Source organism: Nerophis ophidion, unplaced genomic scaffold, assembly GCF_033978795.1.
Source record: "Nerophis ophidion isolate RoL-2023_Sa unplaced genomic scaffold, RoL_Noph_v1.0 HiC_scaffold_113, whole genome shotgun sequence".
NCBI classification, from domain to species: Eukaryota; Metazoa; Chordata; class Actinopteri; order Syngnathiformes; family Syngnathidae; genus Nerophis; species Nerophis ophidion.
Genome location: NW_026907035.1, coordinates 155,498 through 227,586, shown reverse-complemented (window position 1 = coordinate 227,586; position 72,089 = coordinate 155,498). Strand labels below are relative to the sequence as shown.

Sequence of the window (72,089 nt, the reverse complement as noted above, 5' to 3'; positions counted from 1 at the left end):
GAACACAGTCTTGTCGTCACAAGACCCAGGATAGACCAGGGGTTAAGACATCTCACTCGGAATGAAACGTACTGGGTTCAAGTCCCACTCAGGTTGACTGTATTTTGTTCTACCTCATCAAACTTTACTGGGCCACAGTCCTCGATTACATTTGTGTATGAAAATAAATTGTCTCATCAAGACCCAGGATAGCCCAATGGTTAAGACTGCTGACTCTGAATGACAGGTACTGGGTTCGAATCCCACTCATGTTGACAAAATTTAGTTTAAGCTTGTCATACTTTACTGAGCCAGGAGTCCTCGATTACATTTGTGTATAGAACACAATCTTCTCTCCACAAGACCCAGGATAGACCATGGGTTAAGACATCTGACTCGGAATGAAAAGTACTGGGTTCAAGTCCCACTCAGGTTGACTGCATTTTGTTCTACCTCATCAAACTTTACTGGGCCACAGTCCTCGATTACATTTGTGTATGAAAAAAAATTGTCTCATCAAGACCCAGGATAGCCCAGTGGTTAAGACTGCTTACTCTGAATGACAGGTACTGGGTTCGAATCCCACTTATGTTGACAAAATTTAGTTTAAGTTTGTCATACTTTACTGAGCCAGGAGTCCTCGATGACATTTGTGTATAGAACACAATCTTCTCTCCACAAGACCCAGGATAGACCAGGGGTTAAGACATCTGACACGGAATGAAAAGTACTGGGTTCAAATCCCACTCAGGTCGAGTGTATTTTGTTCTACCTCATCAAACTTTACTGGGCCACAGTCCTCGATTACATTTGTGTACGAAAAAAAATTGTCTCATCTAGACCCAGGATAGCCCAGTGGTTAAGACTGTTGACTCAGGTTGAAGAGTGTGGGGTTCGACTCCTGCTTGGGTCGATGTGAAATTTAAAAGATCAGCTGGAGGCTGCAAGTTGACAAATATTGTAACTGTGTCATTTCTCCCATGTAATGTTAAAATAATAATTTAATTTACTTTTTTTTTTATCCAATTACAATTAACCTATTTTATTTTATTTGTACCCAGGAGAGCTCATTGGTCAACGCTCTTTATTTATCCTATTCCCACCCACCTCAGGAGTTACACTCACTCGCACACACACACACTCACGCGCACTCATTCTCACACACACACACAGGTAACCCCTGAGGTGTCATCATTGACTATTTGACATTTTATTTTGGATTATTATTAGCTTTAGTGTTGACTTACTTTTTCAACTATATGTTAGTCAAAGAAGTAGCACATAACATTAGTCTGTGTGGGGGAGAAGAAGCAGCCCACAATGTATGTCGTCTTGACGCCATACTGCCAAATTACTGACTCCATGTATGGGATTTGAACTCACTACTCCTGTATTAGGAGCCCACAGTGTTGACCATTGAGCTATCCTGGGTCCCAACAAAGATTGGTTCTCGCTCATATACAAATGTTATCAGTGAACTATGATCAAGGCAAAACAAAGAACAAGAACTTCCCAGATGTGGATTTGAACCCAGTAGTACTGCGTGTGAGGCAGCAGTGTTAACCATTGAGCTATCACAGGTCCCACTAAGTATTGTTTTTCACTCATATACAAATGTAATCAGTGAACTATGATCAAGGCAAAACAAAGAACAAGAACTTCCCAGATGTGGATTTGAACCCAGTAGTACTGCGTGTGAGGCAGCAGTGTTAACCATTGAGCTATCACAGGTCCCACTAAGTATTGTTTTTCACTCATATACAAATGTAATCAGTGAACTATGATCAAGGCAAAACAAAAAACTAGCTCTTCCTACAAATGGATTTGAACCCAGTAGTTCTGCATGAGAGGCAGCAGTGTTAACCATTGAGCTATCCTGAGTCTTGTTGGAAGTGTAGTCTGGCTCATTCATTAATGGAATCGTGACATCTGTCCCAGTAAACTACGATTGAGGTGGAGCTCAATTTTGAACTGAAGTTACATATCAAACCAATTGGGATTCAAACCCAGTACCCCCATATTTGAAGCTCACAGTGTTGACCATTGAGGTATCCTGGGTTCCATCAAGACATGATTTTCACTCATATACAAATGCAATCATTTAACAATGATAGAGATGAAACAAAAAACAAGACTTCCCATCTTGTGGATTTGAACCCAGTAGTACCGTGTGAGAGGCAGCAGTCTTAACCATTGAGCTATTTGGGTTCTACTACTTCATGATCTGGATCAATATACCAATGTTACATACCTGTTGTTGAGTAGTTGGTGTGTGCCATGTCTCTCAGGTGTGACATACCTGTTGTTGGTGTGTGCCACGTCTCTCAGGTGTGACATACCTGTTGTTGAGTAGTTGGTGTGTGCCATGTCTCTCAGGTGTGACATACCTGTTGTTGGTGTGTGCCACGTCTCTCAGGTGTGACATACCTGTTGTTGAGTAGTTGGTGTGTGCCATGTCTCTCAGGTGTGACATACCTGTTGTTGGTGTGTGCCATGTCTCTCAGGTGTGACATACCTGTTGTTGGTGTGTGCCATGTCTCTCAGGTGTGACATACCTGTTGTTGGTGTGTGCCATGTCTCTCAGGTGTGACATACCTGTTGTTGGTGTGTGCCATGTCTCTCAGGTGTGACATACCTGTTGTTGGTGTGTGCCATGTCTCTCAGGTGTGACATACCTGTTGTTGGTGTGTGCCATGTCTCTCAGGTGTGACATACCTGTTGTTGGTGTGTGCCATGTCTCTCAGGTGTGACATACCTGTTGTTGGTGTGTGCCATGTCTCTCAGGTGTGACATACCTGTTGTTGGTGTGTGCCATGTCTCTCAGGTGTGACATACCTGTTGTTGGTGTGTGCCATGTCTCTCAGGTGTGACATACCTGTTGTTGGTGTGTGCCATGTCTCTCAGGTGTGACATACCTGTTGTTGGTGTGTGCCATGTCTCTCAGGTGTGACATACCTGTTGTTGGTGTGTGCCATGTCTCTCAGGTGTGACATACCTGTTGTTGGTGTGTGCCATGTCTCTCAGGTGTGACATACCTGTTGTTGGTGTGTGCCATGTCTCTCAGGTGTGACATACCTGTTGTTGGTGTGTGCCATGTCTCTCAGGTGTGACATACCTGTTGTTGGTGTGTGCCATGTCTCTCAGGTGTGACATACCTGTTGTTGGTGTGTGCCATGTCTCTCAGGTGTGACATACCTGTTGTTGGTGTGTGCCATGTCTCTCAGGTGTGACATACCTGTTGTTGTCATACCTGCCAGCTTGTCTGCAGCAATAAACAAGTCATCAATTGAGTCCACAACATGTTTGATGTTTATTCCTCTCATGTTGAAGTAGTTCCCATCTGCAGTTCGCCCACTGCACTCTATCGCCACCATGTGGTCATACATGATATATGATGTGTGATACATGATGTGTGATACATGATTTGTGATACATGATGTGTGATACATGATGTTTGATACATAACGTGTGATACATGATGTGTGATACATGATGTGTGATACATGATTTGTGATACATGATGTATGATACATGATGTGTGATACATGATGTGTGATACATGATTTGTGATACATGATGTGTGATACATGATGTTTGATACATAACGTGTGATACATGATGTGTGATACATGATGTGTGATACATGATTTGTGATACATGATGTATGATACATGATGTGTGATACATGATGTGTGATACATGATGTGTGATACATGACGTGTGATACATGATGTGTGATACATGATGTGTGATACATGACGTGCGATACATGACGTGTGATACATGATGTGTGATACATGATGTGTGATACATGATGTGTGATACATGATTTGTGATACATGATGTATGATACATGATGTGTGATACATGATGTTTGATACATGATGTGTGATACATGACGTGTGATACATGATGTGTGATACATGATGTGTGATACATGATGTGTGATACATGATGTGTGATACATGATGTGTGATACATGACGTGTGATACATGATGTGTGATACATGACGTGTGATACATGATGTGTGATACATGATGTGTGATACATGATGTGTGATACATGACGTGTGATACATGACGTGTGATACATGATGTGTGATACATGATGTGTGATACATGACGTGTGATACATGATGTGTGATACATGATGTGTGATACATGATGTGTGATACATGATGTGTGATACATGATGTGTGATACATGACGTGTGATACATGATGTGTGATACATGACGTGTGACACATGATGTGTGATACATGATGTGTGATACATGATGTGTGATACATGATGTTTGATACATGATGTGTGATACATGATGTGTGATACATGATGTGTGATACATGATGTGTGATACATGATGTGTGATACATGACGTGTGATACATGATGTGTGATACATGACGTGTGATACATGATGTGTGATACATGATGTGTGATACATGATGTGTGATACATGATGTTTGATACATGATGTTTGATACATGATGTGTGATACATGATGTGTGATACATGATGTGTGATACATGATGTGTGATACATGACGTGTGATACATGATGTGTGATACATGATGTGTGATACATGATGTGTGATACATGATGTGTGATACATGATGTGTGATACATGACTTGTGATACATGATGTGTGATACATGATGTGTGATACATGATGTGTGATACATGATGTGTGATACATGATGTTTGATACATGATGTGTGATACATGATGTGTGATACATGATGTGTGATACATGATGTTTGATACATGATGTGTGATACATGACGTGTGATACATGATGTGTGATACATGATGTGTGATACATGATGTGTGATACATGACGTGTGATACATGATGTGTGATACAAGATGTGTGATACATGATGTGTGATACATGATGTGTGATACATGACGTGTGATACATGATGTGTGATACATGATGTGTGATACATGATGTGTGATACATGATGTGTGATACATGACGTGTGATACATGATGTGTGATACATGATGTGTGATACATGATGTGTGATACATGATGTGTGATGCATGATGTGTGATACATGATGTGTGATAAATGATGTGTGATACATGATGTGTGATACATGATGTGTGACACATGATGTGTGATACATGATGTGTGATACGTGATGTGTGATACATGATGTGTGATACATGATGTGTGACACATGATGTGTGACACATGATGTGTGATACATGATGTGTGATACATGATGTGTGATACATGACGTGTGATATATGATGTGTGATACATGATTTTCGATACATGATGTGTGATACATGACGTGTGATATATGATGTGTGATACATGATTTTTGATACATGATGTGTGATACATGACGTGTGATACATGATGTGTGATACATGACGTGTGATACATGATGTGTGATACATGATGTGTGATAGATGATGTGTGATACATGACGTGTGATAGATGATGTGTGATACATGATGTGTGATACATGATGTGTGATACATGATGTGTGACACATGATGTGTGATACATGATGTTTGATACATGATGTGTGATACATGATGTGTGATATATGATGTGTGATACATGATGTGTGATACATGATGTGTGATACATGACGTGTGATACATGATGTTTGATACATGATGTGTGATACATGATGTGTGATACATGATGTTTGATACATGATGTGTGATACATGATGTGTGATACATGATGTTTGATACATGATGTGTGATACATGATGTGTGACACATGATGTGTGATACATGATGTTTGATACATGATTTGTGATACATGATGTGTGATATATGATGTGTGATACATGATGTGTGATACATGATGTGTGACACATGATGTGTGATACATGATGTGTGATAAATGATGTGTGATACATGATGTGTGATATATGATGTGTGATACATGACGTGTGATACATGATGTGTGATACATGACGTGTGATACATGATGTGTGATACATGATGTGTGATACATGATGTTTGACACATGATGTGTGATGCATGATGTTTGATACATGATGTGTGATACATGATGTGTGATATATGATGTGTGATACATGATGTGTGATATATGATGTGTGATACATGACGTGTGATACATGATGTGTGATACATGATGTGTGATACATGATGTTTGATACATGATGTGTGATACATGATGTGTGATACATGATGTGTGATACATGATGTGTAATACATGACGTGTGATACATGATGTGTGATACGTGATGTGTGATACATGATGTTTGATACATAACGTGTGATACATGATGTGTGATACATGATGTGTGATGCATGATGTGTGATATATGATGTGTGATACATGATGTGTGATACATGATGTGTGATACATGATGTGTGATACATAATATGTGATATATGATGTGTGATACATGATGTGTGATATATGATGTGTGATATATGATGAGTGATACATGATGTGTGATACATGATGTGTGATACATGATGTGTGATACATGACGTGTGATACATGATGTTTGATACATGATGTGTGATACATGACGTGTGATACATGATGTGTGATACATGACGTGTGATACATGACGTGTGATACATGATGTGTGAAACATGATGTGTGATATATGATGTGTGATACATGATGTGTGACACATGATGTGTGATACATGACGTGAGATATATGATGTGTGACACATGATGTTTGATACATGATTTGTGATAAATGATGTGTGATACATGATGTGTGATATATGATGTGTGATACATGATGTTTGATACATGATGTGTGATACATGATGTGTGATATATGATGTGTGACACTTGATGTGTGATACATGATGAGTGATACATGATGTGTGATATATGATGTGTGATACATGATGTGTGATACATGATGTGTGATAAATGATGTGTGATACATGATGTGTGATATATGATGTGTGACACATGATGTGTGATACATGATGTGTGATACATGATGTGTGATATATGATGTGTGACACATGATGTGTGATACATGATGTGTGATACATGATGTGTGATATATGATGTGTGACACATGATGTGTGATACATGATGTGTGATACATGATGTGTGACACATGATGTGTGATACATGATGTGTGATACGTGATGTGTGATACATGATGTTTGATACATGATGTGTGATACATGATGTGTGATACATGATGTTTGATACATGATGTGTGATACATGATGTTTGATACATGATGTGTGATACATGATGTGTGATATATGATGTGTGACACATGATGTGTGATACATGATGTGTGATACGTGATGTGTGATACATGATGTTTGATACATGATGTGTGATACATGATGTGTGATATATGATGCGTGACACATGATGTGTGATACATGATGTGTGATAAATGATTTGTGATATATGATGTGTGATACATGATGTGTGATACATGATGTTTGATACATGACGTGTGATACATGATGTGTGATACATGATGTTTGATACATGATGTGTGATACATGATGTGTGATATATGATGCGTGACACATGATGTGTGATACATGATGTGTGATAAATGATGTGTGATACATGATGTGTGATTTATGATGTGTGATACATGATGTGTGACACATGATGTGTGATACATGATGTGTGATACATGATTTGTGATACATGATGTGTCATACATGATGTGTGATACATGATGTGTGACACATGATGTGTGATACATGATGTGTGATACGTGATGTGTGATACATGATGTGTGATACATGATTTGTGATACATGATGTGTCATACATGATGTGTGATACATGACGTGTGATACATGATGTGTGATACGTGATGTGTGATACATGATGTTTGATACATGACGTGTGATACATGATGTGTGATACATGATGTGTGATATATGATGTGTGATACATGATGTGTGATACATGACGTGTGATACATGATGTGTGATACGTGATGTGTGATACATGATGTTTGATACATGATGTGTGATACATGATGTGTGATACATGATGTGTGATACATGATGTGTGACACATGATGTGTGATACATGATGTGTGATACATCATGTGTGATACATGATGTGTGATACATGATGTGTGATACATGATGTGTGATACATGATGTTTGATACATGATGTGTGATACATGATGTGTGATACATGATGTGTGATACATGATGTGTGATACATGATGTGTGACACATGATGTGTGATACATGATGTGTGATACATCATGTGTGATACATGATGTGTGATACATGATGTGTGATACATCATGTGTGATACATGATGTGTGATACATGATGTGTGATACATGATGTGTGATACATGATGTGTGATACATGATTTCTGATACATGATGTGTGATACATGATGTGTGATACATGATGTGTGATACATGATGTGTGATACATGATGTGTGATACATGACGTGTGATACATGATGTGTGATACATGACGTGTGATACATGATGTTTGATACATGATGTGTGATACATGACGTGTGATACATGATGTGTGATACATGATGTTTGATACATGATGTGTGATACATGATGTTTGATACATGATGTGTGATACATGATGTGTGATACATAATGTCTGATATATGATGTGTGATACATGATGTGTGATACATGATGTGTGATACATGATGTGTGATACATGATGTGTGGTACATGATGTGTGATACATGATGTGTGATACATGATGTGTGATACATGATGTTTGATACATGATGTGTGATACATGATGTGTGATACATGATGTGTGATACATGATGTGTGATACATGATGTGTGATACATGATGTGTGATACATGATGTTTGATACATGATGTGTGATACATGATGTGTGATACATGATGTGTGATACATGATGTGTGATACATGATGTTTGATACATGATGTGTGATACATGATGTGTGATACATGATGTGTGACACATGATGTGTGATACATGATGTGTGATACATGATGTGTGATACATGATGTGTGATACATGATGTGTGATACATGACTTGTGATACATGATGTTTGATACATGATGTGTGATACATGACGTGTGATACATGATGTGTGATACATGATGTTTGATACATGATGTGTGATACATGATGTTTGATACATGATGTGTGATACATGATGTGTGATACATGACGTGTGATACATGATGTGTGATACATGATGTGTGATACATGACGTGTGATACATGATGTTTGATACATGATGTGTGATACATGATGTGTGATACATGATGTGTGATACATGATGTGTGATACATGACGTGTGATACATGATGTTTGATACATGATGTGTGATACATGATGTTTGATACATGATGTGTGATACATGATGTGTGATACATGATGTGTGATATATGATGTGTGATACATGATGTGTGATACATGATGTGTGATACATGATGTGTGATACATGATGTGTGACACATGATGTGTGATACATGATGTTTGATACATGATGTGTGATACATGATGTTTGATACATGATGTGTGATACATGATGTGTGATATATGATGTGTGATACATGATGTGTGATACATGATGTGTGATACATGATGTGTGACACATGATGTGTGATACATGATGTGTGATACATGACGTGTGATACATGATGTTTGATACATGATGTGTGATACATGATGTTTGATACATGATGTGTGATACATGATGTGTGATATATGATGTGTGATACATGATGTGTGATACATGATGTGTGATACATGATGTGTGATACATGACGTGTGATACATGATGTTTGATACATGATGTGTGATACAGGATGTTTGATACATGATGTGTGATACATGATGTGTGATATATGATGTGTGATACATGATGTGTGATACATGATGTTTGATACATGATGTGTGATACATGATGTGTCATACATGATGTGTCATACATGATGTGTGATACATGATGTGTGACACATGATGTGTGATACATGATGTGTGATACATGATCTGTGATACGTGATGTGTGATACATGATGTGTGATACATGATGTGTGATAAATGATGTGTGATACATGATGTGTGATACATGATGTGTGATACATGACGTGTGATACATGATGTGTGATACATGATGTGTGATAAATGATGTGTGATACATGATGTGTGATACATGATGTGTGATACATGACGTGTGATACATGATGTGTCATACATGATGTGTGATACATGATGTGTGATACATGATGTGTGATGCATGATGTTTGATACATGATGTGTGATACATGACGTGTGATACATGATGTGTGATACATGATGTGTGATACATGATGTTTGATACATGATGTGTGATACATGATGTGTGATACATGATGTGTGATACATGATGTGTGATACATGATGTGTGACACATGATGTGTGATACATGATGTGTGATACATGATGTGTGATACATGATGTTTGATACATGATGTGTGATACATGATGTGTGATACATGATGTGTGATACATGATGTTTGATACATGATGTGTGATACATGATGTGTGATACATGATGTGTGACACATGATGTGTGATACATGATGTGTGATACATGATGTGTGATACATGATGTGTGATACATGATGTTTGATACATGATGTGTGATACATGATGTGTGATACATGATGTGTGATACATGATGTGTGATACATGATGTGTGATACATAATGTGTGATATATGATGTGTGATACATGATGTGTGATAAATGATGTTTGATACATGATGTGTGATACATGATGTGTGATACATGATGTGTGATACATGATGTTTGATACATGATGTGTGATACATGATGTGTGATGCATGATGTGTGACACATGATGTGTGATACATGATGTGTGATACATGATGTGTGATACATGATGTGTGATACATGATGTGTGATACATAATGTGTGATATATGATGTGTGATACATGATGTGTGATACATGATGTGTGATACATGATGTGTGATATATGATGTGTGATACGTGATGTGTGATACATGATGGGTGATGCATGATGTGTGATACATGATGTGTGATACATGATGTGTGATACATGATGTGTGATGCATGATGTGTGATACATGATGTGTGATACATGATGTGTGATGCATGATGTGTGATATATGATGTGTGATACATGATGTGTGATACATGATGTGTGATACATGATGTGTGATATATGATGTGTGATACATGATGTGTGATACATGATGTGTGATGCATGATGTGTGATACATGATGTGTGATATATGATGTGTGATACAAGATGTGTGATACATGATGTGTGATGCATGATGTGTGATACATGATGTGTGATACATGATGTGTGATACATGATGTGTGATGCATGATGTGTGATACATGATGTGTGATACATGATGTGTGATACATGATGTGTGATACATGAAGTGTGATACATGATGTGTGATACATAATGTGTGATATATGATGTGTGATACATGATGTGTGATACATGATGTGTGATATATGATGTGTGATACATGATGTGTGATACATGATGTGTGATATATGACGTGTGATACATGATGTGTGATACATGATGTGTGATACATGATGTGTGATACATGATGTTTGATACATGATGTGTGATACATGATGTGTGATACATGATGTGTGATACATGATGTGTGATACATGATGTGTGACACATGATGTGTGATACATGATGTGTGATACATGATGTGTGATACATGATGTGTGATACATCATGTGTGATACATGATGTGTGATACATGATGTGTGATACATGATGTGTGATACATGATGTGTGATACATGATGTTTGGTACATGATGTGTGATACATGATGTGTGATACATGATGTGTGATACATGATGTGTGATACATGATGTTTGATACATGATGTGTGATACATGATGTGTGATACATGATGTGTGACACATGATGTGTGATACATGATGTGTGATACATGATGTGTGATACATGATGTGTGATACATGATGTGTGACACATGATGTGTGATACATGATAAGTGATACATGATGTGTGATACATGATGTGTGATACATCATGTGTGATACATGATGTGTGATATATGATGTGTGATACATGATATGTGATACATGATGTGTGATACATGATGTTTGATACATGATAAGTGATACATGATGTGTGATACATGATGTGTGATACATCATGTGTGATACATGATGTGTGATACATGATGTGTGATACATGATGTGTGATACATGACGTGTGATACATGATGTGTGACACATGACGTGTGATACATGATGTTTGATACATGATGTGTGATACATGATGTTTGATACATGATGTGTGATACATGATGTTTGATACATGATGTGTGATACATGATGTTTGATACATGATGTGTGATACATGATGTGTGATACATGACGTGTGATACATGATGTTCGATACATGATGTGTGATACATGATGTGTGATACATGATGTGTGATACATGATGTGTGATACATGACGTGTGATACATGATGTTTGATACATGATTTGTGATACATGATGTTTGATACATGATGTGTGATACATGATGTGTGATACATGATGTGTGATATATGATGTGTGATACATGATGTGCGATACATGATGTGTGATACATGATGTGTGATACATGATGTGTGATACATGATGTGTGATACATGATGTGTGATACATGATGTTTGATACATGATGTGTGATACATGATGTGTGATACATGATGTGTGATACATGATGTGTGACACATGATGTGTGATACATGATGTGTGATACATGACGTGTGATACATGACGTGTGATACATGATGTGTGATACATGATGTGTGATACATGATGTGTGATACATGATGTGTGATACATGACGTGTGATACATGACGTGTGATACATGATGTGTGATACATGATGTGTGATACATGATGTGTGATACATGATGTGTGATACATGACGTGTGATACATGATGTGTGATGCATGATGTGTGATACATGATGTGTGATTCTTGATGTGTGATACATGATGTGTGATACATGATGTGTGATACATGATGTGTGATGCATGATGTGTGATACATGATGTGTGATAAATGATGTGTGATACATGATGTGTGATACATGATGTGTGACACATGATGTGTGATACATGATGTGTGATACATGATGTGTGATACATGATGTGACATACATGATGTGTGACACATGATGTGTGACACATGATGTGTGATACATGATGTGTGATACATGATGTGTGATACATGAAGTGTGATATATGATGTGTGATACATGATTTTCGATACATGATGTGTGATACATGACGTGTGATATATGATGTGTGATACATGATTTTTGATACATGATGTGTGATACATGACGTGTGATGCATGATGTGTGATACATGACGTGTGATACATGATGTGTGATACATGATGTGTGATAGATGATGTGTGATACATGACGTGTGATACATGATGTGTGATACATGATGTGTGATACATGATGTGTGATACATGATGTGTGACACATGATGTGTGATACATGATGTTTGATACATGATGTGTGATACATGATGTGTGATATATGATGTGTGATACATGATGTGTGATACATGATGTGTGATACATGACGTGTGATACATGATGTTTGATACATGATGTGTGATACATGATGTGTGATACATGATGTTTGATACATGATGTGTGATACATGATGTGTGATACATGATGTTTGATACATGATGTGTGATACATGATGTGTGACACATGATGTGTGATACATGATGTTTGATACATGATTTGTGATACATGATGTGTGATATATGATGTGTGATACATGATGTGTGATACATGATGTGTGACACATGATGTGTGATACATGATGTGTGATAAATGATGTGTGATACATGATGTGTGATATATGATGTGTGATACATGACGTGTGATACATGATGTGTGATACATGACGTGTGATACATGATGTGTGATACATGATGTGTGATACATGATGTTTGACACATGATGTGTGATGCATGATGTTTGATACATGATGTGTGATATATGATGTGTGATACATGACGTGTGATACATGATGTGTGATACATGATGTGTGATACATGATGTTTGATACATGATGTGTGATACATGATGTGTGATACATGATGTGTGATACATGATGTGTAATACATGACGTGTGATACATGATGTGTGATACGTGATGTGTGATACATGATGTTTGATACATAACGTGATACATGATGTGTGATACATGATGTGTGATGCATGATGTGTGATATATGATGTGTGATACATGATGTGTGATACATGATGTGTGATACATGATGTGTGATACATAATATGTGATATATGATGTGTGATACATGATGTGTGATATATGATGTGTGATATATGATGAGTGATACATGATGTGTGATACATGATGTGTGATACATGATGTGTGATACATGACGTGTGATACATGATGTGTGATACATGATGTGTGATACATGACGTGTGATACATGATGTGTGATACATGACGTGTGATACATGATGTGTGATACATGATGTGTGAAACATGATGTGTGATATATGATGTGTGATACATGATGTGTGACACATGATGTGTGATACATGACGTGAGATATATGATGTGTGACACATGATGTTTGATACATGATTTGTGATAAATGATGTGTGATACATGATGTGTGATATATGATGTGTGATACATGATGTTTGATACATGATGTGTGATACATGATGTGTGATATATGATGTGTGACACTTGATGTGTGATACATGATGAGTGATACATGATGTGTGATATATGATGTGTGATACATGACGTGTGATACATGATGTGTGATAAATGATGTGTGATACATGATGTGTGATATATGATGTGTGACACATGATGTGTGATACATGATGTGTGATACATGATGTGTGATATATGATGTGTGATACAAGATGTGTGATACATGATGTGTGATGCATGATGTGTGATACATGATGTGTGATACATGATGTGTGATACATGATGTGTGATGCATGATGTGTGATACATGATGTGTGATACATGATGTGTGATACATGATGTGTGATACATGAAGTGTGATACATAATGTGTGATATATGATGTGTGATACATGATGTGTGATACATGATGTGTGATATATGATGTGTGATACATGATGTGTGATACATGATGTGTGATACATGATGTGTGATACATGATGTGTGATATATGATGTGTGATACATGATGTGTGATACATGATGTGTGATACATGATGTGTGATACATGATGTGTGATACATGATGTGTGATACATGATGTGTGATACATGATGTTTGATACATGATGTGTGATACATGATGTGTGATACATGATGTGTGATACATGATGTGTGATACATGATGTGTGATACATGATGTGTGATACATGATGTGTGATACATCATGTGTGATACATCATGTGTGATACATGATGTGTGATACATGATGTGTGATACATGATGTGTGATACATGATGTGTGATACATGATGTTTGGTACATGATGTGTGATACATGATGTGTGATACATGATGTGTGATACATGATGTGTGATACATGATGTTTGATACATGATGTGTGATACATGATGTGTGATACATGATGTGTGACACATGATGTGTGATACATGATGTGTGATACATGATGTGTGATACATGATGTGTGATACATGATGTGTGACACATGATGTGTGATACATGATAAGTGATACATGATGTGTGATACATGATGTGTGATACATCATGTGTGATACATGATGTGTGATATATGATGTGTGATACATGATGTGTGATACATGATGTGTGATACATGATGTTTGATACATGATGTGTGATACATGATGTGTGATACATGATGTGTGATACATGATGTGTGATACATGATGTTTGATACATGATGTGTGATACATGACGTGTGATACATGATGTTTGATACATGATGTGTGATACATGATGTGTGATACATGACGTGTGATACATGATGTGTGATACATGACGTGTGATACATGATGTTTGATACATGATGTGTGATACATGATGTTTGATACATGATGTGTGATACATGATGTTTGATACATGATGTGTGATACATGATGTTTGATACATGATGTGTGATACATGATGTGTGATACATGACGTGTGATACATGATGTTCGATACATGATGTGTGATACATGATGTGTGATACATGATGTGTGATACATGATGTGTGATACATGACGTGTGATACATGATGTTTGATACATGATGTGTGATACATGATGTTTGATACATGATGTGTGATACATGATGTGTGATACATGATGTGTGATATATGATGTGTGATACATGATGTGCGATACATGATGTGTGATACATGATGTGTGATACATGATGTGTGATACATGATGTGTGATACATGATGTGTGATACATGATGTTTGATACATGATGTGTGATACATGATGTGTGATACATGATGTGTGATACATGATGTGTGACACATGATGTGTGATACATGATGTGTGATACATGACGTGTGATACATGATGTTTGATACATGATGTGTGATACATGATGTGTGATATATGATGTGTGATACATGATGTGTGATACATGATGTTTGATACATGATGTGTGATACATGATGTGTGATACATGATGTGTCATACATGATGTGTGATACATGATGTGTGATACATGATGTGTGATACATGATGTGTGATACATGATGTGTGATACATGATGTGTGATGCATGATGTGTGATACATGATGTGTGATAAATGATGTGTGATACATGATGTGTGATACATGATGTGTGACACATGATGTGTGATACATGATGTGTGATACATGATGTGTGATACATGATGTGTGATACATGATATGTGACACATGATGTGTGACACATGATGTGTGATACATGATGTGTGATACATGATGTGTGATACATGACGTGTGATATATGATGTGTGATACATGATTTTCGATACATGATGTGTGATACATGACGTGTGATATATGATGTGTGATACATGATTTTTGATACATGATGTGTGATACATGACGTGTGATACATGATGTGTGATACATGACGTGTGATACATGATGTGTGATACATGATGTGTGATAGATGATGTGTGATACATGACGTGTGATACATGATGTGTGATACATGATGTGTGATACATGATGTGTGATACATGATGTGTGACACATGATGTGTGATACATGATGTTTGATACATGATGTGTGATACATGATGTGTGATATATGATGTGTGATACATGATGTGTGATACATGATGTGTGATACATGACGTGTGATACATGATGTTTGATACATGATGTGTGATACATGATGTGTGATACATGATGTTTGATACATGATGTGTGATACATGATGTGTGATACATGATGTTTGATACATGATGTGTGATACATGATGTGTGACACATGATGTGTGATACATGATGTTTGATACATGATTTGTGATACATGATGTGTGATATATGATGTGTGATACATGATGTGTGATACATGATGTGTGACACATGATGTGTGATACATGATGTGTGATAAATGATGTGTGATACATGATGTGTGATATATGATGTGTGATACATGACGTGTGATACATGATGTGTGATACATGACGTGTGATACATGATGTGTGATACATGATGTGTGATACATGATGTTTGACACATGATGTGTGATGCATGATGTTTGATACATGATGTGTGATACATGATGTGTGATATATGATGTGTGATACATGATGTGTGATATATGATGTGTGATACATGACGTGTGATACATGATGTGTGATACATGATGTGTGATACATGATGTTTGATACATGATGTGTGATACATGATGTGTGATACATGATGTGTGATACATGATGTGTAATACATGACGTGTGATACATGATGTGTGATACGTGATGTGTGATACATGATGTTTGATACATAACGTGTGATACATGATGTGTGATACATGATGTGTGATACATGATGTGTGATGCATGATGTGTGATATATGATGTGTGATACATGATGTGTGATACATGATGTGTGATACATGATGTGTGATACATAATATGTGATATATGATGTGTGATACATGATGTGTGATATATGATGTGTGATATATGATGAGTGATACATGATGTGTGATACATGATGTGTGATACATGATGTGTGATACATGACGTGTGATACATGATGTGTGATACATGATGTGTGATACATGACGTGTGATACATGATGTGTGATACATGACGTGTGATACATGATGTGTGATACATGATGTGTGAAACATGATGTGTGATATATGATGTGTGATACATGATGTGTGACACATGATGTGTGATACATGACGTGAGATATATGATGTGTGACACATGATGTTTGATACAAGATGTGTGATAAATGATGTGTGATACATGATGTGTGATATATGATGTGTGATACATGATGTTTGATACATGATGTGTGATACATGATGTGTGATATATGATGTGTGACACTTGATGTGTGATACATGATGTGTGATACATGATGTGTGATATATGATGTGTGATACATGACGTGTGATACATGATGTGTGATAAATGATGTGTGATACATGATGTGTGATATATGATGTGTGACACATGATGTGTGATACATGATGTGTGATACATGATGTGTGATACATGATATGTGACACATGATGTGTGACACATGATGTGTGATACATGATGTGTGATACATGATGTGTGATACATGACGTGTGATATATGATGTGTGATACATGATTTTCGATACATGATGTGTGATACATGACGTCTGATATATGATGTGTGATACATGATTTTTGATACATGATGTGTGATACATGACGTGTGATACATGATGTGTGATACATGACGTGTGATACATGATGTGTGATACATGATGTGTGATAGATGATGTGTGATACATGACGTGTGATACATGATGTGTGATACATGATGTGTGATACATGATGTGTGATACATGATGTGTGACACATGATGTGTGATACATGATGTTTGATACATGATGTGTGATACATGATGTGTGATATATGATGTGTGATACATGATGTGTGATACATGATGTGTGATACATGACGTGTGATACATGATGTTTGATACATGATGTGTGATACATGATGTGTGATACATGATGTTTGATACATGATGTGTGATACATGATGTGTGATACATGATGTTTGATACATGATGTGTGATACATGATGTGTGACACATGATGTGTGATACATGATGTTTGATACATGATTTGTGATACATGATGTGTGATATATGATGTGTGATACATGATGTGTGATACATGATGTGTGACACATGATGTGTGATACATGATGTGTGATAAATGATGTGTGATACATGATGTGTGATATATGATGTGTGATACATGACGTGTGATACATGATGTGTGATACATGACGTGTGATACATGATGTGTGATACATGATGTGTGATACATGATGTTTGACACATGATGTGTGATGCATGATGTTTGATACATGATGTGTGATACATGATGTGTGATATATGATGTGTGATACATGATGTGTGATATATGATGTGTGATACATGACGTGTGATACATGATGTGTGATACATGATGTGTGATACATGATGTTTGATACATGATGTGTGATACATGATGTGTGATACATGATGTGTGATACATGATGTGTAATACATGACGTGTGATACATGATGTGTGATACGTGATGTGTGATACATGATGTTTGATACATAACGTGTGATACATGATGTGTGATACATGATGTGTGATGCATGATGTGTGATATATGATGTGTGATACATGATGTGTGATACATGATGTGTGATACATGATGTGTGATACATAATATGTGATATATGATGTGTGATACATGATGTGTGATATATGATGTGTGATATATGATGAGTGATACATGATGTGTGATACATGATGTGTGATACATGATGTGTGATACATGACGTGTGATACATGATGTGTGATACATGATGTGTGATACATGACGTGTGATACATGATGTGTGATACATGACGTGTGATACATGATGTGTGATACATGATGTGTGAAACATGATGTGTGATATATGATGTGTGATACATGATGTGTGACACATGATGTGTGATACATGACGTGAGATATATGATGTGTGACACATGATGTTTGATACATGATGTGTGATAAATGATGTGTGATACATGATGTGTGATATATGATGTGTGATACATGATGTTTGATACATGATGTGTGATACATGATGTGTGATATATGATGTGTGACACTTGATGTGTGATACATGATGTGTGATACATGATGTGTGATATATGATGTGTGATACATGACGTGTGATACATGATGTGTGATAAATGATGTGTGATACATGATGTGTGATATATGATGTGTGACACATGATGTGTGATACATGATGTGTGATACATGATGTGTGATATATGATGTGTGACACATGATGTGTGATACATGATGTGTGATACATGATGTGTGATATATGATGTGTGACACATGATGTGTGATACATGATGTGTGATACATGATGTGTGACACATGATGTGTGATACATGATGTGTGATACGTGATGTGTGATACATGATGTTTGATACATGATGTGTGATACATGATGTGTGATACATGATGTTTGATACATGATGTGTGATACATGATGTTTGATACATGATGTGTGATACATGATGTGTGATACATGATGTGTGATACATGATGTTTGATACATGACGTGTGATACATGATGTGTGATACATGATGTTTGATACATGATGTGTGATACATGATGTGTGATATATGATGCGTGACACATGATGTGTGATACATGATGTGTGATAAATGATGTGTGATATATGATGTGTGATTTATGATGTGTGATACATGATGTGTGACACATGATGTGTGATACATGATGTGTGATACATGATTTGTGATACATGATGTGTCATACATGATGTGTGATACATGATGTGTGACACATGATGTGTGATACATGATGTGTGATACGTGATGTGTGATACATGATGTGTGATACATGATTTGTGATACATGATGTGTCATACATGATGTTTGATACATGACGTGTGATACATGATGTGTGATACGTGATGTGTGATACATGATGTTTGATACATGACGTGTGATACATGATGTGTGATACATGATGTGTGATATATGATGTGTGATACATGATGTGTGATACATGACGTGTGATACATGATGTGTGATACGTGATGTGTGATACATGATGTTTGATACATGATGTGTGATACATGATGTGTGATACATGATGTGTGATACATGATGTGTGACACATGATGTGTGATACATGATGTGTGATACATCATGTGTGATACATGATGTGTGATACATGATGTGTGATACATGATGTGTGATACATGATGTGTGATACATGATGTGTGATACATGATGTGTGATACATGATGTGTGACACATGATGTGTGATACATGATGTGTGATACATCATGTGTGATATATGATGTGTGATACATGATGTGTGATACATGACGTGTGATACATGATGTGTGATACGTGATGTGTGATACATGATGTGTGATACATGATGTGTGATACATGATGTGTGATACATGATGTGTGACACATGATGTGTGATACATGATGTGTGATACATGATGTGTGATATATGATGTGTGATACATGATGTGTGATACATGACGTGTGATACATGATGTGTGATACGTGATGTGTGATACATGATGTTTGATACATGATGTGTGATACATGATGTGTGATACATGATGTGTGATACATGATTTCTGATACATGATGTGTGATACATGATGTGTGATACATGATGTGTGATACATGATGTGTGATACATGATGTGTGATACTTGACGTGTGATACATGATGTGTGATACATGACGTGTGATACATGATGTTTGATACATGATGTGTGATACATGACGTGTGATACATGATGTGTGATACATGATGTTTGATACATGATGTGTGATACATGATGTGTGATACATGATGTGTGACACATGATGTGTGATACATGATGTGTGATACATGATGTGTGATACATGATGTGTGATACATGATGTGTGACACATGATGTGTGATACATGATAAGTGATACATGATGTGTGATACATGATGTGTGATACATCATGTGTGATATATGATGTGTGATACATGATGTGTGATACATGATGTGTGATACATGATGTTTGATACATGATGTGTGATACATGATGTGTGATACATGATGTGTGATACATGATGTTTGATACATGATGTGTGATACATGACGTGTGATACATGATGTTTGATACATGATGTGTGATACATGATGTGTGATACATGACGTGTGATACATGATGTGTGATACATGACGTGTGATACATGATGTTTGATAAATGATTTGTGATATATGATGTGTGATATATGATGTGTGATACATGATGTGTGATACATGATGTGTGATACATGATGTTTGATACATGACGTGTGATACATGATGTGTGATACATGATGTTTGATACATGATGTGTGATACATGATGTGTGATATATGATGCGTGACACATGATGTGTGATACATGATGTGTGATAAATGATGTGTGATATATGATGTGTGATTTATGATGTCTGATACATGATGTGTGACACATGATGTGTGACACATGATGTGTGATACATCATGTGTGATACATGATGTGTGATACATGATGTGTGATACATGATGTGTGATACATGATGTGTGATACATGATGTGTGATACGTGATGTGTGATACATGATGTGTGATACATGATTTGTGATACATGATGTGTCATACATGATGTGTGATACATGACGTGTGATACATGATGTGTGATAAGTGATGTGTGATACATGATGTTTGATACATGACGTGTGATACATGATGTGTGATACATGATGTGTGATATATGATGTGTGATACATGATGTGTGATACATGACGTGTGATACATGATGTGTGATACGTGATGTGTGATACATGATGTTTGATACATGATGTGTGATACATGATGTGTGATACATGATGTGTGATACATGATGTGTGACACATGATGTGTGATACATGATGTGTGATACATCATGTGTGATACATGATGTGTGATACATGATGTGTGATACATGATGTGTGATACATGATGTTTGATACATGATGTGTGATACATGATGTGTGATACATGATGTGTGATACATGATGTGTGATACATGATGTGTGACACATGATGTGTGATACATGATGTGTGATACATCATGTGTGATACATGATGTGTGATACATGATGTGTGATACATCATGTGTGATACATGATGTGTGATACATGATGTGTGATACATGATGTGTGATACATGATGTGTGATACATGATTTCTGATACATGATGTGTGATACATGATGTGTGATACATGATGTGTGATACATGATGTGTGATACTTGACGTGTGATACATGATGTGTGATACATGACGTGTGATACATGATGTTTGATACATGATGTGTGATACATGACGTGTGATACATGATGTGTGATACATGATGTTTGATACATGATGTGTGATACATGATGTGTGATACATGATGTGTGACACATGATGTGTGATACATGATGTGTGATACATGATGTGTGATACATGATGTGTGATACATGATGTGTGACACATGATGTGTGATACATGATAAGTGATACATGATGTGTGATACATGATGTGTGATACATCATGTGTGATACATGATGTGTGATATATGATGTGTGATACATGATGTGTGATACATGATGTGTGATACATGATGTTTGATACATGATGTGTGATACATGATGTGTGATACATGATGTGTGATACATGATGTGTGATACATGATGTTTGATACATGATGTGTGATACATGACGTGTGATACATGATGTTTGATACAAGATGTGTGATACATGATGTGTGATACATGACGTGTGATACATGATGTGTGATACATGACGTGTGATACATGATGTTTGATACATGATGTGTGATACATGATGTTTGATACATGATGTGTGATACATGATGTTTGATACATGATGTGTGATACATGATGTTTGATACATGATGTGTGATACATGATGTGTGATACATGACGTGTGATACATGATGTTCGATACATGATGTGTCATACATGATGTGTGATACATGACGTGTGATACATGATGTGTGATAAGTGATGTGTGATACATGATGTTTGATACATGACGTGTGATACATGATGTGTGATACATGATGTGTGATATATGATGTGTGATACATGATGTGTGATACATGACGTGTGATACATGATGTGTGATACGTGATGTGTGATACATGATGTTTGATACATGATGTGTGATACATGATGTGTGATACATGATGTGTGATACATGATGTGTGACACATGATGTGTGATACATGATGTGTGATACATCATGTGTGATACATGATGTGTGATACATGATGTGTGATACATGATGTGTGATACATGATGTTTGATACATGATGTGTGATACATGATGTGTGATACATGATGTGTGATACATGATGTGTGATACATGATGTGTGACACATGATGTGTGATACATGATGTGTGATACATCATGTGTGATACATGATGTGTGATACATGATGTGTGATACATCATGTGTGATACATGATGTGTGATACATGATGTGTGATACATGATGTGTGATACATGATGTGTGATACATGATTTCTGATACATGATGTGTGATACATGATGTGTGATACATGATGTGTGATACATGATGTGTGATACTTGACGTGTGATACATGATGTGTGATACATGACGTGTGATACATGATGTTTGATACATGATGTGTGATACATGACGTGTGATACATGATGTGTGATACATGATGTTTGATACATGATGTGTGATACATGATGTGTGATACATGATGTGTGACACATGATGTGTGATACATGATGTGTGATACATGATGTGTGATACATGATGTGTGATACATGATGTGTGACACATGATGTGTGATACATGATAAGTGATACATGATGTGTGATACATGATGTGTGATACATCATGTGTGATACATGATGTGTGATATATGATGTGTGATACATGATGTGTGATACATGATGTGTGATACATGATGTTTGATACATGATGTGTGATACATGATGTGTGATACATGATGTGTGATACATGATGTGTGATACATGATGTTTGATACATGATGTGTGATACATGACGTGTGATACATGATGTTTGATACAAGATGTGTGATACATGATGTGTGATACATGACGTGTGATACATGATGTGTGATACATGACGTGTGATACATGATGTTTGATACATGATGTGTGATACATGATGTTTGATACATGATGTGTGATACATGATGTTTGATACATGATGTGTGATACATGATGTTTGATACATGATGTGTGATACATGATGTGTGATACATGACGTGTGATACATGATGTTCGATACATGATGTGTGATACATGATGTGTGATACATGATGTGTGATACATGATGTGTGATACATGACGTGTGATACATGATGTTTGATACATGATGTGTGATACATGATGTTTGATACATGATGTGTGATACATGATGTGTGATACATGATGTGTGATATATGATGTGTGATACATGATGTGCGATACATGATGTGTGATACATGATGTGTGATACATGATGTGTGATACATGATGTTTGATACATGATGTGTGATACATGATGTTTGATACATGATGTGTGATACATGATGTGTGATACATGATGTGTGATACATGATGTGTGACACATGATGTGTGATACATGATGTGTGATACATGACGTGTGATACATGATGTTTGATACATGATGTGTGATACATGATGTTTGATACATGATGTGTGATACATGATGTGTGATATATGATGTGTGATACATGATGTGTGATACATGATGTTTGATACATGATGTGTGATACATGATGTTTGATACATGATGTGTCATACATGATGTGTGATACATGATGTGTGATACATGATGTGTGATACATGATGTGTGATACATGATGTGTGATACATGATGTGTGATGCATGATGTGTGATACATGATGTGTGATAAATGATGTGTGATACATGATGTGTGATACATGATGTGTGACACATGATGTGTGATACATGATGTGTGATACATGATGTGTGATACATGATGTGTGATACATGATGTGTGACACATGATGTGTGACACATGATGTGTGATACATGATGTGTGATACATGATGTGTGATACATGACGTGTGATATATGATGTGTGATACATGATTTTCGATACATGATGTGTGATACATGACGTGTGATATATGATGTGTGATACATGATTTTTGATACATGATGTGTGATACATGACGTGTGATACATGATGTGTGATACATGACGTGTGATACATGATGTGTGATACATGATGTGTGATAGATGATGTGTGATACATGACGTGTGATACATGATGTGTGATACATGATGTGTGATACATGATGTGTGATGCATGATGTGTGACACATGATGTGTGATACATGATGTTTGATACATGATGTGTGATACATGATGTGTGATATATGATGTGTGATACATGATGTGTGATACATGATGTGTGATACATGACGTGTGATACATGATGTTTGATACATGATGTGTGATACATGATGTGTGATACATGATGTTTGATACATGATGTGTGATACATGATGTGTGATACATGATGTTTGATACATGATGTGTGATACATGATGTGTGACACATGATGTGTGATACATGATGTTTGATACATGATTTGTGATACATGATGTGTGATATATGATGTGTGATACATGATGTGTGATACATGATGTGTGACACATGATGTGTGATACATGATGTGTGATAAATGATGTGTGATACATGATGTGTGATATATGATGTGTGATACATGACGTGTGATACATGATGTGTGATACATGACGTGTGATACATGATGTGTGATACATGATGTGTGATACATGATGTTTGACAAATGATGTGTGATGCATGATGTTTGATACATGATGTGTGATACATGATGTGTGATATATGATGTGTGATACATGATGTGTGATATATGATGTGTGATACATGACGTGTGATACATGATGTGTGATACATGATGTGTGATACATGATGTTTGATACATGATGTGTGATACATGATGTGTGATACATGATGTGTGATACATGATGTGTAATACATGACGTGTGATACATGATGTGTGATACGTGATGTGTGATACATGATGTTTGATACATAACGTGTGATACATGATGTGTGATACATGATGTGTGATGCATGATGTGTGATATATGATGTGTGATACATGATGTGTGATACATGATGTGTGATACATGATGTGTGATACATAATATGTGATATATGATGTGTGATACATGATGTGTGATATATGATGTGTGATATATGATGAGTGATACATGATGTGTGATACATGATGTGTGATACATGATGTGTGATACATGACGTGTGATACATGATGTGTGATACATGATGTGTGATACATGACGTGTGATACATGATGTGTGATACATGACGTGTGATACATGATGTGTGATACATGATGTGTGAAACATGATGTGTGATGTATGATGTGTGATACATGATGTGTGATACATGATGTGTGACACATGATGTGTGATACATGACGTGAGATATATGATGTGTGACACATGATGTTTGATACATGATGTGTGATAAATGATGTGTGATACATGATGTGTGATACATGATGTGTGACACATGATGTGTGATACATGACGTGAGATATATGATGTGTGACACATGATGTTTGATACATGATGTGTGATAAATGATGTGTGATACATGATGTGTGATATATGATGTGTGATACATGATGTTTGATACATGATGTGTGATACATGATGTGTGATATATGATGTGTGACACTTGATGTGTGATACATGATGTGTGATACATGATGTGTGATATATGATGTGTGATACATGACGTGTGATACATGATGTGTGATAAATGATGTGTGATACATGATGTGTGATATATGATGTGTGACACATGATGTGTGATACATGATGTGTGATACATGATGTGTGATATATGATGTGTGACACATGATGTGTGATACATGATGTGTGATACATGATGTGTGATATATGATGTGTGACACATGATGTGTGATACATGATGTGTGATACATGATGTGTGACACATGATGTGTGATACATGATGTGTGATACGTGATGTGTGATACATGATGTTTGATACATGATGTGTGATACATGATGTGTGATACATGATGTTTGATACATGATGTGTGATACATGATGTTTGATACATGATGTGTGATACATGATGTGTGATATATGATGTGTGACACATGATGTGTGATACATGATGTGTGATACGTGATGTGTGATACATGATGTTTGATACATGATGTGTGATACATGATGTGTGATATATGATGCGTGACACATGATGTGTGATACATGATGTGTGATAAATGATTTGTGATATATGATGTGTGATATATGATGTGTGATACATGATGTGTGATACATGATGTGTGATACATGATGTTTGATACATGACGTGTGATACATGATGTGTGATACATGATGTTTGATACATGATGTGTGATACATGATGTGTGATATATGATGCGTGACACATGATGTGTGATACATGATGTGTGATACATGATGTGTGATACATGATGTGTGATACATGATGTGTGATACATGATGTGTGATACATGATGTTTGATACATGATGTGTGATACATGATGTGTGATACATGATGTGTGATACATGATGTGTGATACATGATGTGTGATACATGATGTTTGATACATGACGTGTGATACATGATGTGTGATACATGATGTTTGATACATGATGTGTGATACATGATGTGTGATATATGATGCGTGACACATGATGTGTGATACATGATGTGTGATACATGATGTGTGATACATGATGTGTGATACATGATGTGTGATACATGATGTGTGATACATGATGTTTGATACATGATGTGTGATACATGATGTGTGATACATGATGTGTGATACATGATGTGTGATACATGATGTGTGATACATGATGTTTGATACATGATGTGTGATACATGATGTGTGATACATGATGTGTAATACATGACGTGTGATACATGATGTGTGATACGTGATGTGTGATACATGATGTTTGATACATAACGTGTGATACATGATGTGTGATACATGATGTGTGATGCATGATGTGTGATATATGATGTGTGATACATGATGTGTGATACATGATGTGTGATACATGATGTGTGATACATAATATGTGATATATGATGTGTGATACATGATGTGTGATATATGATGTGTGATATATGATGAGTGATACATGATGTGTGATACATGATGTGTGATACATGATGTGTGATACATGACGTGTGATACATGATGTGTGATACATGATGTGTGATACATGACGTGTGATACATGATGTGTGATACATGACGTGTGATACATGATGTGTGATACATGATGTGTGAAACATGATGTGTGATATATGATGTGTGATACATGATGTGTGACACATGATGTGTGATACATGACGTGAGATATATGATGTGTGACACATGATGTTTGATACATGATGTGTGATAAATGATGTGTGATACATGATGTGTGATATATGATGTGTGATACATGATGTTTGATACATGATGTGTGATACATGATGTGTGATATATGATGTGTGACACTTGATGTGTGATACATGATGTGTGATACATGATGTGTGATATATGATGTGTGATACATGACGTGTGATACATGATGTGTGATAAATGATGTGTGATACATGATGTGTGATATATGATGTGTGACACATGATGTGTGATACATGATGTGTGATACATGATGTGTGATATATGATGTGTGACACATGATGTGTGATACATGATGTGTGATACATGATGTGTGATATATGATGTGTGACACATGATGTGTGATACATGATGTGTGATACATGATGTGTGACACATGATGTGTGATACATGATGTGTGATACGTGATGTGTGATACATGATGTTTGATACATGATGTGTGATACATGATGTGTGATACATGATGTTTGATACATGATGTGTGATACATGATGTTTGATACATGATGTGTGATACATGATGTGTGATATATGATGTGTGACACATGATGTGTGATACATGATGTGTGATACGTGATGTGTGATACATGATGTTTGATACATGATGTGTGATACATGATGTGTGATATATGATGCGTGACACATGATGTGTGATACATGATGTGTGATAAATGATTTGTGATATATGATGTGTGATATATGATGTGTGATACATGATGTGTGATACATGATGTGTGATACATGATGTTTGATACATGACGTGTGATACATGATGTGTGATACATGATGTTTGATACATGATGTGTGATACATGATGTGTGATATATGATGCGTGACACATGATGTGTGATACATGATGTGTGATAAATGATGTGTGATATATGATGTGTGATTTATGATGTGTGATACATGATGTGTGACACATGATGTGTGATACATGATGTGTGATACATGATTTGTGATACATGATGTGTCATACATGATGTGTGATACATGATGTGTGACACATGATGTGTGATACATGATGTGTGATACGTGATGTGTGATACATGATGTGTGATACATGATTTGTGATACATGATGTGTCATACATGATGTGTGATACATGACGTGTGATACATGATGTGTGATACGTGATGTGTGATACATGATGTTTGATACATGACGTGTGATACATGATGTGTGATACATGATGTGTGATATATGATGTGTGATACATGATGTGTGATACATGACGTGTGATACATGATGTGTGATACGTGATGTGTGATACATGATGTTTGATACATGATGTGTGATACATGATGTGTGATACATGATGTGTGATACATGATGTGTGACACATGATGTGTGATACATGATGTGTGATACATCATGTGTGATACATGATGTGTGATACATGATGTGTGATACATGATGTGTGATACATGATGTTTGATACATGATGTGTGATACATGATGTGTGATACATGATGTGTGATACATGATGTGTGATACATGATGTGTGACACATGATGTGTGATACATGATGTGTGATACATCATGTGTGATACATGATGTGTGATACATGATTTGTGATACATGATGTTTGATACATGATGTGTGATACATGATGTTTGATACATGATGTGTGATACATGATGTGTGATACATAATGTCTTATATATGATGTGTGATACATGATGTGTGATACATGATGTGTGATACATGATGTGTGATACATGATGTGTGATACATGATGTGTGATACATGATGTGTGATACATGATGTTTGATACATGATGTGTGATACATGATGTGTGATACATGATGTGTGATACATGATGTGTGATACATGATGTGTGATACATGATGTGTGATACATGATGTTTGATACATGATGTGTGATACATGATGTGTGATACATGATGTTTGATACATGATGTGTGATACATGATGTGTGATACATGATGTGTGATACATGATGTGTGATACATGATGTGTGATACATGATGTGTGATACATGATGTTTGATACATGATGTGTGATACATGATGTGTGATACATGATGTGTGATACATGATGTGTGATACATGATGTGTGATACATGATGTGTGATACATGATGTTTGATACATGATGTGTGATACATGATGTGTGATACATGATGTTTGATACATGATGTGTGATACATGATGTGTGATACATGATGTCTGACACATGATGTGTGATACATGATGTGTGATACATGATGTGTGATACATGATGTGTGATACATGATGTGTGATACATGACGTGTGATACATGATGTTTGATACATGATGTGTGATACATGACGTGTGATACATGATGTGTGATACATGATGTGTGATACATGATGTGTGATACATGATGTTTGATACATGATGTGTGATACATGATGTGTGATACATGACGTGTGATACATGATGTGTGATACATGATGTGTGATACATGACGTGTGATACATGATGTTTGATACATGATGTGTGATACATGATGTGTGATACATGATGTGTGATACATGATGTGTGATACATGACGTGTGATACATGATGTTTGATACATGATGTGTGATACATGATGTTTGATACATGATGTGTGATACATGATGTGTGACACATGATGTGTGATATATGATGTGTGATACATGATGGGTGATACATGATGTGTGATACATGATGTGTGATACATGATGTGTGACACATGATGTGTGATACATGATGTTTGATACATGATGTGTGATACATGATGTGTGATATATGATGTGTGATACATGAAGTGTGATACATGATGTGTGATACATGATGTGTGACACATGATGTGTGATACATGATGTGTGATACATGACGTGTGATACATGATGTTTGATACATGATGTGTGATACAGGATGTTTGATACATGATGTGTGATACATGATGTGTGATATATGATGTGTGATACATGATGTGTGATACATGATGTTTGATACATGATGTGTGATACATGATGTGTCATACATGATGTGTCATACATGATGTGTGATACATGATGTGTGACACATGATGTGTGATACATGATGTGTGATACATGATCTGTGATACGTGATGTGTGATACATGATGTGTGATACATGATGTGTGATAAATGATGTGTGATACATGATGTGTGATACATGATGTGTGATACATGACGTGTGATACATGATGTGTGATACATGATGTGTGATACATGATGTGTGATAAATGATGTGTGATACATGATGTGTGATACATGATGTGTGATACTTGACGTGTGATACATGATGTGTCATACATGATGTGTGATACATGATGTTTGACACATGATGTGTGATGCATGATGTTTGATACATGATGTGTGATACATGACGTGTGATACATGATGTGTGATACATGATGTGTGATACATGATGTTTGATACATGATGTGTGATACATGATGTGTGATACATGATGTGTGATACATGATGTGTGATACATGATGTGTGACACATGATGTGTGATACATGATGTGTGATACATGATGTGTGATACATGATGTTTGATACATGATGTGTGATACATGATGTGTGATACATGATGTGTGATACATGATGTGTGATACATGATGTTTGATACATGATGTGTGATACATGATGTGTGATACATGATGTGTGACACATGATGTGTGATACATGATGTGTGATACATGATGTGTGATACATGATGTGTGATACATGATGTTTGATACATGATGTGTGATACATGATGTGTGATACATGATGTGTGATACATGATGTGTGATACATGATGTGTGATACATAATGTGTGATATATGATGTGTGATACATGATGTGTGATAAATGATGTTTGATACATGATGTGTGATACATGATGTGTGATACATGATGTGTGATACATGATGTGTGATACATGATGTTTGATACATGATGTGTGATACATGATGTGTGATGCATGATGTGTGACACATGATGTGTGATACATGATGTGTGATACATGATGTGTGATACATGATGTGTGATACATGATGTGTGATACATAATGTGTGATATATGATGTGTGATACATGATGTGTGATACATGATGTGTGATACATGATGTGTGATATATGATGTGTGATACGTGATGTGTGATACATGATGTGTGATGCATGATGTGTGATACATGATGTGTGATACATGATGTGTGATACATGATGTGTGATGCATGATGTGTGATACATGATGTGTGATACATGATGTGTGATGCATGATGTGTGATATATGATGTGTGATACATGATGTGTGATACATGATGTGTGATACATGATGTGTGATATATGATGTGTGATACATGATGTGTGATACATGATGTGTGATGCATGATGTGTGATACATGATGTGTGATACATGATGTGTGATACATGATGTGTGATATATGATGTGTGATACAAGATGTGTGATACATGATGTGTGATGCATGATGTGTGATACATGATGTGTGATACATGATGTGTGATACATGATGTGTGATACATGATGTTTGATACATGATGTGTGATACATGATGTGTGATACATGATGTGTGATACATGATGTGTGATACATGATGTGTGACACATGATGTGTGATACATGATGTGTGATACATGATGTGTGATACATGATGTGTGATACATGATGTGTGATACATCATGTGTGATACATGATGTGTGATACATGATGTGTGATACATGATGTGTGATACATGATTTCTGATACATGATGTGTGATACATGATGTGTGATAAATGATGTGTGATACATGATGTGTGATACATGATGTGTGATACTTGACGTGTGATACATGATGTGTGATACATGACGTGCGATACATGATGTTTGATACATGATGTGTGATACATGACGTGTGATACATGATGTGTGATACATGATGTTTGATACATGATGTGTGATACATGATGTTTGATACATGATGTGTGATACATGATGTGTGATACATAATGTCTGATATATGATGTGTGATACATGATGTGTGATACATGATGTGTGATACATGATGTGTGATACATGATGTGTGATACATGATGTGTGATACATGATGTGTGATACATGATGTTTGATACATGATGTGTGATACATGATGTGTGATACATGATGTGTGATACATGATGTGTGATACATGATGTGTGATACATGATGTTTGATACATGATGTGTGATACATGATGTGTGATACATGATGTGTAATACATGACGTGTGATACATGATGTGTGATACGTGATGTGTGATACATGATGTTTGATACATAACGTGTGATACATGATGTGTGATACATGATGTGTGATGCATGATGTGTGATATATGATGTGTGATACATGATGTGTGATACATGATGTGTGATACATGATGTGTGATACATAATATGTGATATATGATGTGTGATACATGATGTGTGATATATGATGTGTGATATATGATGAGTGATACATGATGTGTGATACATGATGTGTGATACATGATGTGTGATACATGACGTGTGATACATGATGTGTGATACATGATGTGTGATACATGACGTGTGATACATGATGTGTGATACATGACGTGTGATACATGATGTGTGATACATGATGTGTGAAACATGATGTGTGATATATGATGTGTGATACATGATGTGTGACACATGATGTGTGATACATGACGTGAGATATATGATGTGTGACACATGATGTTTGATACATGATGTGTGATAAATGATGTGTGATACATGATGTGTGATATATGATGTGTGATACATGATGTTTGATACATGATGTGTGATACATGATGTGTGATATATGATGTGTGACACTTGATGTGTGATACATGATGTGTGATACATGATGTGTGATATATGATGTGTGATACATGACGTGTGATACATGATGTGTGATAAATGATGTGTGATACATGATGTGTGATATATGATGTGTGACACATGATGTGTGATACATGATGTGTGATACATGATGTGTGATATATGATGTGTGACACATGATGTGTGATACATGATGTGTGATACATGATGTGTGATATATGATGTGTGACACATGATGTGTGATACATGATGTGTGATACGTGATGTGTGATACATGATGTTTGATACATGATGTGTGATACATGATGTGTGATACATGATGTTTGATACATGATGTGTGATACATGATGTTTGATACATGATGTGTGATACATGATGTGTGATATATGATGTGTGACACATGATGTGTGATACATGATGTGTGATACGTGATGTGTGATACATGATGTTTGATACATGATGTGTGATACATGATGTGTGATATATGATGCGTGACACATGATGTGTGATACATGATGTGTGATAAATGATTTGTGATATATGATGTGTGATATATGATGTGTGATACATGATGTGTGATACATGATGTGTGATACATGATGTTTGATACATGACGTGTGATACATGATGTGTGATACATGATGTTTGATACATGATGTGTGATACATGATGTGTGATATATGATGCGTGACACATGATGTGTGATACATGATGTGTGATAAATGATGTGTGATATATGATGTGTGATTTATGATGTGTGATACATGATGTGTGACACATGATGTGTGATACATGATGTGTGATACATGATTTGTGATACATGATGTGTCATACATGATGTGTGATACATGATGTGTGACACATGATGTGTGATACATGATGTGTGATACGTGATGTGTGATACATGATGTGTGATACATGATTTGTGATACATGATGTGTCATACATGATGTGTGATACATGACGTGTGATACATGATGTGTGATACGTGATGTGTGATACATGATGTTTGATACATGACGTGTGATACATGATGTGTGATACATGATGTGTGATATATGATGTGTGATACATGATGTGTGATACATGACGTGTGATACATGATGTGTGATACGTGATGTGTGATACATGATGTTTGATACATGATGTGTGATACATGATGTGTGATACATGATGTGTGATACATGATGTGTGACACATAATGTGTGATACATGATGTGTGATACATCATGTGTGATACATGATGTGTGATACATGATGTGTGATACATGATGTGTGATACATGATGTTTGATACATGATGTGTGATACATGATGTGTGATACATGATGTGTGATACATGATGTGTGATACATGATGTGTGACACATGATGTGTGATACATGATGTGTGATACATCATGTGTGATACATGATGTGTGATACATGATTTGTGATACATCATGTGTGATACATGATGTGTGATACATGATGTGTGATACATGATGTGTGATACATGATTTCTGATACATGATGTGTGATACATGATGTGTGATAAATGATGTGTGATACATGATGTGTGATACATGATGTGTGATACTTGACGTGTGATACATGATGTGTGATACATGACGTGTGATACATGATGTTTGATACATGATGTGTGATACATGACGTGTGATACATGATGTGTGATACATGATGTTTGATACATGATGTGTGATACATGATGTTTGATACATGATGTGTGATACATGATGTGTGATACATAATGTCTTATATATGATGTGTGATACATGATGTGTGATACATGATGTGTGATACATGATGTGTGATACATGATGTGTGATACATGATGTGTGATACATGATGTGTGATACATGATGTGTGATACATGATGTTTGATACATGATGTGTGATACATGATGTGTGATACATGATGTGTGATACATGATGTGTGATACATGATGTGTGATACATGATGTGTGATACATGATGTTTGATACATGATGTGTGATACATGATGTGTGATACATGATGTTTGATACATGATGTGTGATACATGATGTGTGATACATGATGTGTGACACATGATGTGTGATACATGATGTGTGATACATGATGTGTGATACATGATGTGTGATACATGATGTGTGATACATGACGTGTGATACATGATGTTTGATACATGATGTGTGATACATGACGTGTGATACATGATGTGTGATACATGATGTGTGATACATGATGTGTGATACATGATGTTTGATACATGATGTGTGATACATGATGTGTGATACATGACGTGTGATACATGATGTGTGATACATGATGTGTGATACATGACGTGTGATACATGATGTTTGATACATGATGTGTGATACATGATGTGTGATACATGATGTGTGATACATGATGTGTGATACATGACGTGTGATACATGATGTTTGATACATGATGTGTGATACATGATGTTTGATACATGATGTGTGATACATGATGTGTGATACATGATGTGTGATATATGATGTGTGATACATGATGTGTGATACATGATGTGTGATACATGATGTGTGATACATGATGTGTGACACATGATGTGTGATACATGATGTTTGATACATGATGTGTGATACATGATGTGTGATATATGATGTGTGATACATGAAGTGTGATACATGATGTGTGATACATGATGTGTGACACATGATGTGTGATACATGATGTGTGATACATGACGTGTGATACATGATGTTTGATACATGATGTGTGATACAGGATGTTTGATACATGATGTGTGATACATGATGTGTGATATATGATGTGTGATACATGATGTGTGATACATGATGTTTGATACATGATGTGTGATACATGATGTGTCATACATGATGTGTCATACATGATGTGTGATACATGATGTGTGACACATGATGTGTGATACATGATGTGTGATACATGATCTGTGATACGTGATGTGTGATACATGATGTGTGATACATGATGTGTGATAAATGATGTGTGATACATGATGTGTGATACATGATGTGTGATACATGACGTGTGATACATGATGTGTGATACATGATGTGTGATACATGATGTGTGATAAATGATGTGTGATACATGATGTGTGATACATGATGTGTGATACTTGACGTGTGATACATGATGTGTCATACATGATGTGTGATACATGATGTTTGACACATGATGTGTGATGCATGATGTTTGATACATGATGTGTGATACATGACGTGTGATACATGATGTGTGATACATGATGTGTGATACATGATGTTTGATACATGATGTGTGATACATGATGTGTGATACATGATGTGTGATACATGATGTGTGATACATGATGTGTGACACATGATGTGTGATACATGATGTGTGATACATGATGTGTGATACATGATGTTTGATACATGATGTGTGATACATGATGTGTGATACATGATGTGTGATACATGATGTGTGATACATGATGTTTGATACATGATGTGTGATACATGATGTGTGATACATGATGTGTGACACATGATGTGTGATACATGATGTGTGATACATGATGTGTGATACATGATGTGTGATACATGATGTTTGATACATGATGTGTGATACATGATGTGTGATACATGATGTGTGATACATGATGTGTGATACATGATGTGTGATACATAATGTGTGATATATGATGTGTGATACATGATGTGTGATAAATGATGTTTGATACATGATGTGTGATACATGATGTGTGATACATGATGTGTGATACATGATGTGTGATACATGATGTTTGATACATGATGTGTGATACATGATGTGTGATGCATGATGTGTGACACATGATGTGTGATACATGATGTGTGATACATGATGTGTGATACATGATGTGTGATACATGATGTGTGATACATAATGTGTGATATATGATGTGTGATACATGATGTGTGATACATGATGTGTGATACATGATGTGTGATATATGATGTGTGATACGTGATGTGTGATACATGATGTGTGATGCATGATGTGTGATACATGATGTGTGATACATGATGTGTGATACATGATGTGTGATGCATGATGTGTGATACATGATGTGTGATACATGATGTGTGATGCATGATGTGTGATATATGATGTGTGATACATGATGTGTGATACATGATGTGTGATACATGATGTGTGATATATGATGTGTGATACATGATGTGTGATACATGATGTGTGATGCATGATGTGTGATACATGATGTGTGATACATGATGTGTGATACATGATGTGTGATATATGATGTGTGATACAAGATGTGTGATACATGATGTGTGATGCATGATGTGTGATACATGATGTGTGATACATGATGTGTGATACATGATGTGTGATGCATGATGTGTGATACATGATGTGTGATACATGATGTGTGATACATGATGTGTGATACATGAAGTGTGATACATGATGTGTGATACATAATGTGTGATATATGATGTGTGATACATGATGTGTGATACATGATGTGTGATATATGATGTGTGATACATGATGTGTGATACATGATGTGTGATACATGATGTGTGATACATGATGTGTGATATATGATGTGTGATACATGATGTGTGATACATGATGTGTGATACATGACGTGTGATACATGATGTGTGATACATGATGTGTGATACATGATGTGTGATACATGATGTTTGATACATGATGTGTGATACATGATGTGTGATACATGATGTGTGATACATGATGTGTGATACATGATGTGTGACACATGATGTGTGATACATGATGTGTGATACATGATGTGTGATACATGATGTGTGATACATGATGTGTGATACATGATGTGTGATACATGATGTGTGATACATGATGTGTGATACATGATGTTTGGTACATGATGTGTGATACATGATGTGTGATACATGATGTGTGATACATGATGTGTGATACATGATGTTTGATACATGATGTGTGATACATGATGTGTGATACATGATGTGTGACACATGATGTGTGATACATGATGTGTGATACATGATGTGTGATACATGATGTGTGATACATGATGTGTGACACATGATGTGTGATACATGATAAGTGATACATGATGTGTGATACATGATGTGTGATACATCATGTGTGATACATGATGTGTGATATATGATGTGTGATACATGATGTGTGATACATGATGTGTGATACATGATGTTTGATACATGATGTGTGATACATGATGTGTGATACATGATGTGTGATACATGATGTGTGATACATGATGTTTGATACATGATGTGTGATACATGACGTGTGATACATGATGTTTGATACATGATGTGTGATACATGATGTGTGATACATGACGTGTGATACATGATGTGTGATACATGACGTGTGATACATGATGTTTGATACATGATGTGTGATACATGATGTTTGATACATGATGTGTGATACATGTTTGATACATGATGTGTGATACATGATGTTTGATACATGATGTGTGATACATGATGTGTGATACATGACATGTGATACATGATGTTCGATACATGATGTGTGATACATGATGTGTGATACATGATGTGTGATACATGATGTGTGATACATGACGTGTGATACATGATGTTTGATACATGATGTGTGATACATGATGTTTGATACATGATGTGTGATACATGATGTGTGATACATGATGTGTGATATATGATGTGTGATACATGATGTGCGATACATGATGTGTGATACATGATGTGTGATACATGATGTGTGATACATGATGTGTGATACATGATGTTTGATACATGATGTGTGATACATGATGTGTGATACATGATGTGTGATACATGATGTGTGACACATGATGTGTGATACATGATGTGTGATACATGACGTGTGATACATGATGTTTGATACATGATGTGTGATACATGATGTTTGATACATGATGTGTGATACATGATGTGTGATATATGATGTGTGATACATGATGTGTGATACATGATGTTTGATACATGATGTGTGATACATGATGTGTGATACATGATGTGTGATACATGATCTGTGATACGTGATGTGTGATACATGATGTGTGATACATGATGTGTGATAAATGATGTGTGATACATGATGTGTGATACATAATGTGTGATATATGATGTGTGATACATGATGTGTGATACATGATGTGTGATATATGATGTGTGATACATGATGTGTGATACATGATGTGTGATACATGATGTGTGATACATGATGTGTGATATATGATGTGTGATACATGATGTGTGATACATGATGTGTGATACATGACGTGTGATACATGATGTGTGATACATGATGTATGATACATGATGTGTGATACATGATGTTTGATACATGATGTGTGATACATGATGTGTGATACATGATGTGTGATACATGATGTGTGATACATGATGTGTGACATATGATGTGTGATACATGATGTGTGATACATGATGTGTGATACATGATGTGTGATACATCATGTGTGATACATGATGTGTGATATATGATGTGTGATACATGATGTGTGATACATGATGTGTGATACATGATGTTTGGTACATGATGTGTGATACATGATGTGTGATACATGATGTGTGACACATGATGTGTGATACATGATAAGTGATACATGATGTGTGATACATGATGTGTGATACATCATGTGTGATACATGATGTGTGATATATGATGTGTGATACATGATGTGTGATACATGATGTGTGATACATGATGATTGATACATGATGTGTGATACATGATGTGTGATACATGATGTGTGATACATGATGTGTGATACATGATGTTTGATACATGATGTGTGATACATGACGTGTGATACATGATGTTTGATACATGATGTGTGATACATGATGTGTGATACATGATGTGTGATACATGATGTGTGATACATGACGTGTGATACATGATGTTTGATACATGATGTGTGATACATGATGTTTGATACATGATGTGTGATACATGATGTTTGATACATGATGTGTGATACATGATGTTTGATACATGATGTGTGATACATGATGTGTGATACATGACGTGTGATACATGATGTTTGATACATGATGTGTGATACATGATGTGTGATACATGATGTGTGATACATGATGTGTGATACATGACGTGTGATACATGATGTTTGATACATGATGTGTGATACATGATGTTTGATACATGATGTGTGATACATGATGTGTGATACATGATGTGTGATATATGATGTGTGATACATGATGTGCGATATATGATGTGTGATACATGATGTGTGATACATGATGTGTGATACATGATGTGTGATACATGATGTGTGACACATGATGTGTGATACATGATGTTTGATACATGATGTGTGATACATGATGTGTGATATATGATGTGTGATACATGATGTGTGATACATGATGTGTGATACATGATGTGTGACACATGATGTGTGATACATGATGTGTGATACATGACGTGTGATACATGATGTTTGATACATGATGTGTGATACATGATGTTTGATACATGATGTGTGATACATGATGTGTGAAATATGATGTGTGATACATGATGTGTGATACATGATGTTTGATACATGATGTGTGATACATGATGTGTGATACATGATGTGTCATACATGATGTGTGATACATGATGTGTGACACATGATGTGTGATACATGATGTGTGATACATGATCTGTGATACGTGATGTGTGATACATGATGTGTGATACATGATGTGTGATAAATGATGTGTGATACATGATGTGTGATACATGATGTGTGATACATGATTTGTGATACATGATGTGTCATACATGATGTGTGATACATGATGTTTGACACATGATGTGTGATGCATGATGTTTGATACATGATGTGTGATACATGATGTGTGATATATGATGTGTGATACATGATGTGTGATATATGATGTGTGATACATGACGTGTGATACATGATGTGTGATACATGATTTGTGATACATGATGTTTGATACATGATGTGTGATACATGATGTGTGATACATGATGTGTGATACATGATGTGTGATGCATGATGTGTGATATATGATGTGTGATACATGATGTGTGATACATGACGTGTGATACATGATGTGTGATACATGACGTGTGATACATGATGTGTGATATATGATGTGTGATATATGATGTGTGATACATGATGTGTGATACATGACGTGTGATACATGATGTGTGATACATGATGTGTGATACATGATGTGTGATACATGACGTGTGATACATGATGTGTGATACATGATGTGTTATACATGATGTTTGATACATGACGTGTGATACATGATGTGTGATACATGATGTGTGATACATGATGTGTGATACATGATGTGTGATACATGATGTGTGATATATGATGTGGTACACATGATGTTTGATATATGATGTGTGATACATGACGTGTGATACATGATGTGTGATACATGACATGTGATACATGATGTGTGATACATGATGTGTGATACATGATGTGTGATACATGATGTGTGATACATGATGTGTGATACATGATGTGTGATACATGACGTGTGATACATGATGTGTGATACGTGATGTGTGATACATGATGTGTGATACATGACGTGTGATACATGATGTGTGATACATGATGTTTGATACATGACGTGTGATACATGATGTGTGATACATGATGTGTGATGTATGATGTGTGATAAATGATGTGTGATACATGATGTGTGATACATGATGTTTGATACATGATGTGTGATACATGATGTGTGATACATGATGTGTGATACATGATGTGTTGTATATGATGTGTGATATATGATGTGTGATACATGATGTGTGATACATGACGTGTGATACATGACGTGTGATACATGATGTGTGATACATGATGTGTGATACATGATGTTTGATACATGACGTTCGATATATGATGTGTGATACATGATGTGTGATACATGATGTGTGATACATGATGTGTGATACATAATGTGTGATATATGATGTGTGATACATGATGTGTGATACATGATGTGTGATATATGATGTGTGATACATGATGTGTGATACATGATGTGTGATGCATGATGTGTGATACACGATGTGCGATACATGATGTGTGATGCATGATGTGTGATATATGATGTGTGATACATGATGTGTGATACATGATGTGTGATACATGATGTGTGATACATAATGTGTGATATATGATGTGTGATACATGATGTGTGATACATGATGTGTGATATATGATGTGTGATACATGATGTGTGATACATGATGTGTGATACATGATGTGTGATACATGATGTGTGATATATGATGTGTGATACATGATGTTTGATACATGATGTGTGATACATGACGTGTGATACATGATGTGTGATACATGATGTGTGATACATGATGTGTGATACATGATGTTTGATACATGATGTGTGATACATGATGTGTGATACATGATGTGTGATACATGATGTGTGATACATGATGTGTGACACATGATGTGTGATACATGATGTGTGATACATGATGTGTGATACATGATGTGTGATACATGATGTTTGATACATGATGTGTGATACATGATGTGTGATACATGATGTGTGATACATGATGTTTGATACATGATGTGTGATACATGATGTGTGATACATGATGTGTGATACATGATGTGTGATACATGACGTGTGATACATGATGTGTGATACATGATGTGTGATACATGATGTGTGATACATGATGTTTGATACATGATGTGTGATACATGATGTGTGATGCATGATGTGTGACACATGATGTGTGATACATGATGTTTGATACATGATGTGTGATACATGATGTGTGATACATGATGTGTGATACATGATGTGTGATACATGATGTTTGATACATGATGTGTGATACATGATGTGTGATGCATGATGTGTGACACATGATGTGTGATACATGATGTGTGATACATGATGTGTGATACATGATGTGTGATACATGATGTGTGATACATAATGTGTGATATATGATGTGTGATACATGATGTGTGATACATGATGTGTGATAAATGATGTGTGATACGTGATGTGTGATACATGATGTGTGATGCATGATGTGTGATACATGATGTGTGATACATGATGTGTGATACATGATGTGTGATGCATGATGTGTGATACATGATGTGTGATACATGATGTGTGATGCATGATGTGTGATATATGATGTGTGATACATGATGTGTGATACATGATGTGTGATACATGATGTGTGATATATGATGTGTGATACATGATGTGTGATACATGATGTGTGATGCATGATGTGTGATACATGATGTGTGATACATGATGTGTGATACATGATGTGTGATATATGATGTGTGATACAAGATGTGTGATACATGATGTGTGATACATGATGTGTGATACATGATGTGTGATATATGATGTGTGATACATGATGTGTGATACATGATGTGTGATACATGACGTGTGATACATGATGTGTGATACATGATGTGTGATACATGATGTGTGATACATGATGTGTGATACATGATGTGTGATACATGATGTGTGATACATGATGTGTGACACATGATGTGTGATACATGATGTGTGATACATGATGTGTGATACATGATGTGTGATACATCATGTGTGATACATGATGTGTGATACATGATGTGTGATACATGATGTGTGATACATGATGTGTGATACATGATGTTTGGTACATGATGTGTGATACATGATGTGTGATACATGATGTGTGATACATGATGTTTGATACATGATGTGTGATACATGATGTGTGATACATGATGTGTGACACATGATGTGTGATACATGATGTGTGATACATGATGTGTGATACATGATGTGTGATACATGATGTGTGACACATGATGTGTGATACATGATAAGTGATACATGATGTGTGATACATGATGTGTGATACATCATGTGTGATACATGATGTGTGATATATGATGTGTGATACATGATGTGTGATACATGATGTGTGATACATGATGTTTGATACATGATTTGTGATACATGATGTGTCATACATGATGTGTGATACATGATGTTTGACACATGATGTGTGATGCATGATGTTTGATACATGATGTGTGATACATGATGTGTGATATATGATGTGTGATACATGATGTGTGATATATGATGTGTGATACATGACGTGTGATACATGATGTGTGATACATGATGTGTGATACATGATGTTTGATACATGATGTGTGATACATGATGTGTGATACATGATGTGTGATACATGACGTGTGATACATGATGTGTGATACATGACGTGTGATACATGATGTGTGATATATGATGTGTGATATATGATGTGTGATACATGATGTGTGATACATGACGTGTGATACATGATGTGTGATACATGATGTGTGATACATGATGTGTGATACATGACGTGTGATACATGATGTGTGATACATGATGTGTTATACATGATGTTTGATACATGACGTGTGATACATGATGTGTGATACATGATGTGTGATACATGATGTGTGATACATGATGTGTGATACATGATGTGTGATATATGATGTGGTACACATGATGTTTGATATATGATGTGTGATACATGACGTGTGATACATGATGTGTGATACATGACATGTGATACATGATGTGTGATACATGATGTGTGATACATGATGTGTGATACATGATGTGTGATACATGATGTGTGATACATGATGTGTGATACATGACGTGTGATACATGATGTGTGATACGTGATGTGTGATACATGATGTGTGATACATGACGTGTGATACATGATGTGTGATACATGATGTTTGATACATGACGTGTGATACATGATGTGTGATACATGATGTGTGATATATGATGTGTGATAAATGATGTGTGATACATGATGTGTGATACATGATGTTTGATACATGATGTGTGATACATGATGTGTGATACATGATGTGTGATACATGATGTGTTGTATATGATGTGTGATATATGATGTGTGATACATGATGTGTGATACATGACGTGTGATACATGACGTGTGATACATGATGTGTGATACATGATGTGTGATACATGATGTTTGATACATGACGTTCGATATATGATGTGTGATACATGATGTGTGATACATGATGTGTGATACATGATGTGTGATACATAATGTGTGATATATGATGTGTGATACATGATGTGTGATACATGATGTGTGATATATGATGTGTGATACATGATGTGTGATACATGATGTGTGATGCATGATGTGTGATACATGATGTGCGATACATGATGTGTGATGCATGATGTGTGATATATGATGTGTGATACATGATGTGTGATACATGATGTGTGATACATGATGTGTGATACATAATGTGTGATATATGATGTGTGATACATGATGTGTGATACATGATGTGTGATATATGATGTGTGATACATGATGTGTGATACATGATGTGTGATACATGATGTGTGATATATGATGTGTGATACATGATGTTTGATACATGATGTGTGATACATGATGTGTGATACATGATGTGTGATACATGATGTTTGATACATGATGTGTGATACATGATGTGTGATATATGATGTGTGATACATGATGTGTGATACATGATGTGTGACACATGATGTGTGATACATGATGTGTGATACATGATGTGTGATACATGATGTTTGATACATGATGTGTGATACATGATGTGTGATACATGATGTGTGATACATGATGTTTGATACATGATGTGTGATACATGATGTGTGACACATGATGTGTGATACATGATGTGTGATACATGACGTGTGATACATGATGTTTGATACATGATGTGTGATACATGATGTGTGATACATGACGTGTGATACATGATGTTTGATACATGATGTGTGATACATGATGTGTGATACATGACGTGTGATACACGATGTTTGATACATGATGTGTGATACATGATGTGTGACACATGATGTGTGATACATGATGTGTGATACATGACGTGTGATACATGATGTTTGATACATGATGTGTGATACATGATGTTTTATACATGATGTGTGATACATGATGTGTGATACATGATGTGTGATATATGATGTGTGATACATGATGTGTGATACATGATGTGTGATACATGATGTGTGATACATGATGTGTGACACATGATGTGTGATACATGATGTGTGATACATGATGTGTGACACATGATGTGTGATACATGATGTGTGATATATGATGTGTGATACATGATGTGTGACACATGATGTGTGATACATGATGTGTGATATATGATGTGTGATACATGATGTGTGATACATGATGTGTGATACATGATGTGTGACACATGATGTGTGATACATGATGTGTGATACATGATGTGTGATACATGACGTGTGATACATGATGTTTGATACATGATGTGTGATACATGATGTTTGATACATGATGTGTGATACATGATGTGTGATATATGATGTGTGATACATGATGTGTGATACATGATGTGTGATACATGATGTGTGATACATGACGTGTGATACATGATGTTTGATACATGATGTGTGATACAGGATGTTTGATACATGATGTGTGATACATGATGTGTGATATATGATGTGTGATACATGATGTGTGATACATGATGTTTGGTACATGATGTGTGATACATGATGTGTGATATATGATGTGTGACACATGATGTGTGATACATGATGTGTGATACATGACGTGTGATACATGATGTGTGATACATGACGTGTGATACATGATGTGTGATACATGACGTGTGATACATGACGTGTGATACATGATGTGTGATACATGATGTGTGATACATGACGTGTGATACATGATGTGTGATACATGACGTGTGATACATGATGTGTGATACATGACGTGTGATACATGATGTGTGATACATGATGTGTGATACATGATGTGTGATACATGACGTGTTTTACATGATGTGTGATACGTGATGTGTGATACATGATGTTTGATACATGACGTGTGATACATGATGTGTGATACATGATGTGTGATATATGATGTGTGATACATGACGTGTGATACATGTGTGATACATGACGTGTGATACATGATGTGTGATAGATGATGTGTGATACATGACGTGTGATACATGATGTGTGATACATGACGTGTGATACATGATGTGTGATACATGATGTGTGATACATGATGTGTGATACATGATGTGTGATACATGAAATGTGATACATGATGTGTGATACATGATGTGTGATACATGATGTGTGACACATGATGTGTGATACATGATGTGTGATACATGATGTGTGATACAAGATGTGTGATACATGATGTGTGATACATGACGTGTGATACATGATGTGTGATACATGATGTGTGATACATGATGTTTGATACATGACGTGTGATACATGATGTGTGATACATGATGTGTGATACATGATGTGTGATACATGATGTTTGATTCATGACGTGTGATACATGATGTGTGATACATGATGTGTGATACATGATGTGTGATACATGATGTGTATCACACATCATGTACCTCATCATACTTTACTAAGGCCGGGAGTCATCGATTACATTTGTGTATGGACTAAAATCCTTGCTTTACAAGACTGAAAGTAGCCCAGTGGTTAAGACTGTTGCATGAGAACAAACTGTACAGAGTTCAAACCCCACTCCGGTCAGCAGTATTTTTTCCACCTCATCTTACTCCAGTGAGTCAGGGGTCGTAGATAACATTTGTGTATGGAAAGAAATCCTCTCTTCACAGGACCAGGGATAGCTCAGTGCTTAAGACAGGTACTGGGTTCGAATCCCACTCATGTTGACAAAATTGAGTTTAAGCTTGTCATACTTTACTGAGCCAGGAGTCCTCGATTACATTTGTGTATAGAACACAATCTTCTCTTCACAAGACCCAGAATAGACCAGGGGTTACGACATCTGACTCGGAATGAAAAGTACTGGGTTCAAATCCCACTCAGGTTGACTGTATTTTGTTCTACTTCATCAAACTTTACTGGGCCATCAGTCCTCGATTAGATTTGTGTATGAAAAAAAAACATCTCATCAAGACGCAGGATAGCCCAGTGGTTAAGACTGCTGACTCTGAATGACAGGTACTGGGTTCGAATCCCACTCATGTGGACAAAATTTTGTTTAAGCTTGTCATACTTTACTGAGCCAGGAGTCCTCGATTACATTTGTGTATAGAACACAATCTTCTCTTCACAAGACCCAGGATAGACCAGGGGTTAAGACATCTGACTCGGAATGAAAAGTACTGGGTTCAAATCCCACTCAGGTTGAGTGTATTTTGTTCTACCTCATCAAACTTTACTGGGCCATCAGTCCTCGATTACATTTGTGTATGAAAAAATATATCGCATCAAGACCCAGGATAGCCCAGTGGTTAAGACTGCTGACTCTGAATGACAGGTACTGGGTTCGAATCCCACTCATGTTGACAAAATTTTGTTTAAGCTTGTCATACTTTACTGAGCCAGGAGTCCTCGATTACATTTGTGTATAGAACACAATCTTATCTTCACAAGACCCAGGATAGACCAGGGGTTAAGACATCTGACTCGGAATGAAAAGTACTGGGTTCAAATCCCACTCAGGTTGAGTGTATTTTGTTCTACCTCATCAAACTTTACTGGGCCACAGTCCTCGATTACATTTGTGTACGAAAAAAATTTGTCTCATCTAGACCCAGGATAGCCCAGTGGTTAAGACTGTTGACTCAGGTTGAAGAGTGTGGGGTTCGACTCCTGCTTGGGTCGATGTGAAATTTAAAAGATCAGCTGGAGGCTGCAAGTTGACAAATATTGTAACTGTGTCATTTCTCTCATGTAATGTTAAAATAATAATTTAATTTACTTTTTTTTTATCCAATTACAATTAACCTATTTTATTTTATTTGTACCCAGGAGAGCTCATTGGTCAACGCTCTTTATTTATCCTATTCCCACCCACCTCAGGAGTTACACTCACTCGCACACACACACACACGCGCACTCATTCTCACACACACACACAGGTAACCCCTGAGGTGTCATCATTGACTATTTGACATTTTATTTTGGATTATTATTAGCTTTAGTGTTGACTTAATTTTTCAACTATATGTTAGTCAAAGAAGTAGCACATAACATTAGTCTGTGTGGGGGAGAAGAAGCAGCCCACAATGTATGTCGTCTTGACGCCATACTGCCAAATTACTGACTCCATGTATGGGATTTGAACTCACTACCCCTGTATTAGGAGCCCACAGTGTTGACCATTGAGCTATCCTGGGTCCCAACAAAGATTGGTTCTCGCTCATATACAAATGTTATCAGTGAACTATGATCAGGCAAAACAAAGAACAAGAACTTCCCAGATGTGGATTTGAACCCAGTAGTACTGCGTGTGAGGCAGCAGTGTTAACCATTGAGCTATCACAGGTCCCACTAAGTATTGTTTTTCACTCATATACAAATGTAATCAGTGAACTATGATCAAGGCAAAACAAAAAACTAGCTCTTCCTACAAATGGATTTGAACCCAGTAGTTCTGCATGAGAGGCAGCAGTCTTAACCATTGAGCTATCCTGAGTCTTGTTGGACGTGTAGTTTGGCTCATTCATTAATGGAATCGTGACATCTGTCCCAGTAAACTACGATTGAGGTGGAGCTCAATTTTGAACTGAAGTTACATATCAAACCAATTGGGATTCAAACCCAGTACCCCCATATTTGAAGCTCACAGTGTTGACCATTGAGGTATCCTGGGTTCCATCAAGACATGATTTTCACTCATATACAAATGCAATCATTTAACAATGATAGAGATGAAACAAAAAACAAGACCTCCCATCTTGTGGATTTGAACCCAGTAGTACCGTGTGAGAGGCAGCAGCCTTAACCATTGAGCATTTTGGGTTCTACTACTTCCTGATCTGGATCAATATACCAATGTTACATACCTGTTGTTGAGTAGTTGGTGTGTGCCATGTCTCTCAGGTGTGACATACCTGTTGTTGGTTTGTGCCATGTCTCTCAGGTGTGACATACCTGTTGTTGGTGTGTGCCATGTCTCTCAGGTGTGACATACCTGTTGTTGGTGTGTGCCATGTCTCTCAGGTGTGACATACCTGTTGTTGGTGTGTGCCATGTCTCTCAGGTGTGACATACCTGTTGTTGGTGTGTACCATGTCTCTCAGGTGTGACATACCTGTTGTTGGTGTGTGCCATGTCTCTCAGGTGTGACATACCTGTTGTTGGTGTGTGCCATGTCTCTCAGGTGTGACATACCTGTTGTTGGTGTGTGCCATGTCTCTCAGGTGTGACATACCTGTTGTTGGTGTGTGCCATGTCTCTCAGGTGTGACATACCTGTTGTTGTCATACCTGCCAGCTTGTCTGCAGCAATAAACAAGTCATCAATTGAGTCCACAACATGTTTGATGTTTATTCCTCTCATGTTGAAGTAGTTCCCATCTGCAGTTCGCCCACTGCACTCTATCGCCACCATGTGGTCATACCTGCAACAACTTCATAGTTCTTTGAAACTATCGCCACCATGTGGTCATACCTGCATCAATTTCATAGTTCTTTGAAACTATCGCCACCATGTGGTCATACCTGCAACAACTTCATAGTTCTTTGAAACTATCGCCACCATGTGGTCATACCTGCATCAATTTCATAGTTCTTTGAAACTATCGCCACCATGTGGTCATACCTGCAACAACTTCATAGTTCTTTGAAACTATCGCCACCATGTGGTCATACCTGCAACAACTTCATAGTTCTTTGAACCTAAAATCTATTGAGATATATATCGTATATATGGAGCGGAAAACACAACCCAAAATTCAAAGTTTCTTCATGCGACGTAGCCGGCCTACTTCACCACAGTCTGTGGTCTATTGCCCCCCCCCCCCCAGGCAAAGATGAGATGGAGATGTGATGGTGACGACTAACACATTTTCTGGGGGGGAAATCACTGCATAGATAACATTTGTGTATGGAAAGAAATCTATTCTTTACAAGACCAAGGATAGCTCAGTGGTTAAGACTGCGGACTCTGAATGAGAGGTACTGGTTTCGAATGCCAATCTAGTTGACATCATTTTGTTCAAACTCATCATACTTTACTGAGCCAGGAGTCCTCAATTACATTTGTGTATGGAACACAATCATAGCTTCACAAGACCCAGGACAGTCCAGTGGTTAAGACTTCTCACTTGGAATTAAGCGCACTGGGTTCAAATCCAGCTCTAATTGATTTTTTTTTTTTTTTTCCCCAAGATGGCGCTGCTGTAGTGGCTGCTGTTGGCAGGAGCTCCGTGCTCTTGTGTCATCATTTTGTGTTTCCCTCTTGTTTTCATGTCTTATTATATTTTTTTGCCTTTTGGTCCGGGACCCTTTGGGACTGTGTGACAAGGGGTGGCACTTTCGTGACCTCTGTGGTGCTTTTTGTGGACTTCTGGATCTTCCTCCCGGGAGCCTTTTGACCATGGAGACCAGCTGCTGGGTGTCTGCCACACCGAAGTCGCTTTGGAGGGACTGGAGGAGATGCGGATGAAGGGACAGGTCTGCGGAGCAAGCTCTGAGCGCTGGGACGGAGAGGCTTGGCGGTGTCTTGGCTGGGTGAGCAGGTGTCGTACACCTCAGTCTCCTTGGACGTATCCTCGCTCATCCATGCGGACTGGACACTGGCCGAGAGTTGGTTGGCGGCTTAGAGTGGAGTCAGTTCTCTTGGTTGCTTTGTTGGGTCTGCTCCTGTTTCTGGCCACGCTCCCTCCACCCCAGTGGACGATGGCGTGGAACAGCGCAGAGACCACCACAGTGTCTATGTTTCTTTTAGTTGTTATTCATAGCTGGATGTAGAAGTGTCTGCTTGTATCCGCTGCTTTAATGTCTTTCATGTCCTTTGTCTTCTTTGATGTTTACCTCTAACACACATGTGAGAGGGATGTGTACTATGGCTATGAGTTGTTGTTGTTTTTTCCCTTGGCCTCAGTCTGGACCCCTTCTCCAGGGCCCAGGTTTAGACCATTTTTATTTTAGTATATTTTATTTTAATCTTCTTTTTTTTTCACCCATTCCCAACCTCATTATACTTTACAGAGCCAGGAGTCCTCGATTACATTTATGTATGGAACACAATCTTATTGTCACAAGACCCAGGGTAGACTAGGGGTTGAGTCTGCTGACTTTGAATGAAAAGTGCTGAGTTCAAACCTCACTCTGGTTGATAGTATTTTTTTTTTACCTCATCATACTTTACGAAGGCCGGGAGTCATCGATTACATTTGTGTATGGACTAAAATCCTACCTTTACAAGACTGAAAGTAGCCCGGTGGTTAAGACTGTTGCATGAGAACAAACTGTACACAGTTCAAACCCCACTCCGGTCAGCAGTATTTTTTCCACCTCATCTTACTCCAGTGAGTCAGGGGTCGTAGATAACATTTGTGTATGGAAAGAAATCCATTCTTCACAGGACCAGGGATAGCTCGGTGGTTAAGACTGCTGACTCTGAATGACAGGTACTGGGTTCGAATCCCACTCAAGTTGACAAAATTTAGTTTAAGCTTGTCATACTTTACTGAGCCAGGAGTCCTCGATTACATTTGTGTATAGAACACAATCTTCACTTCACAAGACCCAGGATAGACCAGGGGTTAAGACATCTGACTCGGAATGAAAAGTACTGGGTTCAAGTCACACTCAGGTTGGCTGTATTTTGTTCTACCTCATCAAACTTTACTGGGCCATCAGTCCTCGATTACATTTGTGTATGAAAAAAAAAAAATCTCATCAAGACCCAGGATAGCTCAGTGGTTAAGACTGCTGACTCTGAATGACAGGTACTGGGTTCAAATCCCACTCATGTTGACAAAATTTTGTTTAAGCTTGTCATACTTTACTGAGCCAGGAGTCCTCGATTACATTTGTGTATAGAACACAATCTTCTCTTCACAAGACCCAGGATAGACCAGGGGTTAAGACATCTGACTCGGAATGAAAAGTACTGGGCTCAAGTCCCACTCAGGTTAACTGTATTTTGTTCTACATCATCAAACTTTACTGGGCCATCAGTCCTCGATTACATTTGTGTATGAAAAAAAAATATCTCATCAAGACCCAGGATAGCCCAGTGGTTAAGACTGCTGACTCTGAATGACAGGTACTTGGTTCGAATCCCACTCATGTTGACAAAATTTTGTTTAAGCTTGTCATACTTTACTGAGCCAGGAGTCCTCGATTACATTTGTGTATAGAACACAATCTTCTCTTCACAAGACCCAGGATAGACCAGGGGTTAAGACATCTGACTTGGAATGAAAAGTACTGGGTTCAAATCTCACTCAGGTTGTGTGTCTTTTGTTCTACCTCATCAAACTTTACTGGGCCACAGTCCTCGATTACATTTGTGTATGAAAAAAAATTGTGTCATCAAGACCCAGGATAGCCCAGTGGTTAAGACTGTTGACTCAGGTTGAAGAGTGTGGGGTTCGATTCCTGCTTGGGTCGATGTGTAATTTAAAAGATCAGCTGGAGGCTGCAAGTTGACAAATATTGTAACTGTGTCATTTCTCCCATGTAATGTTAAAATAATAATTTAATTTACTTTTTTTTTTATCCAATTACAATTAACCTATTTTATTTTATTTGTACCCAGGAGAGCTCATTGGTCAACGCTCTTTATTTATCCTATTCCCACCCACCTCAGGAGTTACACTCACTCGCACACACTCCTACACACACACAAACACACGCACTCATTCTCACACACACACACACACACACACACACACAGGTAACCCCTGAGGTGTCATCATTGACTATTTGACATTTTATTTTGGATTATTATTAGCTTTAGTGTTGACTTAATTTTTCAACTATATGTTAGTGAAAGAAGTAGCACATAACATTACTCTGTGTGGGGGAGAAGAAGCAGCCCACAATGTATGTCGTCTTGACGCCATACTGCCAAATTACTGACTCCATGTATGGGATTTGAACTCACTACTCCTGTATTAGGAGCCCACAGTGTTGACCATTGAGCTATCCTGGGTCCCAACAAAGTTTGGTTCTCGCTCATATACAAATGTTCTCAGTGAACTATGATCAAGGCAAAAGAATAAACTAACGCCTCCTAACAATGGATTTGAACCCAGTAGTTCTGCATGAGAGGCAGCAGTCTTAACCATTGAGCTATCCTGAGTCTTGTTGGAAGTGTAGTCTGGCTCATTCATTAATGGAATCGTGACATCTGTCCCAGTAAACTACGATTGAGGTGGAGCTCAATTTTGAACTGAAGTTACATATCAAACCAATTGGGATTCAAACCCAGTACCCCCATATTTGAAGCTCACAGTGTTGACCATTGAGGTATCCTGGGTTCCATCAAGACAGGATTTTCACTAATATACAAATGCAATCATTTAACAATGATAGAGATGAAACAAAAAACAAGATCTTGTGGATTTGAACCCAGTAGTACCGTGTGAGAGGCAGCAGCCTTTACCATTGAGCATTTTGGGTTCTACAACTTCCTGATCTGGATCAATATACCAATGTTACATACCTGTTGTTGAGTAGTTGGTGTGTGCCATGTCTCTCAGGTGTGACATACCTGTTGTTGGTGTGTGCCATGTCTCTCAGGTGTGACATACCTGTTGTTGGTGTACCAAAAAGTTCTATCTTGGTTTCATCTGACCACATGACATTCTCCCAATCCTCTGCTGTATCATCCATGTATCCATTTTGTTATAAACTCAACTCGTCGTATTTGGAGAATACTAAGTTGCATCCCAAGAACACCATACCTACTGTGAAGCATGGGGGTGAAAACATCATGCTTTGGGGCTGTTTTTCTGCTAAGGGGACAGGACGATTGATCCGTGTTAAGGAAAGAATGAATGGGGCCATGTATCGTGAGATTTGGAGCCAAAACCTCCTTCCATCAGTGAGAGCTTTGAATGGTTGAACAAATACTTATTTTCTACCGTAATTTACAAATAAATTATTTAAAATTCCTACAATGTGAATTCCTGGATTTTTTTTTCACATTCCGTCTCTCACAGTTGAAGTGTACCTATGATGAAAATGACAGACCTCTGTCATCATTTGAAGTGGGAGAACTTGCTGACTAAATACTTTTTTGCCCCACTGTATGTATACATTTTACAGGACTCTCATCGTCTGCCTCAGAGACCCAAGTAGTTTTTAGTGTATTATGCAAATGAGCCATGTTAGTCATTGTAGGAGCCAGATCATGTGTGTATGTCACGTGGTGTTTGTGGATGTGTACACAAGGAACAGAAGCATGTGTCACGTGACATAGGTGGCCGTCACCATAAAGAAGGTTTTTTTACCTGTACTCAAGAGGGAGAGAGGAAAGAGTAGAGGTCGGTAGCCATCATTTCTGCTCGGTTGGTAGAGTGGCCGTGCCAGCAACCTGAGGGTTCCAGGTTCGATCCCCGCTTCTGCCAACCTAGTCACTGCTGTTGTGTCCTCGGGCAAGACACTTTACCCACCTGCTCCCAGTGCCACCCACACTGGTTTCAAAATGTAACTTAGATATCGGGCTACACAATGTAAAGCGCTTCGAGTCACAAGAGAAAAGCGCTATATAAATATAATTAACTTCACATTAAATCAAATAATTTACTGTATTGTGAATTGTGATTGAAAAGTATGCCAAGAATAAACGTGTGGAATGTTTATTAAAAATATGTATCATGGAATAAAAACAGTATTTTCCAATAGATGTCCTTTACTTGACATTCTGTCTTGTCAGTCTCCCGCTACGTGTCTTGAAGCCTGCAACAAAAAGTACGTTTACCACACTTACAGTATAATCTACAAAAGGTTTATGTGTATCAAAACACATGCAAACTTGTTAGCACACGCAAAGCTGATCTAAATATTTGTCGATTAATGAGCAAAATAAGGAGTGCAATCCATCCCATCCATCCATTTTCTATCGCTTATTCCCTCCATTTAACATATTTGTCTTAATGATGTATGCAGAATATATGTTGATTATCAGAATGCCCACAATACTGGGAGGAGAAAATGCAAATACAAATCACTCAACATGAACAGTGAGATTTATCAATGCTGAAAGTGTCCTGCAGGCAGTATCGTGCCACTTAAAAAGTCTGAAATCTGCGTGCAAACTGGCATAGTTGCACACAGGGCTGTGAGAAAGGAGGCCATCACGCTGCAAAGACAACTGACATAGTTGCACACAGGGCTGTGAGAAAGGAGGCCATCACGCTGCAAAGACAACTGACATAGTTGCACACAGGGCTGTGAGAAAGGAGGCCATCACGCTGCAAAGACAACTGACATAGTTGCACACAGGGCTGTGAGAAAGGAGGCCATCACGCTGCAAAGACAACTGACATAGTTGCACACAGGGCTGTGAGAAAGGAGGCCATCACGCTGCAAAGACAACTGACATAGTTGCACACAGGGCTGTGAGAAAGGAGGCCATCACGCTGCAAAGACAACTGAACAGAGAAGCCTTTGTTCTACGTGTGCATGTCATATTTGGACTGTTAGAAATAAAAAGAAGAAGATATATATTCAGCAATATCATTTTATAGCTGCTGGACAACTTAAAGGGCCGATTAAACCAAAGTCTATTAATTTATGTTGTTTTTTAATGGTATTCCTTTTTTGATTTAGAAAATATGCACCGTATTTTTCGGACTATAAGTAGCAGTTTTTTTTTCATAGTTTGGCCGGGGGTGCGACTTATACTCAGGAGCGACTTATGTGTGAAATTATTAACACATTACCGTAAAATATCAATATTATTTATCTCATTGACGTAAGAGACTAGACGTATAAGATTTTATGGGATTTATGGATTAGGAGTGAGAGATAGTTTGTTAAAGGTATAACATGTTCTATATGTTCTAGTTATTTGAATGACTCTTACCATAATATGTTAGTTTAACATAGCAGTTGCTTATTTATGCCTCATATAACCTACACTTATTCAGCCTGTTCTTCACTATTCTTGATTTATTTTAAATTGCCTTTCAAATGTCTATTCTTGCCGTCTGGTTTTATCAAATAAATTTCCCCCCAAAAATGCGACTTATACTCCAGTGCGACTTGTATGTTTTTTTTCCTTCTTTATTATGCATTTTCGGCAGGTGCGACTTATACTCCGAAAAATATGGTATTGAACAAATATATAAACGCAACACTTTGGTTTTTGCTCCCATTTATCATGAATTGAACTTAAAGATCTGAAACTTTTACCATACACAAAATATATATTCCTCTCAAAAATTACTTACTGGGTGACATGTCCGGTGAGTATGCTGGTCATGCAAGAACTGGGATGTTTTTAGCTTCCAGATCCTTGCAACATGAGTTAGTAAATGTTATTTATAAAGGTGATGGCCTCGGGTGATTAGTACAACAATGGGGCTCAGGGTCTCGTGACGGTATCTCTGCGCATGGAAAATGCCATCAATAAAATGCACGTGGTTTCGCTGTCAATAATAACATACCAAAACCTCTGTATTGTGCCAGACGCCATTGAGTGTGAGCATTTGCCCACTCAAGTTGGTTAAGAAGACAAACTGCAGTTAGGTCGAGACCCCGATGAGGACCACGAGCATGCAGATGAGCTTTCTTGAGACAGATTGATTGATTGATACTTTTATTAGTAGATTGCACAGTTCAGTACATATTCCGTACAATTGACCACTAATTGGTAACACCCCAATACGTTTTTCAACTTGTTTAAGTCGGGGTCCACGTTAATCAATTCATGGTAGTTTCTTACAGTTTGTGCAGAAATGCTATGGTTAAGCAAACCAATTGTTGTAGCAGCTGTCCGGGTGGCAGGTCTCAGCCAATCAATATGGTCTGCGGCTGTGAGGCCAGTTGGATGTATTGCCAAATTCTCTGAAACACCTTTGGAGGCGGCTTATACTAAACGGCCTGGGCTACTGGGTGGGAAGTTGGAGAAGATGCAGGTGGAGGCCCCCTTGGTGTCCTGGGTTGTAGATTACCTGACTGACAGACCACAGTATATGCCACTGCAGGACTGTGTGTCTGACAGGCTGGTCAGCAACACCGGGGCCCCGGAGGCTACAGTACTCTTCCCCCTTCCTCTACACCATTTACACCACCCATTTCCACTATCAGTCAGAGTCCTGCCACCTTCAGAAGTTTTCTGATGACTCTGCGATAGTGGGGTGTATTGAGGAAGGTGATGACGAGGAATACAGGACACTGGTGGAGGACTTTGTCACATGGTGTGGAAAGAACCACCTCCAGCTCAATGTTACGGAGACCAAGGAGCTGGTTGTGGACCTGGGAAGGAGGAGGAGTACTCTGGCGACCCCTGTTTCCATCAAAGGGGTGGATGTGTACATGGTAGAGGATTATAAATACCTCGGAGTACACATGGACAACAAGCTGAATGGGTCAAAACACGCTGAGGCCCTCTACAAGAAGGGACAGAGCCGAATCTATATTTCCTTTGGAGGCTAGGATCCTTCAACGTCTGTACAAAGATGTTGAAGATGTTCTACGAGTCGCTGGTGGCAGGCGCCCTCTTGTACGCCGTGGCCTGCTGGGGCAGTGGGCTGAGAGTGAGGGACACATACAGACTGGACAAGTTGGTAGAGAAGGCCAGTAACAAGATGGGAGTGGAGCTGGACTCTCTGGCGGTGGTGTCAGAGAGAAGTCTAGCAAAACTCCTAGCCATTATGGACAACACCTCCCACCCACTACACTCGGACCTTGCAGAGAGAATGAGCACATTCAGTGGAAGGCTCAGACTCCCAAAATGCAACACGGAACGACACAGGAGGTCCTTCACACCGACAGCCATCCGACTGTATAATGCATATGTTCCTTGACTGCACTTAAATGTAGAATATATTTATATTATTCATATATATTATATTATTTATTATTATCATTGTTTATTGTGAGCGAACTGTGGTGCTGAATTTCCCCCAGGGATCAATAAAGTACTTTCTATTCTATTCTATTCTTATGGCGGAGAAATAAACATTTAATTGACGGGCAACAGCTCTGGTGGACATTGCTGCAGTCAGCATGCCTACTGCACGCTCCCTCAAAACTTGCGACATCTGAAGCATTGTGTTGTGTGATAAAACTGCACATTTCACAGTGGCCTTTTATTTTGGACAGCTCAAGGCACACCTGTCAGGTGGGATGGATTATCTTGGCAAAGAAAAAATGCTCATTAAAAAATGTATACAGATTTGTGAACAATATTTGAGAGGAACAGGTATTTTGTGTTTATAGTCAAAGTTTTCGATCTTTGAGTTCATTCAAATTGGGAACAAGAACAAAAGCGTTGCGTTTTTTTTTTTGTATTTAGTATAACTCCTAAAAAAAATGTCTTGCAATATGCAGTTTGATCATTCCTGCTGCAAATAGTATACATTCTGTGATTCTATATTGCAGAAAAGGTGTTAGATGATCGATATGTGCTATAATCTAATATAAGCCCCCCTCCAGTGTGGAGAGCATAATAACATGAATGTAGAGGGAAAGAAGTGTTTCCAAGGGCACATAATGCTTCTAGTACACAAAAATAGGGTGATCTGTGCCACTTTTGCTGCTATCAATTGCACAAAGTAGATCACATACAACACGTCCACCAACAGTACATGCAATTTTATAGTTTGCGCACACAGATAAGTGTGTGGGAATTGGATCCTCAAAGATCAGGCTCTTAATATTTTCAGAAAATGGGAGTATTATTAGAATCAGACCTGCAGCTGGCTCTGTATTGTTCTTTTTCCTCCTGCCTGACGTGGATTTCGGTTCTTGCTGAGGTGTGTTTGCTGATCTTCTTCTGGGTGTGGCTTCTTCTTGAGGTCCATTTTCTTCTTCCTTTGCTGCTTTTGTGGGCTTTTTGGCTGCTTTTTTCTTCACTGTGCTGTCAGAGTTGTGTTTCCTGGACACCTGAAGTACAGCCACAATGGGGTTAGATTTCTATGTGCTGGTGGTGATTACCTACTGAATATACCTTTTTCTTGCGGGGGTAATCATGGTCTGCATCTGTATCTTTTCTCTTTTTGGCCTTTGGAGACTTTGATTCTGGTGTGTGAGAAAAGATAAAGACACACTAAGCTTTCTCTTATGTGTAATGGTATCTCAACTATTTTTTCTGGCGTTTACCTTTAGGAGCCATAGGACCTGGATCGCCCTGAAATGACACCATTTTCTATTAGTCAATACATGCTACAAATATAGTTGTTACGTATGAAAATGTGTTTGCATACTTTGAACCACATAGTCCTGCCATTGTGGTCGCGTACAGACTTCATTCCATCCACATAGTAACACTGCAACCAGGCCTCAAAACCTGAGTAGTCTTTCTTCTCTGGATCGTAACCTTTCCCACCTCCATAAACAAAAAGTCTAAATAAGAGGAGCACCTTTGTGTCGTTGTCTTCCCCCCACCCCGATCAACCTTGAAACATGGATTCTTACCGAAGTTCACCACCTCCAGCGGTACTGTGTGGCAAAGTCTGAGCAGGTCTGTATTCTCCTCTTCCATTTTGTCCTTTTTGGCTCCCTTAACATTTTTGGGCAAAATAAACTGTTAATAATCGAGGTAAAATACTTGTTTGTACTTATTTGACCTTTTTGCTATGGATCTCCTTTTTTACAGCTTTCTTGTCTTCACACGCATCCTCTGACTCGAGGCCTTCCAGCACAGTCCGGGCAGGCACAAAGGGTGGAATGTTCAACCTGGAAGACACACATGGGCATCTTTTCAAAAACAGAAGGTATTTTGTGTGGAAACAGTGCTACACTTTTATAGTAAACACATTTCCAAGTGAAATTAGGAATTGCTTGTTTATTCATCCAAGATGATTAGAATCTGGGGAATACAAAAACATTCTTCACTCTCCTTTTCAGATCACGGTGACCTGAGTATGTATCTTCATTCAATGGTCATTTCTTTTACAGCAGGCTCTTTGGTGAAGTGTATTATTATTGCTAGGAGTCTTGCAAAAGTACTTCACACAGTGGGCACGGCTGTAACAAAATAACACTGCAATGTACTGTCAACATGTACAAAACCCCAAACCAGTGAAGTAGCACGTTGTGTAAATGGTAAATAAAAACAGAATACAATGATTTGTAAATCCTTTTTAACTTATATTCAATTGAATAGACTGCAAAGACAAGATATTTGATGTTGGATCTGAGAAACTTTTTTTTTTGCAAATATTAGCTCATTTTGGAATTTGATGCCTGCAACATGCTTTAAAAAAGCTGGCACGAGTGTCAAAAAAGACCGAAAAAGTTGAGGAATGCTCATCAAACTCTTGTTTCCCATAGCAAAGCAAAATTGAAGATGAGATCTCATGTATGTCTTATATCTATCTCCTAGACATAAAAGAGCACTAATGGAGACCAAAGTAGTTTTCTCATTCTTCTCAAATGTATCTCCTGAGAAATAAGGCTCACAGTGAGCACTATGAGAGATCTCATAGTTGTCTAATAGTTATCTCTTTTCCCCATTTCAACTAAGACCAAAATGAGAGATGAATGAGCTGGTCTCCAATATGTCTCAATTATGACTCAGTGAGAGAAACACCTGGTTTTGTTTCTCACTACTCACTGTTTGAGTTCTCAGATGTCTCTTTTCTATTTCGGCAAAAAGACAATTGATGAGTATTGGTTTCAATATGTCTCAATGATGTCTCAGTGAGAGATATACTTGGTTTTGTCTCTCACTGCTCACTATTTGAGTTGTTAGATATACCCGTTTTCTAAAAAAATGCATTTTAATGGGCTCAATTTAGTTATACCTCAATCATATTCCAGTTGATCTCATGCCAACATTGGGAGAAAATAATTAATTCAGACAATATGGATATATGGTCTGTAATCTAAATGGTTTATTTAAATAAAGTTGGACTTAATTTGTTGATTTCTTATCCACACGTCATGTACAGTAACTCAGTGACTACAATTGTGAGATTTAAAACTGAACCCAAACAATACTGATATGATCACAAGACACTTTGTAAGAGCTTTTAACATTTGTGAACTTTCTAGAGCAGTGGTTCTCAAACTCTTTTAACAAAGTACCACTTCAGAAGATATTTGGCTCTTCAACCACCATCATAAGGACTAATATTAAAATACAGTAGCATAGTAGGCCTATGTATTCATTAAAAAGGACAGTGGCTTTATTAAACAAGTAAATGTAATATATTTGCCACTGAAATATTACACACAATGCAAAAACATCATCAACAATGATACTCCATATACAGTACATATTTACAGAATCCACGGCAACATCACATCAGTGTGTATTTTCAGAGCATTTATAACAATGATTAAAGATTTGATTTGTGGCTTCTTAGGCCAGTTCAGTTCTTCATTATTTCAAACTTTTCAAGTGTGTTGGGGAAATGAACTGCAATCCCTATGCCAGGCATAGATGTGAAGTCAAGGAAAACAACTTTACCCAATATGTCATCCAAGAATACTACTGTACTGCAGAGGTTTCCAATAGGGGAATAACATGACTGCATGTCTCATATGTTACACTATCTTGCAGCAAAGAAAAACCTGCATGTTTATATTCACCAACGAGGGCCCATTTGGCACATGAATGTGCTGTGGTAAACAAGAAATCAATCTGTACATACTTTAAAAAAAGGATGAGAATCTTTCTTCTGACACACTGGTACCACAAAGCAGGCATTTTATTTGTTTACTTTCTATTGGCCCAAAACAATTCTTGGAGGATTTATGTAATATAGTAGGCGATGATGCAGAGTGGGATAAAAAAAAGTTTTGGAACTTCTGCACACTGTTTAAGCAGTCTGTGTTCAGACTATCGGGATAAAGCAACTTGAACATTTTGAGCATATGGCTTAGGGCCTTACCTGTGACTTTAGGACAGTTTACATAACCCATGCTGATCAGAAGGCACTCTGCCATGGTTTCTGATGCATTGTCATGTATTGGTTTGTCTGTTGTGTCCTTGAAATTGGACTCTTCTGCACACTCCTCACTCAAACCATCTTCAAATCCTTCATTAAACGTATGTCCGTCATTGTACATCCAATCCCCTATATCAGGGAGAGCTTCCTCAAATGATTGAAATGGATCATACTCAGCATCGACATGTCATTCAGTTGTTAGGCCATCAGGAGGATGTATGAGGGCTGATCTGGAAAATGGTTTTCCATTCTCTTCGATGGTCAGAAGTAGAAATATTTTCATGTGCTGAAAGTAAAATAGAATACAAATCACTAAAGGTTTTTGATAACATTTTGTCACAAGGCAAAACGTATAACATCTCAGCATATCGCTCACATTCTTACACTCCAAAGTTTGTCACATTTGAGCAGGATTTGCTTTGAGACAAAATTCACAGCAAAACATTATTCAGCCACAGAAGACGGTGGGTGTACCTGGCAGGTGGGGAGAGGCTTGATGTTCCAGAGTGGTACATCCTGCACGGTCACCTGAAGGTTGGATGTGTTCCATTTGAAGAGCAGTGTTTTGGGCTCCTTCAGGGGGCACCGCCTCATGCAGTGTTACCCTGCTGCTACCCCCTGACACAAAGAAGAGGAACCAAAAAACTCTAAAGATTCAAATCATTGAAAAAAAAAAAACCAGACAAAAACATGCAAAACAAGAAGGAAGTTGACATAAATTGAACACATTATACAAATCCAGCTAATGGAATGCATTTCCTTTTTCCCCACATCTTGAGCGCATTGTAGTTCATGTTTACGTATCTTCTGTGTTTGTGGTAACACATCATCCACAGTGTTAAATGTAACTCATCACAATACAACACACACTATAAAAAGAAAGTTGTGGATGCTAATGCCAATCATTAGTAAATACACAACAGCAAACCAAACCTATGAGAAAGGATCTTGACGAGGGATGCAACATTATTGTAAATATAACCTTATTTTGATTTCAAAATTGTCACAATAATGCCGTGATGTGTGACGCTATCAAACGAGAACACCAGTCGCTGTGTTTTTTTCTGACAATATTAAGTGGGCTCATCTGAGAAGTAAACTGGTTCTCCCATGAAAACCCGCCGTGTGGGAAAACAAGGTTCAAACGGGACATTATAGAAGGGCGAAAAAGTGGAAGTGTGCAGGAGTGATGGGAACGTTTGTGCTTAGGTTAGCCGAGGAATTGTTGCTGTGAAATATTTCTGTGCCTATAACTGTCGTGTTAGTTGAACCTTAAACAAAGTCTGCATACTGCAAGGTAAAGCATGCCACGTTCATCCAGACCATTTCCAAATCGACCCAGAGCCCTTGCAGCTCACCAGAGGAAATGTGGACATGCACAAAATAAGACATTTGCTGACACTACACACCACAATGTCTACAATAAGTTAGGGAATAGGAGTAATATATTAGAATGAGTTATATGTTAGAACCGTTATTTGGAAAATATCGTTCATGTGAAACCAAGATGTCAGCAAGGGACAATATGCATTTGTGAGGTATTTACATGATTAAAAGTCAAATTATTAGTTAACTCTTAAGAATCAGTATTCTACAAACTAATACAATTTGGACTGCAAAGGGCAGTTTCTTAGGAAGTTCAAAGTTTAAAAACACTCAACTAAACAGCAGTGATGTAACAATATCAAAATGTCATATCACCGTTACTGTGACCAAAATGATCACTGTTTGCATTATAATGGCAGTATTGTTGAATGTGCTAAAAAGGTCATCAAACCCACAATAATACCAAGTTGTATTGAAAAAAAAACATACCGGACACACAGTATAGTTTCTTGGCAAAAGAAACATTATTGTTCTACATTAGTTACACTGGATGTTTACTGTTTATGTCAGTTTAAAGACACTTATTTGAAAATGTTGGTTTTTGTGTGTTACTTGAAATTCTGCACCATTCCTTTGCACCTAAAATACCTGTTTTTAATGATAAATATGATTACAACATATGAAAATGATGTTTGTGTTCAATTACAGTAAGTGTGTTTATCCTAAACATTCCTCCCACGTCATTTAACACACTTTGACATTTTTGTAACAATATCTTACCCTGGCTTTAACACTATGACGATATCATACCGTGAAATGTTGATATTGTTACATCCTTAGTCATGACCTGATGTTACCTACCAGCTTTAACTTGGAGGTGAAAGGTTCCAAAAACATGAATTACACATGCTGAGATAACTCCTATTTGAAGTTTCATTCTTCATATGTGCTAATGTAATCAGGGTCAAAGAAAGCAATATTTTCATGTTTGTTCCTGACAAACTGTGGACAGCTTTTTATCTGTAAATCTCAATCAGAACTAATTGACTTCAAGAAAGAACAGGCATATACATATAACTTACTTGGACATTGCTGGTCATTCTCCACATTCACATAGGTGCATGCTGCAGGACGGGATGACTGCAGGAAGAAAAAGAAAGTATCACATATTATATCTGCTGCCGGTTTAATGCACCACCACTATACCAGTCTACTCAGCAACTTTACAGTCCTTCTTGATCTTTTATTTGATTCCACTTCTTTACCAGTTCTTCTTCATCCTTTTCCAGCTTTTCCTTTTGTCATTTCGACACTCCAATACTATATAAATCAATCAATCAATCAATGTTTATTTATATAGCCCCAAATCACAAATGTCTCAAAGGACTGTACAAATCATTACGACTACAACATCCTCGGAAGAACCCACAAAAGGGCAAGGAAAACTCACACCCAGTGGGCAGGGAGAATTCACATCCAGTGGGACGCTAGTGACAATGCTGACTATGAGAAACCTTGGAGAGGACCTCAGATGTGGGCAACCCCCCCCCCTCTAGGGGACCGAAAGCAATGGATGTGGAGCGGGTCTAACATGATACTGTGAAAGTTCAATCCATAGTGGCTCCAACACAGCCGCGAGAGTTCAGTTCAAGCGGATCCAAGACAGCAGCGAGAGTCCCGTCCACAGGAAACCATCTCAAGCGGAGGCGGAAACCATCTCAAGCGGAGGCGGATCAGCAGCGTAGAGATGTCCCCAACCAATACAGGCGAGCGGTCCATCCTGGGTCCCGACGAGCGGTCCATCCTGGGTCTCGACTCTGGACAGCCAGTACTTCATCCATGGTCATTGGACCGGACCCCCTCCACAAGGGAGGGGGGGACATAGGAGAAAGAAAAGAAGCGGCAGATCAACTGGTCTAAAAAGGAGGTCTATTTAAAGGCTAGAGTATACAGATGAGTTTTAAGGTGAGACTTAAATGCTTCTACTGAGGTGGCATCTCCAACTGTTACCGGAAGGGCATTCCAGAGTACTGGAGCCCGAAATGAAAAAGCTCTACAGCCCGCAGACTTTTTTTGGGCTTTGGGGATCACTAATAAGCCGGAGTCCTTTGAACGCAGATTTCTTGCCGGGACATATGGTACAATACAATCGGCAAGATAGGATGGAGCTAGACCGTGTAGTATTTTATACGTAAGTAGTAAAACCTTAAAGTCACATCTTAAGTGCACAGGAAGCCAGTGCAGGTGAGCCAGTATAGGTATATATGTATGTATATATGTATATAAAGGTATATACAGTATAGGTATATATGTATGTATATATGTATATAAAGGTATATACAGTATATATGTATGTATATATGTATATAAAGGTATATACAGTATATATGTATGTATTTATGTATATAAAGGTATATACAGTATATATGTATGTATATATGTATATAAAGGTATATACAGTATATATGTATGTATATATGTATATAAAGGTATATACAGTATATATGTATGTATATATGTATATAAAGGTATATACAGTATATATGTATGTATATATGTATATAAAGGTATATACAGTATATATGTATATAAAGGTATATACAGTATAGGCGTAATGTGATCAAACTTTCTTGTTCTTGTCAAAAGTCTAGCAGCCGCATTTTGTACCAACTGTAATCTTTTAATGCTAGACATGGGGAGACCCCAAAATAATAGGTTACAGTAATCGAGACGAGACGTAACAAACGCATGGATAATGATCTCGGCGTCTTTAGTGGACAAAATGGAGCGAATTTTAGCGATATTACGGAGATGAAAGAAGGCCGTTTTAGTAACGCTTTTAATGTGTGCCTCAAAGGAGAGAGTTGGGTGGAAGATAAATACAGACAAAGGTTGCTGGAATATAGCTGGAACTTCTTGTAAATGTAAAACTCTATATTATGTGTTCAGTAATGTATATTGTTCCACTTCAAATGTTCTCTGAACATTTATTTCTCTCATTGTTATTTCACTTCTTGTTATTATACTTACCTCGGTGGAGGTAACTATCACAACTTCTAGCAAGGTGCTTGCCGCATTTATAGCTCTATTTCCGTAACTGCGTGACGTTCCAGTAGTTTAAAACAAATAACTGGTGTGTGTTAAAGTCATATAAATACCAAAAGAGAAACAATAAATGGTATTACTTACTTTCAGTTGTTATTCCTTCGATGCTGAATATTATTTCTTCCCATCGAAATCATTACATCCGCCCACTTAATGCGCATGCGTGTTTTTCAGGAAAAGCCAATCTGATTGGACAGATTCATGGAGTGCCGTGCCAAATCTCGCGATCTCAGGATTTACATCAAGTTCATTTTCTCCTTATATGTCCATCTGAAAATAGCCCTTTTTGGCTAGGACATCATTTTCAAATGATTTGAAAATGTATGCTTTCTATCAGACGGCGGCGGACATGACGCGTTATTTGCCATCAGTTAACGTCAGAAGAAGAAGAAGCGGGGAAACAGTAGGTGGCGTAACACTTGAAGGTTGTCAGTGCGCCTACCTTCAACTAAAACAAGGAAGAAGAAGAAAGCCAACACTTAGTTGTTCTTTTTAAAGGTTTATTTATAAATGTCAACAATTACAAACAGTAAGACAAACAACAATATACAACATTATAAAACATTATGAAAACAGTACAAAACAGCGCCAGGGGGTTGTAAGTTCAAAATAATTAAAAAAAAGAATAAAAACATATATATATAAATAATAAACAAAATGCAAAGCCGTAGGCTTATTCAGATTCATCAAACAACTTAAATGTGGAACACAGCATCATCGTTTTCACAGCTTTTTTGTTGTTAGAGGTAGAGAGCGTTTTAATGTAAAGTTCCAGATCTTTTTTAAAGGCACAAAAGATAGGACGGGTATTAAGAAACTTACATTAATGAATATAAAACTTATCCAATAAAATAATGAGCTTGCAAAGGTAGAATTCCTTTTCAATTTTTTGTTCATACAGTGTAAAACCAAAAATCACATCTTTAAAGTAAAGCACAAATTTGTCATAAATATTGTCCGGGATGAAGCGACAGATGCCTGCCATAGTGATGGAGTGTTTTCACAAGTATAAAACAAGTGGTTAACAGTCTCTGGGTGCATGTTACAAAAGGTGCAGGTGACATCAATGTCCTTTTTGTATCTAACCATCACAGTCTTTACAGGGTAATAGCGATGGATGATTTTAAATGATATCTCTTTGACTTTGTTGCTAAGTAAATACCTGTTAGGAAGGGACCACGTTTTGGTCCAACAGATGTCATTTACAACATTATTCCATAAGGAAATGACATAGGAGACAGACACACAATCATTTTGGAATAAGCTGCGGATTTTTCTGTTATTTTTTTGATCAAAGCAAAGTTTCCCCACGGGAGTGTCAAGTGGATCATTCACAATGTTTACAGCAGAAAGAGGAGGTGTGTAAGCCATGTACAACATAATAACACCTGTTGGAATGTACAACATAATAACACCTGTTGGAATGTACAACATAATAACACCTGTTGGAATGTACAACATAATAACACCTGTTGGAATGTACAACATAATAACACCTGTTGGAATGTACAACATAATAACACCTGTTGGAATGTACAACATAATAACACCTGTTGGAATGTACAACATAATAACACCTGTTGGAATGTACAACATAATAACACCTGTTGGAATGTACAACATAATAACACCTGTTGGAATGTACAACATAATAATACCTGTTGGAATGTACAACATAATAACACCTGTTGGAATGTACAACATAATAACACCTGTTGGAATGTACAACATAATAACACCTGTTGGAATGTACAACATAATAACACCTGTTGGAATGTACAACATAATAACACCTGTTGGAATGTACAACATAATAACACCTGTTGGAATGCACAACATAATAACACCTGTTGGAATGTACAACGTAATAACACCTGTTGGAATGTACAACATAATAACACCTGTTGGAATGTACAACATAATAATACCTGTTGGAATGTACAACATAAT

General features: G+C 37.2%; 1 protein-coding gene across 4 annotated transcripts; it reads right to left on the bottom strand.

The window, feature by feature from the left end:
* Positions 1-60,389: 60,389 nt before the first annotated feature.
* Positions 60,390-70,238, bottom strand: LOC133547449 (endonuclease 8-like 1). Of its 4 annotated transcripts, none has more exons than XR_009805501.1 (4): positions 70,224-70,238; positions 68,117-68,174; positions 63,229-66,326; positions 60,390-63,139 (listed from the first exon to the last, which is right to left on the bottom strand). XR_009805501.1 is itself a non-coding variant. In XM_061893129.1 (4 exons), the coding sequence occupies exons 1-4, from the start codon at positions 63,293-63,295 to the stop codon at positions 62,720-62,722; spliced, it is 330 nt and encodes a 109-aa protein (XP_061749113.1). In that variant the 5' UTR covers positions 63,296-66,028; the 3' UTR covers positions 60,390-62,719. The 4 variants fall into 4 exon arrangements, 1 of the variants encoding a protein (XP_061749113.1); XR_009805500.1 differs by having other exon boundaries at positions 60,390-62,832; positions 62,914-63,139; positions 63,229-68,174; positions 70,224-70,234; XM_061893129.1 differs by lacking the exons at positions 68,117-68,174; positions 70,224-70,238 and having other exon boundaries at positions 60,390-62,832; positions 62,914-62,941; positions 63,018-63,139; positions 63,229-66,028.
* Between the last annotated feature and the right edge of the window lie 1,851 nt (positions 70,239-72,089).

What these genes read in the sequence shown, in the direction of transcription:
- LOC133547449 (XM_061893129.1), bottom strand. Translation starts at nt 63,295, where the DNA reads ATGGAAGAGGAGAATACAGACCTGCTCAGACTTTGCCACACAGTACCG. An exon ending in GCAGGACTATGTGGTTCAAA is followed by an intron (nt 62,942 to 63,017) that starts GTATGCAAACAC and finishes GTGTCATTTCAG; the next exon opens with GGCGATCCAGGTCCTATGGC. An exon ending in AGGTCCTATGGCTCCTAAAG is followed by an intron (nt 62,833 to 62,913) that starts GTAAACGCCAGA and finishes CTCACACACCAG; the next exon opens with AATCAAAGTCTCCAAAGGCC.